The following is a 72089-nucleotide window of genomic DNA, read 5'->3' as shown; positions in this document are numbered from 1 at the left end:
CTCCAGGTTCCTTAAGTGTTCCCTGTTTGTCCTACCCGTGATTAAGACATCGTCCAAATAAATCACCACCTGCGGTAGTCCCTGCAGAGTATTTTCCATTGTACGCTGGAATATAGCGCAGGCTGATGACACTCCGAAGGGTAGCCTAGTATAACGAAAAAGTCCCTTCAGGGTGTTGATCGTAGCGAACTTCTGGGAGTCCTTGTCCAGTTTTAACTGCAGGTAGGCGTGGCTCATGTCCAGTTTTGTGAACAAAAGCCCGCCTGCCAATTTGGCATATAGGTCATCTATTTTCAGGATCAGGTATTTGTCCAGCAGTGCGTATTTGTTTACCGTCTGTTTTGTAGAGGGTGCCATCTCCGCTACTCCACTACTGGGCCGATATCTGGGGTTTGAATATCTGTGTGTGTCTCTCTCCAGCTGGCACTGAAACTTCAGAGGCCAGGGGATGTCGCGCTGGGACACTTCCACTGAAGAGAGCACTGATTCAAGCCTGCCGTTTATTCCTAACCGACAGCCTGAGACTTATATCACACAGATCTCCAGACCCCTACCAATACCCAGGTGATTCTCTCTCTTGCCGGTGGTGCAACACTCACCCGGTTCCTACTCCACTAGAGTAGCTTTCCCAAGAGAGAGAATAGGACACTGCTGTTTATTCCCTAACCAGCAGTCTGTCCTGAGTGAATCGCTCAAGATGACCCTCGATTCCTGAACCCGGAATTAAGGTGAGGAGTATTTTAACAATGACTTGGTCAGAGATCGCTGGTGAAGGATTGAAGAATTTAAACGACTCCAATTATCATCAAATCAAGGTTTATTGTAAAACCCAGGTCAAAATCATCAACAGAAGAAACACAATAAAATCTTATGCTCTAATACAACTAAGTCTATTCAAAAGTAATATAGCGGACACAACAAAAATTCTTATGATTACACAGGTTTTAGCAATATCACAAGGCACAAAACAAGTTCCCTTCCCCAAAGCCTCAACCACTATTAAAGTCAAGGGAGTTTCGCAAGCTGCTGCAGAGTACTTACGGTCACAGGCTGCAGAGGTCAAGTCAGGGGTGCAGAGGTCGAGCCAAGAACGAAGAGACCCCCAATCGAAAATACAGCCCCTTTTATATTGTTTTACCTGGCTTTGTCCTGTGATCGGCCAGCCCCTTTTGCATTGAAAAAGGTAAGATTTAAAGTTCCCGCTGGTCCCGCCCCCTTTGAGCCGGTCAGACCTGTCGAGATGGGAGTACCTCCCCTAGGTCCGCCTCCAGTCTGTTTTTTGAGATAACGAGGTTGAGCTCCCTTGAAGATTTTCAAAGACTTCCATCTGCTCCGGAGATAGCTGCTATGTTGATGGGGTGTTGATTGGATTCTGCTCTGGTGGAGGCCAGGTCATTTACATCTGCATGGGGCTATGACCATCCCATTGTCCTGCTTGCAGGCAGGCCCCCTGTGTATTCCCGTGCCCCTTGGTCTGTGTTTTGATCTTATCTCGTTGTCTGGCTCCTTCTTCCTTGTAGCTCCTAGGGGGGGGTTTGTAAATACTTATGTTCCCTACTCAGCTCAGCGGACCAGGCCTGCTGGGAAAACTGGTTCCGTTCTCTTGGCTGAAAAGTCAGTTTACAGTCTCTGAGTTTTTATTCTTGGGCAGTTCCAAAAAGGCCGAATTGCCCGAAAACCTTACAGATGCCCCTTCGATACGTCCCTACCTGCTTGGACCGTATCGACACAGGTGAAGGGCAATCATTTCCTCTTGTGTGGACCGTAGGCCCCCCCCAACAACATGCGAAATTACAATTCCCAAGACAGTTCCCTTAATCTAGGCTACCCCTGGTTTCAATGAAAGGGAAAGACAAGACCATATCTAATTTAAACACACAGTAACATATACACATTTCACCAGAACCCCAAACGTAAGGGTCCCTGTACATATATCACAATCAAGTACACATTTCACCGGAACCCCAAACGTAAGGGTCCCTGTACATATATCACAATCAAGTAACTGAAACCCGCGAATCCATACAACTATTTACAATTGCATCTCTTTATTTCACCAAGGATCCTCCTTTCTTGGCTGCACTTCGCTTCTTCCCGTTGAAGGCTCTTCATTTATCCTCCATCGTCGATACCTGCAGCTGAGAGGTTTAGTCCAACTGAGGCGACAGCATAATGTACCCCCTGTACAACATTTCCTTTGTGGGGGCAAACACTAAACCATTCTCAGGCCCCCCCCCTGGTGGTGATCGGACAGTTGTGAGGGTCGATCGGTTGGGCTGTGGGCAGGGGTCGCTTTACCTGAACCAGCAGTTCGGTAGCTTTTACAGTCATCCCTTCCCTGGGCGTTACACATCCCTCCCCAGTGCGGTCAATTTATCCCGTTCCCTGGGTTCTGCCACCACCTTACAAAAGTGATTAATGCCCCTTGTGGACATGCCTTGGTAGATCCCCATAAACACAAATAAATGCCCTGGTCAGAAGCCCACCCCTTATCCCCGCAAACGGTGATCCTACCCGGTGACCCCGTGATGGTCCGTTAGGTGTTGGTGTCCAGGCGTTCCCAGTCCGAGGACCGATCCCTCATGTCCAGGCTCAGCTTCCTGAGCCACCACCATCTCCCTAAAGGAACGTCCCCCTCACAGGTTAAACACACCCGCCTGCCCTCAGTCACCCTAACCCGGTCAGTCGAAGGACTCTTCTGTCTCGCCTCTGCGGAGTTCTCCCGGTCCCACCATCGCCAAGATCCTCAAACTCCACATCGTCGGGTGCCCCATCTGTAAAAAACAAAACACATTCTTGCCTCTACAGCCCTACCTACCTTAAAGTGCATGGGTTCTATCCAGTGGCAGCCGCAGCTCCCGCTTTGAAGTTGCCGCAGCCTGTCTGTGACTCTGTGTCCACAGCCCGGCTCCCCAGGGTCCCAGTGCCTGCCGCTATCCGGCGGCAGCAGCAGCTCCCGCTTTGAAGTTGCCGCAGCCTGTCTGTGATTCTGTGTTTACAGCCCGGCTGCACCAGGGTCCTAGTGCCTGGTGCTTCATCATTTTACCCTTGCACCAGGCGCTTCTGTGTTCCCACGATCCTAAATACTTCACACACAACTACACACTAATTAGAACTAACAGGGGGGGAATGCTATATACAATGCCACCCGTCTCCGGGTGGCCAAATTAAAACTGTGCCCCGCTAAAATGGGGCAGTTCACCTGTTTGGTCCAATGGCTCGGGCCAGACCGTCCCCTCCCGGGGGTTCGGGCTGCCCCTTGCCTCTCCTTTCCCAACAGGGTTCGGTGATCCCTCATCGCTCCCTTCCACTCGGGCCCCCTTACTGCGGGACCGGGTGACAGGGAGGTGTGATGGGGACCATCTTACCGGGGGCTTGGAGACCCGATTGCTCCCTCGTCCCCCGACTGGTTCCCAAGCCCAAGGTGATACCTCCACTTCCTCCGCCTCCTTAGCCTCTATACTAAGGCAGGCTACCTGACCCACAGGTAAGGGCTTGGGAATCGTTACTGTCCCTGGGCTGGGTGCTTGCAGCACGGTCGGTTTCTTTGGGACTGCCCCTTCGGGACAGCACCTTGTCACCGGTTGTGTGACCGTGGAGTCAGGGACCTCCCCCACCGTCGTTAATTCTACGGGGGGTTTCTCCACTATCACCCCCAGTCTTCCCCCCACCTTGCTCTTTCTTGTCCTTATGGGGTGGAACAATTTAAATTGGCTGATGTGGCGTTCGCATGGGTCCCACCTTAAGGGATTTAAACTGCAAATAGCCCCTGAGGCAGCCTCCAGAATGGGACCCTGCACCTGGACCGGACCAGGGTCTGGGGCTAGAACTACCCCTGCGCTCCCTTTTTCCTGAGGCTGCTCCCTGGGTAGTCATACGGGTTCTTGTGGTGTGGGTGCGGGCAGGCCCTGGCCCGTTGCCATTGCCACCTGTCCTGAGCCTTGCAAAAGGGCTAAAATTTTACTTATCTCGATGGTTCCCGGGGCAGCTGCTCCTACCGCCGGGGTCTGACTCTCTACTGCGGGAGCCCTCTCCTGCTTGCTAGGGTTTTTACATTCCCTCTTGAAATGCCCGGCCTTCCCACACCCGTAGCATACCGGTTTCTCGTCGGAGGTCCGGGTGCCCTCATGCTTCCACTCTCTCTTAGGGGCTGCTGGCGCGATTTCATGCACCCTACCCTTAAGGGGCTTGTCCTCACCCCTCTCCCCATTACGATATGCAAGGGTGAGTTTCCTAAGGACCTCTGCCTCATTAAGGTCCGGACTCTGCGGGTCGAACCAGTGTTCGGCCTTTGCCCTAACGTGAGGGAGACAGTTAGCTACGAGGGTCTTCAGCCAGTGGGCTGTTCTCTCATCTAAATTCTGCCTATCCGCGGGAGCCCCACACGCCTCCACATAGACAGTCCACAGCCTGTCTGCGAACATAGTGGGAGATTCCCCTGGTTGCTGCTTGGTTTCCCCCACCCTCATGAAAGGGCTCCCCAGATTCAAGCCCATTGCCTCCAGAACAGCAGTCTGTGCTGCCGCCCAGGTGTCAGGTCTTCCCCCATTCCCAGAGGTCACTGTCCTGCATAGCTGGGCATCTAGGGTTATCAGGAGCATCTTTATTTGCTCCCCTTCGTCGCAGTCATTGATGTTGGCAGCCTGTTCCACCTCCATAAAATGCAGCGACGGATCCCCCTTTGGAGTTAGTCTGGGAACGTGGGCCACCATCCCCCTGAGCGCGGATGCCCCATGAGGAACGATAATGTCGCCCTCAACCGGTCCCCTGTTTGCCATCCCCGCCGGGGGACCATACCTTCTTTGTCTGACAGGGCACATCCGCCCTACCTGGGGTTCCTGCTCCTCCTCCCCACTGTCCAGCTCTCTTGCCCCGTTGGGTAGCCCCCCTGTCCCCGGGCTAACTACCCATATAGGAGACGCCGCTATCTGGGGATACACCACTGACCCCCCTTGGACCTGCCCCTGACCGGGCGGTCCAAACCCTACCTGCTGACCCGGCCCCATCACCGGCATCCCAGGCAGCGGTCTGTCCCCATCCCATGGGGACCCACATACGAAACCAGGCGGACACGCCGCCAGCTGGGGGTACCCTGCCGACCCCCCTTGGACTTGCCCCTGAACGTGCAGTCCGATCCCCCCCTGCCGGCCCGGACACAATCCCGGTGCCTCAGGAGGCGGTCTATTCCCCTTGGCCTTTGGGGAATCATCCGCTGCGAGGAGCACCTTGCCCCTAGGGAACCCCCCTGGACCTACCAGGTGTATCTGTCCCCTGAACCTGGACAAGGTCTCCTCCAACTCCGTTATTCGTGCCTGGCACGGCCCATGGGCACAGTCCCCTACTTCCTCGCGAGCCACTCGGTACGCTGCCTGGATGTCCCGGAACTTCCCCTCCAGCTTCCTACACTGCTCTGTACTCCGAGCATAGAGTTCCTGGAGCCTCCGTTCCTTTTCTTTACCCTCCACTATCTGGCAGTGGAGATAGTCCTTCTCACACCGGTTAGACTCGCTTTCCTGTTTCATTTCTGCCATTTCTTCCCGCAGTCGTTCCGCTACACTCGCACTGTCCTGTTTAATTCCTGCCAATTCCTCCCGCAGTCGTTCCGCTGCGCTAGCGCTGTCCCCTGCGCTGGCCCTCACTTCTCTCAACTCCTGCTCTAACTCTTCGACCCTATCCTCTGTCTTGACTACCTGCTCGGACAGGCAAACCAGCCAAACTGCCTTCTCCAAGTGCCTTTTGTGCGCCTTACTGTCTGTCCATGCAGCCGCTGCCATTACCGGTTGCTCCGCATTGATTAATTCTGAAACCCAAGGTTTGGTGAGGTTGACCTTTTGCCACAAATACGAGGATATTCTCTCCTCCATTTTGCTTCGTTCCCTCACCCCCTCTGCCAAGTCACATACTCCAAACCACCGGGGTCCTGCCGCGGTCGCCATTGTAGAGGGTGCCATCTCCGCTACTCCACTACTGGGCCGATATCTGGGGTTTGAATATCTGTGTGTGTCTCTCTCCAGCTGGCACTGAAACTTCAGAGGCCAGGGGATGTCGCGCTGGGACACTTCCACTGAAGAGAGCACTGATTCAAGCCTGCCGTTTATTCCTAACCGACAGCCTGAGACTTATATCACACAGATCTCCAGACCCCTACCAATACCCAGGTGATTCTCTCTCTTGCCGGTGGTGCAACACTCACCCGGTTCCTACTCCACTAGAGTAGCTTTCCCAAGAGAGAGAATAGGACACTGCTGTTTATTCCCTAACCAGCAGTCTGTCCTGAGTGAATCGCTCAAGATGACCCTCGATTCCTGAACCCGGAATTAAGGTGAGGAGTATTTTAACAATGACTTGGTCAGAGATCGCTGGTGAAGGATTGAAGAATTTAAACGACTCCAATTATCATCAAATCAAGGTTTATTGTAAAACCCAGGTCAAAATCATCAACAGAAGAAACACAATAAAATCTTATGCTCTAATACAACTAAGTCTATTCAAAAGTAATATAGCGGACACAACGAAAATTCTTATGATTACACAGGTTTTAGCAATATCACAAGGCACAAAACAAGTTCCCTTCCCCAAAGCCTCAACCACTATTAAAGTCAAGGGAGTTTCGCAAGCTGCTGCAGAGTACTTACGGTCACAGGCTGCAGAGGTCAAGTCAGGGGTGCAGAGGTCGAGCCAAGAACGAAGAGACCCCCAATCGAAAACACAGCCCCTTTTATATTGTTTTACCTGGCTTTGTCCTGTGATCGGCCAGCCCCTTTTGCATTGAAAAAGGTAAGATTTAAAGTTCCCGCTGGTCCCGCCCCCTTTGAGCCGGTCAGAGCTGTCGAGATGGGAGTACCTCCCCTAGGTCCGCCTCCAGTCTGTTTTTTGAGATAACGAGGTTGAGCTCCCTTGAAGATTTTCAAAGACTTCCATCTGCTCCGGAGATAGCTGCTATGTTGATGGGGTGTTGATTGGATTCTGCTCTGGTGGAGGCCAGGTCATTTACATCTGCATGGGGCTATGACCATCCCATTGTCCTGCTTGCAGGCAGGCCCCCTGTGTATTCCCGTGCCCCTTGGTCTGTGTTTTGATCTTATCTCGTTGTCTGGCTCCTTCTTCCTTGTAGCTCCTAGGGGGGGGTTTGTAAATACTTATGTTCCCTACTCAGCTCAGCGGACCAGGCCTGCTGGGAAAACTGGTTCCGTTCTCTTGGCTGAAAAGTCAGTTTACAGTCTCTGAGTTTTTATTCTTGGGCAGTTCCAAAAAGGCCGAATTGCCCGAAAACCTTACAGTTTGAAATCTCCACAGAGACGTATCGAGCCGTCTGGCTTCAAAATTGGTACCACCGGCGCTGCCCATTCCGAGAACTGTACTGGTCTGATAATGCCGTCGCGCCGTAACTTTTCTATTTCGACATCTACTTTCTCCCTTAATGCACAAGGTACCGGCCTGGCCTTACAAAATTTCGGAAGGGCTTCTGGGTCCACATGCAAAGTTGCTTTGGCGCCTATAATTTCCCCCAAAACCTTCTTGGAAGACCTCCAGGTATTTTTGGAGTACTCCACTCAACTGCCCGCTTCCACTCTGGAAAATTTTCACCCAATCTAATTTTAGGTCTTTCTGTCCTATTAAGTTCGGTCCGGAGCCCTCTACTATCGTCAATGGTAATCTGAGCAATTGTTTGTCATATTCCACGGATACCTGAGTCGTGCCTAGAATTTCCAGGGGTTCCCCTGTGTAGGTTTTAAGTTTTGGCGATGTTTTTGTTAGCGTTAGTGGCTGGAGTCCATCTTTGATTTTTTAAATGCTGCCACTCCCATTACTGATACGGCCGCACCCGTGTCTATTTCCATTATTGTCGGCCGACCGTTCACCCGTGGGGTAATCTTAATAGGTTCTGCTTTCTTCGTCGCAATATTATATAACTGTTCCCCTTCGGAGGAGGATGGGGCATCTAGGTTGTGTACTTCCCTGCGTCCCCACCTGCTATTCCTCTTTTGCCACCTCCTTCTAGGGTTTCTGTCGCTGTTACCCCACTCTGTCTGGTGCCAGAAACGGTCCTTCTCTGTTGGGGGAGCCTCAGCCGGTAGTTCCCTCTGTCTCCAGTTAGTCCTAGCAAACTTGGGGGCAGTTCTTTTTCCTTTGGCCCTCTATTCCTCAGGCTTTTCCTGAGGGCGGCTATCTGGTAGCTGGACCCGTTGTGGTAGTCCCTCTCCCAGGTATCTACCTCCATTGGCGTGCCCTGTAGTTCCTGCGCCCCACTTGCTGCCTTTTCAAGGGACAGTGCGAGCTGTAACTCCCGCCTGCAGTCTAGCTGCGTTTCCGCCAACAGGTGCTTCTGTATTTGGAGGTCATTTATGCCACACACTAACCGGTCCAGAAGCATTTAATTTAGCGTCGGGCCGAACTTACATTTTTCCGCCAGCCTTCTCAGGCGGGTCAAGAAATTTGTGACTGACTCTCGGTCTTCCCGCTTCGTTGTGTAGAATCTGTACCTACGCAAAATGAGGGGTGGTTTTGGGTCATAGTGCTCTTCCACCAATTTCGTTAATTCTTGGAAAGGTATCGTGTCCAGCGTATTGGGATAAGTTAGACTACGTATAATGGCGAAGGCTGAGGGTCCGCACGCCGACAGCAGTATAACCAGTTTCCTTCCATCCTCCGTTATCTCATTGGCCTGGAAAAAGTAACACATTCTCTCCACATACTGGGACCAGTCCTCAATAGTCGGGTCAAATGCATCTAACTTCCCAAAAAACAGCATTTTTGAAAGAGCAAGGCTTACCCTCCGAGTGCGGCAGCTGGTCTCGGCAAGGTTCTTTGTTTACCTCGACGCCACTGTAATGATCCACAGGAGGCAGGGGTTCCGTCACTACACCAGTATTGATTTGCAATAACTATATCCAAGAACAGCTCCAAACAGTGCTGCTAGCATTCCAGTCAACTTAAGACTGCCTCACAAAGCCTACACAGGTGCTTATATGGGCCCCCTCAATGAGCTATCACTGAGGGAGCTCATCTCCAATTGGCCAACCAATAATGCCAATTGGAGGTCATTACACCTTTATTCAGGGTCCCTCCAAAGTGGCTACGTGTGGTGACTTTGTGCTTTTTGCCATCCTGTGCGATTGTTGTAGCCAGCCTAGCGCCCTTCCCCCGCTTGTCCCTTGGCTTTATCCCCGGGTCTGTCTCCTCCTCTCGTCCCTGTGAGTGTTCCCCCCCCTGCCTCCCCCCACCCTCCATTTAACCCCCTATCAGTGGTTTTCTTTTCTCCTGTCGCCAGGCAACCTCTCCCCATCAGGAGCTGTGTGTTGCCCCCCCCCCCCCCCCCCCCCACCCCGCTACCCTCCCCACTAGCTCGTACTTCCTAGTGTTAGCTCACCCGCTACTGTGGTGGCCTTCCCCCTGGGTTCGATCTATATATCGCTCCGGCCCCTGCTTGTCTGTTCCCCTTCCTCACCTCCCCTGCGACCTGCCCCCTCCTTTCTGAGACTCCTTATCGGAATTTTAAACCAGGCGGTTCAGTCCCGTGCCGTCTCCATGCTTCATAGTTTGATACATTGGGGTGGTCTGGATCATTGCTGGTTAAGTTGCCTCCCTAGCCCATGTTTGGGGACGAACTCCTCCACGTCCGCCGGAAGGTGTAATAGTGTTCCCTGCTCTGGAAAGTCACCCAGAGCTTGGCAGGGTACAGCACTCTGAACCGCACATTGTTCTAATAAAGAGTCGCCTTGGCTTTGTTAACTTCCGCCCAGTGCTTGGCCAGGTTTGTCCCAATGTCCTGGTACACCCGGATTGAGTATCCTTCCCAATTACAGGAGCTTGTGTGTCCCACCCAGTTTAGGATCCTTTCCTGGTCTTGGTACCGGCAAAGTTTTGCCATGATGGCCCGCGGCTATTCCCCGGCCATAGACTTTGGACGGAGTGATCTGAGGGCTCTGTCCACTTCTGGGGGTTTGAGAAGCTTTCCTCTCCAACCAGTTTCCCAGCATCTGGGTCACATAGTCCCTCTGGTCCTCAGTTCACTCTGGTAGGCCCACAGTGCAGAGGTCCTGGCGTCGTGACCGTTTTTCTGCGTCCGATCCGGCGGTCCTTCCTGCTCTGGTGTGGCCGGGACTTTTGTCGCCCCGCGTGGTTGCCATCGCCTCAGTCCTCCTCTCACAGCTCTTACTGGCTCTGCCCTCTCTTCGACCCCTCGGGTTGCTGCTGCTTGCAAATGTCTTCATTGTGTTGGAGGAGGTTGAGAGGTCTGTTTCACGGATTTAACAGGTATTTTGGGTTGAAAATGCCAACATTTGTGTTTCCAGGGTGAGAACCACCTTTTGTGCATCCACTCAGCACATGCCCATCACCAGAAGCCCCTCCATTCTGTTTATTTCTAATGTTGTCGAATTGAAGAATCCAGGTCTGTATCCTTCGATGGCCAGGCAGGTTTCTCTATGCTGTGGGGTATGGGGTTGCTCCCATGGAGCGATCTCCCAGCTGAGGCCGTCAGCTCCCCCGAGGGGGGACCAAACGGCGCACGTTCCACGTAATAATATAATCTTTATTGGTGTCACAAGTAGGCTTACATTAGCACAGCAATGAAGTTATTGTGAAAACCCCCTAGTCGCCACATTCCGGTGCCTGTTCGGGTACACAGAGGGAGAATTTAGCATGGCCAATTCACCTAACAAGCATGTCTTTGGATTTTGGGAGGAAACCGGAGCACCCGGAGGAAACCCACGCAGACACGGGGAGAAAGTACAGACTCCGCACAGACAGTGACCCAAGCCGGGAATTGAACCTGGGACCCTGGCGCTGTACAGCAACAGTGCTAACCACTGTGCTACCGTGTCGCCCTTCAGAGGCCCCTGCCGAGGTTTAATGGCCTGGTCGTGTCACTGAGTCGGGTGCGGCGAGACTGTTCATTCGCGCCCCATGTGTTTTTGTGCTGTTTGTGGGTCTGTGTGTCCTGGGATGGTACTGCGCAGTTTGGTCACGCATTATTTCACAACTTGATCCTGTCTTTACATCGGACTGTGGGGAAGGTGACGCGTCTAATATTTTTATCGAGCTGATTCTGACGTCGCACATAACCCAGTCACTGATGTTTCCCAAGCTAGGCTCAGTGCGAGGCTTCCTTCGCTAATCCTCCTGCACAGGGCACTGGGATGCAGTATCGAGTGAGATAAATGGGTGAGGTGGGTGTTGTTAATGTCTATAACAGATGTCAAGACGTCAAAATTGTCTGTTCTGTGGAAGTTACACAAGATGCTGAACCGTCGCCACTTCTCTATTCCAGATCGAAGCAGACAGGAAACAGCTGGAGGAAGAAACTCAGATCAATCCAGATGTCTCGGCCTGGTCGCTCTCATTCTCATAATATCGCTTTTCGCAATTATAATCGGACTCGTCGTATATGGTATGTCGATAAACATCACCCGGAAAAACTCTGATAGGTACGCCAGTGAAGGGGTAATTATTACATCTCAGTGTAATTCAAACACTAGAGGGCACCACCAGTTCTCAGTATAAATATCAGACCTCGGGGAATGTTGGATAGTTAGCAAAGGAGAAAGACTGATCACAGCACGGGAGTAGTTTAGATTAGAGAGAGTTAACATGAAGATATAATTAGTGACTGCTGGAGTATAGATAACTGCTAGACAGATTCAATATTACTTTATTACTAGTTATAGCTCCATAGCGAGTGCGAACTTCATTTAATTAATCGTTATCCAATAAATTAGTTTTGATTCAATCTAAAGATTGGTGGCTTCTTTGACATCAACTCAACGGTCCATTCTGGATCGAAAGGGGAAGAACAATGACATATCACCACCAAAGGTAATATAACATAATTTAGTGAGAATCTAGTCAGAAAAACTAATACGCAATTCGAATTTTGAAGCACAGACCTGTTACTGCGGGACATCGAAGAATCCAGGACTGATGGACAAAACTCAAGCTCCACGCCAACTCCGGATCACCGGTAAACTTTTTTGTTAAATGGAGAATGTTCAAGCAGCAGTTTCAATTGCATTTAGATGCTTCAGATTTAAATAATGCGGATGATGCACGTAAAATAGCTCTTCTTCTAAATATGGCTGGTCCTCAAGCCATCAAAATCTATAAATCTTTTCAATTTGCAGCGCTTCCAGAAAAAAACAAATTTGAAGTAATCATTGCAAAGTTCGATCACCATTGCAAAATTCAGACAAATGAAACTTTTGAGCGTTTTATTTTCAAAAGAAGAATGCAAAACTTAGGTGAATCAATTGATTGCTTTGTAACTGATCTCAGACTACAAGCTCAATCTTGTAACTTTTCTGTATTAAATGATCAAGGATCAAATTGTCTTCAGTATAATCGATGAAAAGCTCAGAGAACGTTTGCTGAGACAGAAAGATCTCACGCAAAGAACGCGATTGAAATATGCCGTTTACATCAGTCATCAAAAAGTCAATATAATGAATTTTTCTCTGTGGAAAGGGTGTGAAAACGAACCTCGAAGTAGAATGTGTTAAGGCAGTGTCGCAGATGAAGACAATGCATGTTTCGGACAGCAGCCACCTTGCGCGCATTCTAAACCTATACATGCACACTGCGTTAAAAGATGCGAGACGGACGAAGACTGATCTGAGCAAGCGCGAAGAAGTTTGGTGCGTGATGACGTTTGCGCAATGACGTGTGGAAGGTGTGAAACCGCCCACCCTCAAAAAAATGCCCTGCTCAAAGGAAGATTTGTTCACAATGTGGCAAACACAACCACTTTGCTGCTCAGTGCAGATCCACTCACACATTTAAATCTGCGAAGTCGAATTCAAACCAGATTAATGTTAGAAGTATGGATACAAAGGAAGAAGGTTTTGATATAAACGTTTTCCAATGATTTAGATGCTTATTCTTTGGAAGACTCGTTTTTCGTTGGCATCATTGAGAAGTATGATAGAACCATCGTGTTGGGGGACATTTCCTGATACTGGAATATGATATAAATTATAGGTGGCTCTGTAACTACATTTTTGCTCCTATATTATGTCATGTGAGAGTACTTTTAAGACATGGATGTTTAAGCAATGTACCTTGAAGAAAACAGTGATGTCAGAGAGTAGGTGGGGCTGAGGTCAGGTCAACCATTTTGCAGTTTAGTTTTGCAGGTTTTTAGTATCAGTTTTGAAAAGAGCGGGGTCTGTGTCTGTGTTTTGCAGTGAGCTGGATCTGCTGTGATCTCTGCCATGAAAGACTATCACTGGATCATTTGGGTGATTTAAAGTAAAGCCTTTAACCTGATGTGATTTTGTTTAAAGGTGTTAAGTCTCTTGGAAGTTTGAAGGGACATTTTAAGGAGTTATTTACTGTTGCAATATTTTCGAAGTTATCTTTGAAGTAAGGGGTGTTAAGAGATCCAATGTTTATTTAAGATGTTAAGTTGAGTTCATGGAATAAACAGTGTTTTGTGTTTAAAAACCCACGTGTACATAATTGAAATACTACACCTAGGGAACAAGCCGTGTGCTAGGAATAGCAACAATCACATTAAAGGGAGAGGTTGGTTGAACTCCATGATACATTTTGGGGTTCTGAAAACATCTCGCCCATAACAATTACTTTTGAATAGTTCTGCTGAGCCAAAAGGTACTCATTGGCTTAGATGCCTGTTCAGAAGATGCAATTTGAAGGAATAGATAGTGCATACACAATGCTTGTTAATATCAGAAAGGACACAAAATGGCTGTTAGCTATTTTAGCAATACTAAAGACACAAAATTAGCCACATTCTGAACAATAAGTTACAAACTATGTAAACTACCTCATGAGAACCAGGTGTGGGTATGTATAGGGAGTATTTTAACAGCCGCTGATAACACCTTCACAGAACAAGGAATGCAATGTATCCTTAATAAGCTCAAGGTCCCCAGCTGCAGACAGGCTATATCCTTATCTTAGTCTTGATTGACTTTTCCATGAAGTTAGGGGCGAGTAAGCCAACACCCACTTGAACCATATATGTGATAACTGGGATGCTAAGAAAATTGATTGATTGCATGTAATGAATTGTGACGCGAATATAGTTGATTGATTGTATGTAAATGAGAATACAACTAATTCCGCCCCTGGAATCTGTATATTAACGTGTGAACCTTAGCTCAAGTGAGAAAAGGTATTGCGAGACTGCGTAGTCTCCAAATCTTTCTCCCAGATCTGAAATAATAAATTGCTTCTTTACTTACTCAAACAGGCCTACGTGTGAATATTTTCCCCTCTAACAATAGGAGTCTCATCACCTCTCAAGATAGTCCACTCCATCAACACTGATATGGAATGGAACACAGTATTACAAGTCTCCAATCAACTTGAAACTGGATACTGGTGCTTCTGCCAATTTGCTTACCCAGCTTGACTTCTCAAAGCTGCAGCAAACTCCAAAAATTGATCAATCAACTTGTCAACTATGCGACTACAATGGCAATGTCATCACTTCAATGGGATCTTTCTACTTGTTAGTTACCAATAATGACATAGCGATGTCTGTAAAATTTGAGATTGTTGATTCAAACAAGTCTTCACTCTTAGGTGCGCAAGCCTGTAAGGATTTACACCTAATTCAGAGGATTTATAGTGTGAGTTCACCCTTAACCAATGATTCAAGATGACATTCGAGGGATTCTGGCCCATTTTCCAGGCATCTCCGAAGGCATGGGTACTCTTCCCTACCGTTACAAAATTCAATTACGACCAGATGCCAAACCTGTGGTACACCCGCCGAGAAGGGTTCCACTTCGAGAGAGATTGAAACTTGAACTGGCAAGATTACAAAATCAAGGCATTATATCAAGAATCACAGAACCGACTGACTGGGTCAGTCCATGGTTTGTGTGAAGGAACCTTCTGGTGATCTGAGGATATGCATCGACGCTACAGATCTTAATAAGAATATTAAGAGAGAGCACTATCCCATTTCCAAGAGAGAAGAAATCACGAGCAAAATGGCTAACACGAGAATCTTTCCCAAATTGGATGCCTCCAGAGGATTTTGGCAAATGCAACTTGATAAATCCAGTCAAAAGTTATGGCAGGTTCTGTTTTAACAGGATGCCATTTGGGACTATCTCAGCATCAGAGATTTTTCATCGAGTGATGGAATAGATGACTGAAGGTGTACGTGTATATGTGGATGACATAATCATTTGGTCATCGGCAAGAGAAGAACACAACTCAAGATTATTACAGGTATTTCAAAGAATGCATAAGTTTGGCTTGAAACTGAATAGAACCAAATGAAGTTTTGGTATCTCGACTCTGAAGTTCCTTGGAAACAAGATTTCAGAACATGGTGTGCGACCTGACAACGACAAGATTGCTGCCATACAACAAATTAAAGTCCCAGAGGACAAAAAGGCCATTTTACGATTTTTAGGTGTTGTGAATTTTCTAGGAAAGTTCATTCCCAACCTCTCGTCCAGACTACTGCTCTCAGAAATCTCATCAAGAAGTCTACCACGTTTGATTGGACTGAGAATCATCACAAGGAATGGTTCGATTTAAAATCTCAACTGACGACTCTTCTTTCGTTCTTTGACCCAGAGAGAGAGACAAAAATTTTGACTGATGAGAGTCAGGACGGTCTAGGAGTAGTTCTGTTGCAAAAGGACGACAATTCGTCATGGTTACCAGTTACATACGCTTCCAGGGCAATGACACCGACTGAACAACGGTATAGAAAATAGAATAATAGAAATAGAGAAAGAATGCTTGGGTTTGCTGACAGGCGTTTTAAAGTTTTATGATCATGTTTATGGTCTTCCTACCTTTACTGTTGAAACTGACCACAGACCACTTGTCCATATCATACAAAAGGATCTCAATGATATGACTCCAAGATTACAATGGATCTTGATGAAGCTTAGAGTTACGACTTCAACCTCATCTATATTCCATGCAAGGACTTGATGATAGCAGACGCTTTATCACGTTCAATCGATTCAGTAGAAGAACCATATGAATTCATACAGCATATAGAAGCTCAAGTGCAGCTTCGAGCTGAAACTCTTCTTGCTTCAGATGTGAAACTGAACCTCATCCGTGAAGAGACCAAGAAGGATTCACTGCTTCAAAGAGTCATAGACCATCTCCACAATGATTGGCCAAAAGTGCATTGTTCCAAGTTCAGGAATATTCAAGCAGATTTAACAGTTGTGGATGGATTGTAACTTCGACTTGGTCTGATAGCAATACCAGTGTCTCTCCGACCCATGATTCTTAACCAGATACATGAAGGTCACCTTGGCATTGAAAAATGCAAGAGAAGAGCACGACAAGCTGTGTATTGACTGGGTATCAACCGAGACATCAATGATACTGGGCGGGGTTCTCTGATCCTGGGGCTAAGTGTTGACACCGTCGTAAACGCCGGAGCGTTTTACGCCAGCGTCAACAGGCCCCTAGGAGCAGCGATCCTACGCCGCACAAGGGGCCAGCACGGCAGTGGAGAGACTCACGCTACTCCAGCTGCCGATACCGGTGTCAGAATGGGCGCCGCGTGTCTGCGCATGCGCACCACGGCTGGTGCGTGTTCACGCATGCACGTTACACCGGGCGAGTTTGCGCATGTGTGCTACGACCGGCGTGAGTTTGCGCATGCGCATGGGTTGCCTTCTCTGCGCTGGCCCCGATGCTACATGGCGGAGAGCTACAGGGGCCTGGCGCGGAGGAATATAGCCCCCAGCAGGATGCGCCCGCCGGCCGATTGGTAGGCCCAGATTGTGGGCCAGGCCACCGTGGAGGCCCCCCCCTGGGGTCGGATCCCCACTCCCCCCCCCACCAGGCCGCCCCCCGCAGCATGAACGTCGAGGTCCCGCCGGGTAGGACCACACGTGAATGGCGCTGGTGGGACTCGGCCTTTCTCGGCGGGCACTCAGCCCATTGCTTGCGGAGAATCACCGGGGGGGGCTGGGTAGAGCGGGCCCCGACGGGCACCGCGCCGACCGTGCCGGCGCCAATGGCGCCGATTCTCTGGTCACCGGAGAACCGGTGGACCGGCGTCGGGTTGTCGTCGCGTGAATCGTGCCACCCCCCCCCACCACCGATTCTCCGACCCGGTGTGGGGGTCAGAGAATCCCACTCATGATACTTGTATGCGAAACATGTCAGAAATTTCAACCTGCACAATGCAAGGAAAAACAACAACAACATGCATTGGAGACATCTCCATGGTCGAAAGTAGGGATTGATTTGTTTCACTGCAATGGTCATGATCATGTCCTAATCATTGTCGACTATTCGAATTATACGGAAGTCATCAAGTTATCGGATCTCACATCCAGATCTGTTATAAAAGCGGCAAAGGAAACCTTTGCCAGTCATGCCTGACAATGGGCTTCGACAGTCATGAATGGGCTGAATTCTCTCGAGAATACAGCTTCGCTCACATCACTTCGAGTCCGCACTACCCTCAATCAAATGGGAAAGTGGAGAAAGGAGTTCATATCATCAAACAACTTCTTTACAAAGCTTTGGATTCTCATGCAGACATGAATCTAGCGTTACCCAACTATAGAGCAACTTCACTTTCCACGGGTCTATCACCAGCACAAATGCTGATGAACAGGGAATTAAGGACTACTCTATCATCCATTTCACTACCCAATCCAGATCATCTACCCGTGATACAAAAGATGAAACATCAACGAGATAAACATGGAATGTATTATAATCAACATACAAATACACTGGACACACTGCTTCCAGATGACACTGTCAGGATCAAAATACCTGATGGAGGTTGGTCTGCTCCTGGATAGGTTATTAGACAAGCAGCACCACTCTCCTATTTCATTCAGACAGCTGAGGGAACAATCGTTCGACACTATGGCCGAGCACTACTAAAACTCAAACAACACAATATCATCTTTCCAGATCTACAACTCCATGCACAATGACAAATTCTCAAGTTTATGAAAACTCACAGAGGACAGTAAAGATTACTGAGTCTCCTCTTTGTGGTTTAAGAAGGTCAACCAGGAAAAGAAGGAAGCTGGGCAGACTCGATTTATGAATCGTTCCTGTTGAACTTTTTTGTTATTGATTTTTCACTATGTTTCAAAGTTATATACATATCATGTCTTGTAATAATATTATACATTTTTTCCTTTGAACATAGAAAAGAAATGTAAAAAAAGGGGGATGTAATGATGTGTATATAGGTATGCCAGTGAAGGGTTAATTACTACATCTCAGTGTAATTCAAACATGAGGGGACACCACCAGTTCCCAGTATAAATATCAAACCTCAGGGAATGCTGGGTAGTTAGCCAAGGAGAAAGACTGATCACAGCCCGGGTTGTTTAGATTAGAGAGTTAACACGGGGATATCATTAGGGTCTGCTAGATTATAGATTACTGCTAGACAGATTCAACATTACTTTATTACTAGTTATAGCTCAGTAGAGTGTGCAAATTTCATTTAATTAATCGTTATCCAATAAATTAGTTTTGATTCAATCTAAAGATTGGTGATTTCTTTGTCAGCAACTCAACGGATCATTCTAGATCAAAAGGCAATGAGCAACGACATATTACCACCAAAGGTAATATAACATGATACACTACACACCCCTCAATAAACACTCTGATTTACCCCACACCCCTCACTGTAACACTCTGATATATCCCACACTCCTCACTGTAACACTCTGATATACCCCACACCCATCACTGTAACGCTCTGATATATCCCACACCCCTCACTGTAACACTGTGATATATCCCACACTCCACACTGCAACACTCTGATTTACCCCACACCCCTCACTGTAACACTCTGATATATCCCACACTCCTCACTGTAACACTCTGATATATCCCACACCCCTCACTGTAACACTCTGATATATCCCACACCCCTCACTGTAACACTCTGATATATCCCACACCCCTCACTGTAACACTGATATATCCCACACCCCTCACTGTAACACTCTGATTTACCCCACACCCCTCACTGTAACACTCTGATATATTCCACACCCCTCAATGTAGCACTCTGATTTACCCCACACCCCTCACTGTAACACTGATATATCCCTCACCCCTCACTGTAACACTCTGATTTACCCCACACCCCTCACTGTAACACTCTGATATATCCCACACTCCACACTGTAACACTCTGATATATCCCACACCCCTCACTGTAACACTCTGATATATCCCACACCTCTCACTGTAACACACTGATATATCCCACACCCCTCACTGTAACACTCTGATATATCCCACACTCCACACTGTAACACTCTGATATATCCCACACCCCTCACTGTAACTCTCTGATTTACCCCACACCCCTCACTCTAACACTCTGATATATCCCACACCCCTCACTGTAACACTCTGATTTACCCCACACCCCTCACTCTAACACTCTGATATATCCCACACCCCTCACTGTAACACTCTGATATACCCCACACCCCTCACTCTAACACTCTGATATATCCCACACCCCTCACTGTAACACTGATATATCCCACACCTCTCACTGTAACACTCTGATATATCCCACACTCCACACTGTAACACTCTGATATATCCCACACCCCTCACTCTAACACTGATATATCCCACACCTCTCACTGTAACACTCTGATATATCCCACACTCCACACTGTAACACTCTGATATATCCCACACCCCTCACTCTAACACTGATATATCCCACACCTCTCACTGTAACACTCTGATATATCCCACACCCCTCACTGTAACACCCTGATATACCCCACACCCCTCACTGTAACACTCTGATATATCCCACACCCCTCACTGTAACACTCTGATATATCCCACACCCCTCACTATAACACTCTGATTTACCCCACACACCCCACTGTAACTCTCTGATATATCCCACACCCCTCACTGTAACACTCTGATATATCCCACACCCCTCACTGTAACACACTGATATATCCCACACTCCTCACTGTAAAACTCTGATATATCCCACACTCCACACTGTAACACTCTGATATATCCCACACCCCTCACTGTAACACTCTGATATATCCCACACCCATAACTATAACACTCTGATTTACCCCACACACCCCACAGTAACACTGATATATCCCACACCCCTCACTGTAACACTCCGATATATCCCACACCCCTCACTGTAACACTCTGATATATCCCACACCCCTCACTGTAACACTGACATATCCCACACTCCTCACTGTAACACTCTGATATATCCCACACTCCTCACTGTAACACTCTGATATATCCCACACCCCTCACTGTAACACTCTGATATATCCCACACCCATAACTATAACACTCTGATTTACCCCACACACCCCACTGTAACCCTCTGATATATCCCACACCCCTCACTGTAACACTCTGATATATCCCACACCCCTCACTGTAACACTGATATGTAATACTAATATATCCCACGCCCCTCACTGCAACCCACTGATATATATCACATCCCTCACTGTAACACTCTGATATATCCCATACCCCTCACTGTAACACTGATATATCCCACACCCGTCACTGTAACACTCTGATATATCCCACACCCCTCACTGTAACACTCTGATATATCCCACACCCCTCACTGTAACACTGATATATCCCACACCCCTCACTGTAACACTGTGATATATCCCACACCCCTCATTGTAACACTCTGATGTATCCCCCCCCACTGTAACACTCTGATATATCCCACACACCTCACTGTAACACTGTGATATATCCCACACCCCTCACTGTAACACTCTGATATATCCCGCACCCCTCACTGTAACACTCTGATATATCCCACAACCCTCGCTGTAACACTGTTATATCCCACACTCCTCCCTGTAACATTCTGATATACCCCACACCTCTCACTGTAACACTGATATATCCCAAACCCCTCACTGTAACACTCTGATATATCCCACACCCCTCACTGTAACACTCTGATATATCCCACACCCCTCACTGTAACACTCTGATATATCCCACACCCCTCACTTTAACACTATGATATATACCACGCCCCTCGCTGTCACACTCTGATATAACCCACACCGCTCCCAGTAACACTGATATATCCCACACCTCTCACTGTAACACTCTGATATATCCCACATCCCTCACTGTAACACTCTGATATATCCCACACCCCTCACTGTAACACTGATATATCCCACAGCCCTCACTGTAACATTCTAATATATACCACACCCCTCACTGTAACACTCTGATATATCCCACACCCCTCACTGTACCATTCTGATATATCCCACACCCCTCACTGTAACACTCTGATATATCCCTCACCCCTCAGTGTGATATTCTGATATACCCCACACCCCTCACTGTAACACTCTGATATATCCCACACCCCTCACTGTAACACACTGATATATCCCACACCCCTCACTGTAAAACTCTGATATATCCCACACTCCACACTGTAACACTCTGATATATCCCACACCCCTCACTGTAACACTCTGATATATCCCACACCCATAACTATAACACTCTGATTTACCCCACACACCCCACAGTAACACTGATATATCCCACACCCCTCACTGTAACACTCCGATATATCCCACACCCCTCACTGTAACACTCTGATATATCCCACACCCCTCACTGTAACACTGACATATCCCACACTCCTCACTGTAACACTCTGATATATCCCACACTCCTCACTGTAACACTCTGATATATCCCACACCCCTCACTGTAACACTCTGATATATCCCACACCCATAACTATAACACTCTGATTTACCCCACACACCCCACTGTAACCCTCTGATATATCCCACACCCCTCACTGTAACACTCTGATATATCCCACACCCCTCACTGTAACACTCTGATATATCCCACACCCCTCACTGTAACACTGATATATCCCACACCTCTCACTGTAACACTCTGATATATCCCACACTCCACACTGTAACACTCTGATATATCCCACACCCCTCACTCTAACACTGATATATCCCACACCTCTCACTGTAACACTCTGATATATCCCACACTCCACACTGTAACACTCTGATATATCCCACACCCCTCACTCTAACACTGATATATCCCACACCTCTCACTGTAACACTCTGATATATCCCACACCCCTCACTGTAACACCCTGATATACCCCACACCCCTCACTGTAACACTCTGATATATCCCACACCCCTCACTGTAACACTCTGATATATCCCACACCCCTCACTATAACACTCTGATTTACCCCACACACCCCACTGTAACTCTCTGATATATCCCACACCCCTCACTGTAACACTCTGATATATCCCACACCCCTCACTGTAACACACTGATATATCCCACACTCCTCACTGTAAAACTCTGATATATCCCACACTCCACACTGTAACACTCTGATATATCCCACACCCCTCACTGTAACACTCTGATATATCCCACACCCATAACTATAACACTCTGATTTACCCCACACACCCCACAGTAACACTGATATATCCCACACCCCTCACTGTAACACTCCGATATATCCCACACCCCTCACTGTAACACTCTGATATATCCCACACCCCTCACTGTAACACTGACATATCCCACACTCCTCACTGTAACACTCTGATATATCCCACACTCCTCACTGTAACACTCTGATATATCCCACACCCCTCACTGTAACACTCTGATATATCCCACACCCATAACTATAACACTCTGATTTACCCCACACACCCCACTGTAACCCTCTGATATATCCCACACCCCTCACTGTAACACTCTGATATATCCCACACCCCTCACTGTAACACTGATATGTAATACTAATATATCCCACGCCCCTCACTGCAACCCACTGATATATATCACATCCCTCACTGTAACACTCTGATATATCCCATACCCCTCACTGTAACACTGATATATCCCACACCCGTCACTGTAACACTCTGATATATCCCACACCCCTCACTGTAACACTCTGATATATCCCACACCCCTCACTGTAACACTGATATATCCCACACCCCTCACTGTAACACTGTGATATATCCCACACCCCTCATTGTAACACTCTGATGTATCCCCCCCCACTGTAACACTCTGATATATCCCACACACCTCACTGTAACACTGTGATATATCCCACACCCCTCACTGTAACACTCTGATATATCCCGCACCCCTCACTGTAACACTCTGATATATCCCACAACCCTCGCTGTAACACTGTTATATCCCACACTCCTCCCTGTAACATTCTGATATACCCCACACCTCTCACTGTAACACTGATATATCCCAAACCCCTCACTGTAACACTCTGATATATCCCACACCCCTCACTGTAACACTCTGATATATCCCACACCCCTCACTGTAACACTCTGATATATCCCACACCCCTCACTTTAACACTATGATATATACCACGCCCCTCGCTGTCACACTCTGATATAACCCACACCGCTCCCAGTAACACTGATATATCCCACACCTCTCACTGTAACACTCTGATATATCCCACATCCCTCACTGTAACACTCTGATATATCCCACACCCCTCACTGTAACACTGATATATCCCACAGCCCTCACTGTAACATTCTAATATATACCACACCCCTCACTGTAACACTCTGATATATCCCACACCCCTCACTGTACCATTCTGATATATCCCACACCCCTCACTGTAACACTCTGATATATCCCTCACCCCTCAGTGTGATATTCTGATATACCCCACACCCCTCACTGTAACACTCTGATATATCCCACACCCCTCACTGTAACACACTGATATATCCCACACCCCTCACTGTAAAACTCTGATATATCCCACACTCCACACTGTAACACTCTGATATATCCCACACCCCTCACTGTAACACTCTGATATATCCCACACCCATAACTATAACACTCTGATTTACCCCACACACCCCACAGTAACACTGATATATCCCACACCCCTCACTGTAACACTCCGATATATCCCACACCCCTCACTGTAACACTCTGATATATCCCACACCCCTCACTGTAACACTGACATATCCCACACTCCTCACTGTAACACTCTGATATATCCCACACTCCTCACTGTAACACTCTGATATATCCCACACCCCTCACTGTAACACTCTGATATATCCCACACCCATAACTATAACACTCTGATTTACCCCACACACCCCACTGTAACCCTCTGATATATCCCACACCCCTCACTGTAACACTCTGATATATCCCACACCCCTCACTGTAACACTGATATGTAATACTAATATATCCCACGCCCCTCACTGCAACCCACTGATATATATCACATCCCTCACTGTAACACTCTGATATATCCCATACCCCTCACTGTAACACTGATATATCCCACACCCGTCACTGTAACACTCTGATATATCCCACACCCCTCACTGTAACACTCTGATATATCCCACACCCCTCACTGTAACACTGATATATCCCACACCCCTCACTGTAACACTGTGATATATCCCACACCCCTCATTGTAACACTCTGATGTATCCCCCCCCACTGTAACACTCTGATATGTCCCACACACCTCACTGTAACACTGTGATATATCCCACACCCCTCACTGTAACACTCTGATATATCCCGCACCCCTCACTGTAACACTCTGATATATCCCACAACCCTCGCTGTAACACTGTTATATCCCACACTCCTCCCTGTAACATTCTGATATACCCCACACCTCTCACTGTAACACTGATATATCCCAAACCCCTCACTGTAACACTCTGATATATCCCACACCCCTCACTGTAACACTCTGATATGTCCCACACCCCTCACTGTAACACTCTGATATATCCCACACCCCTCACTTTAACACTATGATATATACCACGCCCCTCGCTGTCACACTCTGATATAACCCACACCGCTCCCAGTAACACTGATATATCCCACACCTCTCACTGTAACACTCTGATATATCCCACATCCCTCACTGTAACACTCTGATATATCCCACACCCCTCACTGTAACACTGATATATCCCACAGCCCTCACTGTAACATTCTAATATATACCACACCCCTCACTGTAACACTCTGATATATCCCACACCCCTCACTGTACCATTCTGATATATCCCACACCCCTCACTGTAACACTCTGATATATCCCTCACCCCTCAGTGTGATATTCTGATATACCCCACACCCCTCACTGTAACACTCTGATATATCCCTCAGCCATCACTGTAATATTCTGATATACCCCACACCCCTCAATGTAACTCTCTGATATATCCCACACCCCTCACTTTAACACTATGATATACCACACCCCTCACTGTAACACTCTGATATATCCCATACCCCTCACTGTAACACTCTGATATATCCCACACCCCTCACAGTAACACTCTGATATATCCCACAATCCTCACTGTAACACTCTGATATATGCCACACCCCTCACTGTAACACTGATATATCCCACACCCCTCACTGTAACACTCAGATATATCCCACATTCCTCACTGTAACACTCTGATATATCCCACACCCCTCACTGTAACATTCTGATATATCCCACACCCCTCACTGTAGCACTCTGATTTATCCCACACCCCTCACTGTAGCACTCTGATATATCCCACACCCCTCACTGTAACACTGATATATCCCACACGCCTCACTGTAACACTGTGATATATCCCACACCCCTCATTGTAACACTCTGATGTATCCCCCCCCACTGTAACACTCTGATCTATCCCACACCCCTCACTGTAACACACTGATATATCCCACACCCCTCACTGTAACACTGTGATATATCCCACACCCCTCACTGTAACACTGTGATATATCCCACACCCCTCACTGTAACACTCTGATATATCGCACACCCCTCACTGTAACACTGACATATCCCACACTCCTCACTGTAACACTCTGATATATCCCACACCCCTGTCTGTAACACTCTGATATATCCCACACCCCTGTCTGTAACACTCTGATATATCCCACACCCCTCACTGTAACACTGTGATATATCCCACACCCCTCGCTGTAACACTCTGATATATCCCACACCCCTCACTGTAACACTGTGATATATCCCACATCCCTCGCTGTAACACTCTGATATACCCCACACCCCTCACTGTAACACTGTGATATATCCCACACCCCTCACTGTAACGCTCATATATCCCACACCCCTCACTGTAACACTCTGATATATCCCACACCCCTCACTGTAACACTGTGATATATCCCACACCCCTCACTGTAACACTCATATATCCCACACCCCTCACTGTAACACACTGATATATCCCACACCCCTCGCTGTAACACTCTGATATATCCCACACCCCTCGTTGTAACACTCTGATACATCCCTCAGCCCTCACTGTAACACTCTGACATATCCCACACCCCTCACTGTAACACTCTGATCTATCCCACACCCCTCACTGTAACACACTGATATATCCCACACCCCTCACTGTAACACTCTGATATATCCCACACCCCTCACTGTAACACTTTGATATATCCCACACCCCTCACTGTAACACTCTGATATATCCCACACCCCTCACTGTAGCACTCTGATATACCCCACACCCCTCACTGTAACACAATGATATATCCCACACCCCTCGCTGTAACACTCTGATATATCCCACACCTCTCACTGTAACACTGTGATATATCCCACACCCCTCACTGTAACACTCTGATATATCCCACACCCCTCACTGTAACACTCTGATATATCCCACACCCCTCACTGTAACACTCTGATATATCCCACACCCCTCACTGTAACACTCTGATATATCCCACACCCCTCACTGTAACACTCTGATATATCCCACACCCCTCACTGTAACACTGTGATATATCCCACACCCCTCACTGTAACACTCTGATAGATCCCACACCCCTCACTGTAACACTCTGATTGACCCCACACCCCTCACTGTAACACTGTGATATATCCCACACCCCTCACTGTAACACTCTGATATATCCCACACCCCTCACTGTAACACTCTGATATATCCCACACCCCTCACTGTAACACTCTGATATATCCCACAGCCCTCGCTGTAATACTCTGATATATCCCACACCCCTCGCTGTAACACTCTGATATATCCCACACCCCTCGCTGTAACACTCTGATATATCCCACACCCCTCACTGTAACACTCTGATATATCCCACACCCCTCACTGTAACACTCTGATATATCCCACACCACTCGCTGTAACACTCTGATATATCCCACACCCCTCGCTGTAACACTCATATATCCCACACCCCTCACTGTAACTCTCTGATATATCCCACACCCCTCACTGTAACACTCTGATATATCCCACACCCCTCACTGTAACACTCTGATATACCCCACACCTCTCACTGTAACACTGTGATATATCCCACACCCCTCACTGTAACACTGTGATATATCCCACACCCCTCACTGTAACACTCTGATATATCCCACATCCCTCGCTGTCACACTCTGATATATCCCACACCCCTCACTGTAACACTCATATATCCCACACCCCTCACTGTAACACACTGTTGTATCCCACACCCCTCGCTGTAACACTGATATATCCCACACCCCTCGTTGTAACACTCTGATACATCCCACACCCCTCACTGTAACACTCTGATATATCCCACACCCCTCACTGTAAAACTGTGATATATCCCACACCCCTCACTGTAACACTCATATATCCCACACCCCTCGTTGTAACACTGTGATATACCCCACACCCCTCGCTGTAACACTGATATATCCCACACCCCTCGTTGTAACACTCTGATATATCCCACACCCCTCACTGTAACACTCTGATATATCCCACATCCCTCGCTGTAACACTCTGATATATCCCACACCCCTCACTGTAACACTCATATATCCCACACCCCTCACTGTAACACACTGTTGTATCCCACACCCCTCGCTGTAACACTGATATATCCCACACCCCTCGTTGTAACACTGTGATATATCACACACCCCTCACTGTAACACACTGTTGTATCCCACACCCCTCGCTGTAACACTCTGATATATCCCACACCCCTCACTGTGACACTCTGATATACCCCACACCTCTCACTGTAACACTGATATACCCCACACCCCTCACTGTAACACTGTGATATATCCCACACCCCTCACTGTAACACTGTGATATATCCCACACCCCTCACTGTAACACTCTGATATATCCCACACCCCTCACTGTAACACTCTGATATATCCCACTCCCCTCACTGTAACACACTGATATATCGCACACCCCTCACTGTAACACACTGATATATCCCACACCCCTCACTGTAACACTGTGATATATCCCACACCCCTCAGTGTAACACACTGATATATCCCACACTCCTCACTGTAACACTCTGATATATCCCACACCCCTCACTGTAACACTCTGATATACCCCACACTCCTCACTGTAACACTGTGATATATCCCACACCCCTCACTGTAACACTCTGATATACCCCACACCCCTCACTGTAACACTCTGATATATCCCACACCCCTCACTGTAACACTCTGATATATCCCACACCCCTCACTGTAACACTCTGATATATCCCACACCCCTCGCTGTAACACTCTGATATATCCCACACCCCTCGCTGTAACACTGTGATATATCCCACACCCCTCACTGTAACACTCATATATCCCACACCCCTCGTTGTAACACTGTGATATACCCCACACCCCTCGCTGTAACACTGATATATCCCACACCCCTCGTTGTAACACTCTGATATATCCCACACCCCTCACTGTAACACTCTGATATATCCCACATCCCTCGCTGTAACACTCTGATATATCCCACACCCCTCACTGTAACACTCATATATCCCACACCCCTCACTGTAACACACTGTTGTATCCCACACCCCTCGCTGTAACACTGATATATCCCACACCCCTCGTTGTAACACTGTGATATATCCCACACCCCTCACTGTAACACACTGTTGAATCCCACACCCCTCGCTGTAACACTCTGATATATCCCACACCCCTCACTGTGACACTCTGATATACCCCACACCTCTCACTGTAACACTGATATACCCCACACCCCTCACTGTAACACTGTGATATATCCCACACCCCTCACTGTAACACTGTGATATATCCCACACCCCTCACTGTAATACTCTGATATATCCCACACCCCTCACTGTAACACTCTGATATATCCCACTCCCCTCACTGTAACACACTGATATATCGCACACCCCTCACTGTAACACACTGATATATCCCACACCCCTCACTGTAACACTGTGATATATCCCACACCCCTCAGTGTAACACACTGATATATCCCACACTCCTCACTGTAACACTCTGATATATCCCACACCCCTCACTGTAACACTCTGATATACCCCACACTCCTCACTGTAACACTGTGATATATCCCACACCCCTCACTATAACACTCTGATATACCCCACACCCCTCACTGTAACACTCTGATATATCCCACACCCCTCACTGTAACACTCTGATATATCCCACACCCCTCACTGTAACACTCTGATATATCCCACACCCCTCGCTGTAACACTCTGATATATCCCACACCCCTCGCTGTAACACTCTGATATATCCCACACCCCTCGCTGTAACACTCTGATATATCCCACACCCCTCACTGTAACACTCTGATATATCACACACCCCTCACTGTAACACTCTGATATATTCCACACCACTCGCTGTAACACTCTGATATATCCCACACCCCTCGCTGTAACACTCTGATATATCCCACACCCCTCACTGTAACACTCTGATACATCCCACACCCCTCGCTGTAACACTCTGATATATCCCACATCCCTCGCTGTAACACTCTGATATACCCCACACCCCTCACTGTAACACTGTGATATATCCCACACCCCTCACTGTAACACTCATATATCCCACACCCCTCACTGTAACTCTCTGATATATCCCACACCCCTCACTGTAACACTCTGATATATCCCACACCCCTCACTGTAACACTCTGATATACCCCACACCTCTCACTGTAACACTGTGATATATCCCACACCCCTCACTGTAACACTCTGATATATCCCACACCCCTCACTGTAACACTCTGATATATCCCACATCCCTCGCTGTAACACTCTGATGTATCCCACACCCCTCACTGTAACACTCATATATCCCACACCCCTCACTGTAACACACTGTTGTATCCCACACCCCTCGCTGTAACACTGATATATCCCACACCCCTCGTTGTAACACTCTGATACATCCCACACCCCTCACTGTAACACTCTGATATATCCCACACCCCTCACTGTAACACTGTGATATATCCCACACCCCTCACTGTAACACTCATATATCCCACACCCCTCGTTGTAACACTGTGATATACCCCACACCCCTCGCTGTAACACTGATATATCCCACACCCCTCGTTGTAACACTCTGATATATCCCACACCCCTCACTGTAACACTCTAATATATCCCACATCCCTCGCTGTAACACTCTGATATATCCCACACCCCTCGTTGTAACACTGTGATACATCCCACACCCCTCACTGTAACACACTGTTGTATCCCACACCCCTCGCTGTAACACTCTGATATATCCCACACCCCTCACTGTGACTCTCTGATATACCCCACACCTCTCACTGTAACACTGATATACCCCACACCCCTCACTGTAACACTGTGATATATCCCACACCCCTCACTGTAACACTGTGATAAATCCCACACCCCTCACTGTAACACTCTGATATATCCCACACCCCTCACTGTAACACTCTGATATATCCCACTCCCCTCACTGTAACACTCTGATATATCCCACACCCCTCACTGTAACACTGTGATATATCCCACACCCCTCACTGTAACACTCTGATAGATCCCACACCCCTCACTGTAACACTCTGATTGACCCCACACCCCTCACTGTAACACTGTGATATATCCCACACCCCTCACTGTAACACTCTGATATATCCCACACCCCTCACTGTAACACTCTGATATATCCCACACCCCTCACTGTAACACTCTGATATATCCCACACCCCTCGCTGTAACACTCTGATATATCCCACACCCCTCGCTGTAACACTCTGATATATCCCACACCCCTCGCTGTAACACTCTGATATATCCCACACCCCTCACTGTAACACTCTGATATATCCCACACCCCTCACTGTAACACTCTGATATATCCCACACCACTCGCTGTAACACTCTGATATATCCCACACCCCTCGCTGTAACACTCATATATACCACAACCCTCACTGTAACTCTCTGATATATCCCACACCCCGCACTGTAACACTCTGATATATCCCACACCCCTCACTGTAACACTCTGATATACCCCACACCTCTCACTGTAACACTGTGATATATCCCACACCCCTCACTGTAACACTCTGATATATCCCACACCCCTCACTGTAACACTCTGATATATCCCACATCCCTCGCTGTAACACTCTGATATATCCCACACCCCTCACTGTAACACTCATATATCCCACACCCCTCACTGTAACACACTGTTGTATCCCACACCCCTCGCTGTAACACTGATATATCCCACACCCCTCGTTGTAACACTCTGATACATCCCACACCCCTCACTGTAACACTCTGATATATCCCACACCCCTCACTGTAACACTGTGATATATCCCACACCCCTCACTGTAACACTCATATATCCCACACCCCTCGTTGTAACACTGTGATATACCCCACACCCCTCGCTGTAACACTGATATATCCCACACCCCTCGTTGTAACACTCTGATATATCCCACACCCCTCACTGTAACACTCTGATATATCCCACATCCCTCGCTGTAACACTCTGATATATCCCACACCCCTCACTGTAACACTCATATATCCCACACCCCTCACTGTAACACACTGTTGTATCCCACACCCCTCGCTGTAACACTGATATATCCCACACCCCTCGTTGTAACACTGTGATATATCCCACACCCCTCACTGTAACACACTGTTGTATCCCACACCCCTCGCTGTAACACTCTGATATATCCCACACCCCTCACTGTGACACTCTGATATACCCCACACCTCTCACTGTAACACTGATATACCCCACACCCCTCACTGTAACACTGTGATATATCCCACACCCCTCACTGTAACACTGTGATATATCCCACACCCCTCACTGTAACACTCTGATATATCCCACACCCCTCACTGTAACACTCTGATATATCCCACTCCCCTCACTGTAACACACTGATATATCGCACACCCCTCACTGTAACACACTGATATATCCCACACCCCTCACTGTAACACTGTGATATATCCCACACCCCTCAGTGTAACACACTGATATATCCCACACTCCTCACTGTAACACTCTGATATATCCCACACCCCTCACTGTAACACTCTGATATACCCCACACTCCTCACTGTAACACTGTGATATATCCCACACCCCTCACTGTAACACTCTGATATACCCCACACCCCTCACTGTAACACTCTGATATATCCCACACCCCTCACTGTAACACTCTGATATATCCCACACCCCTCACTGTAACACTCTGATATATCCCACACCCCTCGCTGTAACACTCTGATATATCCCACACCCCTCGCTGTAACACTGTGATATATCCCACACCCCTCACTGTAACACTCATATATCCCACACCCCTCGTTGTAACACTGTGATATACCCCACACCCCTCGCTGTAACACTGATATATCCCACACCCCTCGTTGTAACACTCTGATATATCCCACACCCCTCACTGTAACACTCTGATATATCCCACATCCCTCGCTGTAACACTCTGATATATCCCACACCCCTCACTGTAACACTCATATATCCCACACCCCTCACTGTAACACACTGTTGTATCCCACACCCCTCGCTGTAACACTGATATATCCCACACCCCTCGTTGTAACACTGTGATATATCCCACACCCCTCACTGTAACACACTGTTGTATCCCACACCCCTCGCTGTAACACTCTGATATATCCCACACCCCTCACTGTGACACTCTGATATACCCCACACCTCTCACTGTAACACTGATATACCCCACACCCCTCACTGTAACACTGTGATATATCCCACACCCCTCACTGTAACACTGTGATATATCCCACACCCCTCACTGTAACACTCTGATATATCCCACACCCCTCACTGTAACACTCTGATATATCCCACTCCCCTCACTGTAACACACTGATATATCGCACACCCCTCACTGTAACACACTGATATATCCCACACCCCTCACTGTAACACTGTGATATATCCCACACCCCTCAGTGTAACACACTGATATATCCCACACTCCTCACTGTAACACTCTGATATATCCCACACCCCTCACTGTAACACTCTGATATACCCCACACTCCTCACTGTAACACTGTGATATATCCCACACCCCTCACTGTAACACTCTGATATACCCCACACCCCTCACTGTAACACTCTGATATATCCCACACCCCTCACTGTAACACTCTGATATATCCCACACCCCTCACTGTAACACTCTGATATATCCCACACCCCTCGCTGTAACACTCTGATATATCCCACACCCCTCGCTATAACACTCTGATATATCCCACACCCCTCGCTGTAACACTCTGATATATCCCACACCCCTCACTGTAACACTCTGATATATCCCACACCCCTCACTGTAACACTCTGATATATCCCACACCACTCGCTGTAACACTCTGATATATCCCACACCCCTCGCTGTAACACTCTGATATATCCCACACCCCTCACTGTAACACTCTGATACATCCCACACCCCTCGCTGTAACACTCTGATATATCCCACATCCCTCGCTGTAACACTCTGATATACCCCACACCCCTCACTGTAACACTGTGATATATCCCACACCCCTCACTGTAACACTCATATATCCCACACCCCTCACTGTAACTCTCTGATATATCCCACACCCCTCACTGTAACACTCTGATATATCCCACACCCCTCACTGTAACACTCTGATATACCCCACAGCTCTCACTGTAACACTGTGATATATCCCACACCCCTCACTGTAACACTCTGATATATCCCACACCCCTCACTGTAACACTCTGATATATCCCACATCCCTCGCTGTAACACTCTGATATATCCCACACCCCTCACTGTAACACTCATATATCCCACACCCCTCACTGTAACACACTGTTGTATCCCACACCCCTCGCTGTAACACTGATATATCCCACACCCCTCGTTGTAACACTCTGATACATCCCACACCCCTCACTGTAACACTCTGATATATCCCACACTCCTCACTGTAACACTGTGATATATCCCACACCCCTCACTGTAACACTCATATATCCCACACCCCTCGTTGTAACACTGTGATATACCCCACACCCCTCGCTGTAACACTGATATATCCCACACCCCTCGTTGTAACACTCTGATATATCCCACACCCCTCACTGTAACACTCTGATATATCCCACATCCCTCGCTGTAACACTCTGATATATCCCACACCCCTCACTGTAACACTCATATATCCCACACCCCTCACTGTAACACACTGTTGTATCCCACACCCCTCGCTGTAACACTGATATATCCCACACCCCTCGTTGTAACACTGTGATATATCCCACACCCCTCACTGTAACACACTGTTGTATCCCACACCCCTCGCTGTAACACTCTGATATATCCCACACCCCTCACTGTGACACTCTGATATACCCCACACCTCTCACTGTAACACTGATATACCCCACACCCCTCACTGTAACACTGTGATATATCCCACACCCCTCACTGTAACACTGTGATATATCCCACACCCCTCACTGTAACACTCTGATATATCCCACACCCCTCACTGTAACACTCTGATATATCCCACTCCCCTCACTGTAACAAACTGATATATCGCACACCCCTCACTGTAACACACTGATATATCCCACACCCCTCACTGTAACACTGTGATATATCCCACACCCCTCAGTGTAACACACTGATATATCCCACACTCCTCACTGTAACACTCTGATATATCCCACACCCCTCACTGTAACACTCTGATATACCCCACACTCCTCACTGTAACACTGTGATATATCCCACACCCCTCACTGTAACACTCTGATATACCCCACACCCTTCATTGTAACACTCTGATATACCCCACACCCCTCGCTGTAACACTCTGATATATCCCACACCCCTCACTGTAACACTCTGATATATCCCACACCCCTCACTGTAACACTGTGATATATCCCACACCCCTCACTGTAACACTGTGATATATCCCACACCCCTCACTGTAACACTGATATATCCCACACCCCTCACTGTAACACTCTGATATATCCCACACCCCTCACTGTAACACTCTGATATATCCCACACCCCTCATTGTAACACTCTGATATACTCCACACCCCTCACTGTAACATTCTGATATATCCCACACCCCTCACTGTAACACTGTGATATATCCCACACCCCTCACTGTAACACTCTGATATATCCCACACCCCTCACTGTAACACTGATATATCCCACACCCGTCACTGTAACACACTGATATACCCCACACCCCTCACTGTAACATTCTGATATACCCCACACCCCTCACTGTAACACTCTGATGCATCCCACACTCCTCACTGTAACACTGATATATCCCACACCCCTCACTGTAACATTCTGATATACCCCACACCCCTCACTGTAACACTCTGATATATCCCACACCCCTCACTGTAACACACTGATATACCCCACACCCGTCACTGTAACACACTGATATACCCCACACCCCTCACTGTAACACTCTGATATATCCCACACCCTTCATTGTAACACTCTGATATATCCCACACCCCTCACTGTAACACTGATATACCCCACACCCGTCACTGTAACACACTGATATACCCCACACCCCTCACTGTAACACTGTGATATATCCCTCACCCCTCACTGTAACACTCTGATATATCCCACACCCTTCATTGTAACACTCTGATATATCCCACACCCTTCATTGTAACACTCTGATATATCCCACACTCTCACTGTAACACTCTGATACATCCCTCACTCCTCAATGTAACACTCTGATATATCCCACACCCCTCACTGTAACACTGTGATATATCCCACACCCTTCATTGTAACACTCTGATATATCCCACACCCCTCACTGTAACACTCTGATATATCCCACACCCGTCACTGTAACACACTGATATACCCCACACCCCTCACTGTAACACTGTGATATATCCCACACCCCTCACTGTAACACTGTGATATATCCCACACCCCTCACTGTAACACTCTGACATACCCCACACCCCTCACTGTAACACAATGATATATCCCACACCCCTCACTGTAACACACTGATATACACCACACCCCTCACTGTAACACTGTGATATATCCCACACCCCTCACTGTAACACTGATATATCCCACACCCGTCACTGTAACACTCTGATATATCCCACACCCCTCATTGTAACACTCTGATATATCCCACACCCTTCATTGTAACACTCTGATATATCCCACACCCCTCACTGTAACACTCTGATATACCCCACACCCCTCACTGTAACACTCTGATAAATCCCACACCCCTCACTGTAACACTGATATATCCCACACCCGTCACTGTAACACTCTGATATATCCCACACCCCTCATTGTAACACTGATATATCCCACACCCGTCACTGTAACACTCTGATATACCCCACACCCCTCATTGTAACACTGATATATCCCACACCCCTCATTGTAACACTGATATACCCCACACCCCTCACTGTAACACTCTGATATATCCCACACCCCTCATTGTAACACTGATATATCCCACACCCGTCACTGTAACACTCTGATATACCCCACACCCCTCATTGTAACACTGATATATCCCACACCCCTCATTGTAACACTGATATACCCCACACCCCTCACTGTAACACTCTGATATATCCCACACCCCTCATTGTAACACTGATATATCCCACACCCCTCATTGTAACACTGATATATCCCACACCCGTCACTGTAACACTCTGATATACCCCACACCCCTCACTGTAACACACTGATATATCCCACACCCCTCATTGTAACACTCTGATATATCCCACACCCCTCACTGTAACACACTGATATATCCCACACCCTTCAGTGTAACACTCTGATATATCCCACACCCCTCACTGTAACACTGTGATATATCCCAGACCCCTCATTGTAACACTCTGATATATCCCACACTCCTCACTGTGACACACTGATATATCCCACACCCCTCACTGTAACACACTGATATATCCCACACCCCTCACTGTAACACTCTGATATATCCCACACTCCTCACTGTGACACACTGATATATCCCACACCCCTCACTGTAACACTCTGATATACCCCACACCCCTCACTGTAACACAATGATATATCCCACACCCCTCACTGTAACACAGATATACCCCACACCCCTCACTGTAACACTGTGATATATCCCACACCCCTCACTGTAACACTGATATATCCCACACCCGTCACTGTAACACTCTGATATATCCCACACCCCTCATTGTAACACTCTGATATATCCCACACCCTTCATTGTAACACTCTGATATATCCCACACCCCTCACTGTAACACTCTGATATACCCCACACCCCTCACTGTAACACTCTGATAAATCCCACACCCCTCACTGTAACACTGATATATCCCACACCCGTCACTGTAACACTCTGATATATCCCACACCCCTCATTGTAACACTGATATATCCCACACCCGTCACTGTAACACTCTGATATACCCCACACCCCTCATTGTAACACTGATATATCCCACACCCCTCATTGTAACACTGATATACCCCACACCCCTCACTGTAACACTCTGATATATCCCACACCCCTCATTGTAACACTGATATATCCCACACCCGTCACTGTAACACTCTGATATACCCCACACCCCTCATTGTAACACTGATATATCCCACACCCCTCATTGTAACACTGATATACCCCACACCCCTCACTGTAACACTCTGATATATCCCACACCCCTCATTGTAACACTGATATATCCCACACCCCTCATTGTAACACTGATATATCCCACACCCGTCACTGTAACACTCTGATATACCCCACACCCCTCACTGTAACACACTGATATATCCCACACCCCTCATTGTAACACTCTGATATATCCCACACCCCTCACTGTAACACACTGATATATCCCACACCCTTCAGTGTAACACTCTGATATATCCCACACCCCTCACTGTAACACTGTGATATATCCCAGACCCCTCATTGTAACACTCTGATATATCCCACACTCCTCACTGTGACACACTGATATATCCCACACCCCTCACTGTAACACACTGATATATCCCACACCCCTCACTGTAACACTCTGATATATCCCACACTCCTCACTGTGACACACTGATATATCCCACACCCCTCACTGTAACACTCTGATATACCCCACACCCCTCATTGTAACACTGATATATCCCACACCCCTCATTGTAACACTGATATACCCCACACCCCTCACTGTAACACTCTGATATATCCCACACCCCTCATTGTAACACTGATATATCCCACACCCCTCATTGTAACACTGATATATCCCACACCCGTCACTGTAACACTCTGATATACCCCACACCCCTCACTGTAACACACTGATATATCCCACTCCCCTCATTGTAACACTCTGATATATCCCACACCCCTCACTGTAACACACTGATATATCCCACACCCTTCAGTGTAACACTCTGATATATCCCACACCCCTCACTGTAACACTGTGATATATCCCAGACCCCTCATTGTAACACTCTGATATATCCCACACCCCTCACTGTAACACTCTGATGTATCCCACACCCCTCACTGTAACACTCTGATATACCCCACACCCTTCACTGTAACACTCTGATATATCGCACACCCCTCACTGTAACACTGATATATCCCACAGCCCTCACTGTAACACTCTGATATATCCCACACCCCTCACTGTAACACTGTGATATATCCCAGACCCCTCATTGTAACACTCTGATATATCCCACACTCCTCACTGTAACACTCTGATATATCCCACTCTCCTCACTGTAGCACACTGATATATCCCACACTCCTCACTGTAACACTCTGATATATCCCACACCCCTCGCTGTAACACTCTGATATATCCCACATCCCTCACTGTAACACTCTGATATATCACACACCCCTCACTGTAACACACTGATATATCCCAGACCCCTCATTGTAACACTCTGATATATCCCACACTCCTCACTGTAACACTCTGATATATCCCACACTCCTCACTGTAACACACTGATATATCCCACACTCCTCACTGTAACACTCTGATATATCCCACACTCCTCACTGTAACACACTGATATATCCCACACTCCTCACTGTAACACTGTGATATATCCCACACTCCTCACTGTAACACTCTGATACACCCCACACTCCTCACGGTAACACTCTGATATATCCCACACCCCTCACTGTAACACTGTGATATATCCCAGACCCCTCATTGTAACACTCTGATATATCCCACACTCCTCACTGTGACACACTGATATATCCCACACCCCTCACTGTAACACTGTGATATATCCCAGACCCCTCATTGTAACACTCTGATATATCCCACACCCCTCACTGTAACACTCTGATATACTCCACTCCCCTCGTTGTAACACTCAGATATATCCCACACTCCTCACTGTAACACACTGATATATCCCACACCCCTCATTGTAACACTCTGATATATCCCACACCCCTCACTGTAACACACTGATATATCCCACACCCCTCATTGTAACTCCGTCTCCTTTTCTCAGTCGCTGTGTTGAGCAAGGCTTCGTCGGAGTTGCAAGACCTAGAAGGCACCTTGGCTGAGTCGCACAGGAACCTGACGAAACTGGATGGACAGCTCCAGAATTTGACCATGAACCTGGAGGAGGTGCGCAATTTGTTCTGCAAAACTGTCGCAGGTGAGCTGGAGCTTTAAGCCTGCCCTGTCCCACCAACCTCCTAGCCTTTTTCCCTTAGAAATGTCCCCCTCCCTGATTTACTGCCATCCGTCATTCAATGCCTCACCATCCAATTGTTTAACAGACTCTAGAGCAGCTGAATGTCCTTCTCCTTTTGCTGTGTAACAGTCTCGGGGAGGGCTCAATGGGCCTCCTCCTGTTCTGATGTATTTGACTGATTGAAGTATTTATTATTTCTCAGATTCTCTCTGTTTGAGTGGTTGGGAAGCTCATAAACAAAAATGCTATAAATTCTCAAAAGAAAAAAAAAACTGGAAGGAATCAAAACAAGAATGTGAATTCCTAAACTCACGTCTCATCATCATAAATACACCAGAGGATCAGGTAAGAATGATGGCAGCACCTATCAGAATGAGTTAGAGAGAGAATCTCCCTCGACACTGTCCCCATCAAACACTCCCAGGACAGGTACAGCACGGGGTTAGATACAGAGTAAAGCTTCCTCTACACTGTCTACATCAAACACTCCCAGGACAGGTACAGCACGGGGTTAGTTACAGAGTAAAGCTCCCTCTACACTGTCCCCATCAAACACTCCCAGGACAGGTACAGCACGGGGTTAGGTACAGGGTAAAGCTCCCTCTACACTGTCCCCATCAAACACCCCCAGGACAGGTACAGCACCTGGGATAGATACAGAGTAAAGCTCCCTCTACACTGTCCCCATCAAACACTTCCAGGACAGGTACAGCACAGGGTTAGGTACAGGGTAAAGCTCCCTCTACACTGTCCCCATCAAACACCCCCAGGACAGGTACAGCACCTGGGTTAGATACAGAGTAAAGCTCCCTCTACACAGTCCCCATCAAACACTCCCAGGACAGATACAGCGCAGGGTTAGATACAGAGTAAAGCTCCCTCTACACTGTCCACATCAAACACTCCCAGGACAGGTACAGCACAGGGTTAGCTACAGGGTAAAGCTCCCTCTACACTGTCCCCATCAAACACTCCCAGGACAGGTACAGCACGGGGTTAGATACAGAGTAAAGCTCCCTCTACACTGTCCCCATCAAACACTCCCAGGACAGGTACAGCACGGGGTGAGATACAGAGTAAAGCTCCCTCTACACTGTCCCCATCAAACACCCCCAGGACAGGTACAGCACCTGGGTTAGATACAGAGTAAAGCTCCCTCTACACAGTCCCCATCAAACACTCCCAGGACAGATACAGCGCAGGGTTAGTGCGATGAACGGTTACTGCCTTATCATCATGTAAGGTGATGTCCCCTTTAAGACCAGGCTTGGAACCCTGGGGACTCCGCCTCTGGCTCCGCCCATCTGGGAGCCATACATAAAGGCCTGCCTCATGGTCTGTATAGCAGTCAGCTCTCGTCCAAATCTGTAGCATAGTTATTAGCCTAATAAAGGCTTCTTTACAGTTTAATCTCTAAGCATCATTATTGAGGGTACCTCAATTTATTAGGCTAAACTAGATTCAGGATGGACGCAGGCCTAAAACCAGAGAAGCTCAATCTGGAAGCACGAACGCCAGAGGCAAAGGAAATTTTTAAATACTGGCTGCGGTGCTTCAAGGCCTACCTGGACTCCGCAGAGACTCCCATCCTGGGGCCACGCAAGCTGCGTCTACTCCACGCCCGGGTGAGTCACAGAATCTCCACCACGCTCGAAAAGGCGACGATTTATGAGGAAGCGACTGAGTTGCTCCGCAAGCGGTTTGTCAAACCCGTCAATGAGGTGCACGCCCGGCATCTGCTCTCTACCTGCCGGCAGCGCTCGGGGGAATCGCTCGACGAGTTTGTTGAGAAACTCACCGCGCTGGCCAGGGACTGTGACCATCAGGATGTGACAGGGGAAGTCCATATGAACCTGCACATCAGAGATTCTTTCGTGTCCGGCATCCGCTCGACCTACATCCGGCAGCGACTGCTCGAAAACGGGGCAAAAGACCTCCAGGAGACGCTAACGCTCGCCTCCTCGCTGGAGGTGGCCCGACATAACTTGGGTACGTACCCCGCGGACTCTGCCAGCCCCCCCCGGACTTCCTCAGACTCGCCCGTATTACAGGCCTGCGCTACTGCGCCGCTCACCATGGGGGCACACCTTGCTACTTCTGCGGGCAGGGCCAGCACCCACGCCCACGCTGCCCAGCCCGCTCCGTGATCTGCAGCGACTGCGGGAAGAAAGGGCACTTTGCGAGGGTCTGCCTGGCCAGACCCAGGGGCCAGAAAAACAAAGAACAGCCGGCCCGTAAATCAGGCTCTCAGGCCCGCAGGCCTCGCAATGCTGCTGCGCACCGACCCGACACGTCCTCTTCTGACGCGTCATCAGCCTCGTGCGAATCATGGGAGCGGCCATCTGGTCGGCGGCCATCTTCTCGACCCGACACGTGCGACCAACGTCAGCGGCCATTTTACGACTCCGACTACCCGCGACTGGTTGCGATCACCCTCGATCAAACTCGGCCAAAACACCTGCAGAACTCCATGATGCAGGTCCAGGTCAACGGGCACGACACTGCATGCCTCTTCGACTCCGGGAGCACGGAGAGCTTTATCCACCCTGAAACGGTAAGACGCTGCTCCCTACGCACCCATCCCGCATCCCAAACCATAGCCCTCGCATCTGGGTCCCACTCGGTACAAATCACGGGGTACTGTATTGCGGATCTCTCGATCCAGGGTGCCAAATACACCCGTTTCAAATTTTATATCCTCCCTCACCTCTGTGCCCCCCTGCTGCTCGGACTGGATTTCCAGTGCAGCCACCGAAGCCTGACACTGAAGTTCGGCGGACCCTTGCCCCCCCTCACGGTGTGCTGCCTTGCGACACTGAAAGTCGCACCCCCCTCGCTATTCGCTAACCTCACTCCCGACTGTAAGCCCGTCGCCACCAGGAGCCGGCGCTACAGTGCCCAAGATATGGCTTTTATCAAGTCAGAGGTCCAGCGTTTACTGGGAGAGGGGGTCATCGAGGCTAGCAACAGCCCTTGGAGTGCGCAAGTGGTGGTAGTCCGGTCCGGGGAGAAGAAACGGATGGTCGTGGATTATAGCCAGACCATAAACGGATTCACGCAGCTTGATGCGTACTCCCTTCCTCGCATCGCGGAAATGGTAAATCGGATCGCCCAATACCGAGTCTTTTCCACGGTCGACCTCAAATCTGCCTACCACCAGCTCCCCATCCGACCAAAAGACCGCCTCTATACTGCCTTCGAAGCAGCCGGCCGGCTCTTCCACTTCCTCAGGGTCCCCTTTGGTGTCACAAATGGGGTCTCCGTCTTTCAAAGGGCGATGGACCAAATGGTGGACCAGTACGGTTTGCGGGCTACATACCCATACTTGGACAATGTCACCATCTGCGGCCATGATCAGCAGGACCATGACGCTAACCTCAAAAAGTTCCTCCAGACCGCCCGAGCCCTTAACCTGACCTATAACGAAGGCAAATGCGTTTTCCACACCACCCGGCTGGCCATCCTCGGCTATGTCGTGGAAGACGGGGTCCTAGGTCCCGACCCCGACCGCATGCGCCCCCTTAAGGAACTCGCTCTCCCCCGCAGCCTCAAGGCCCTCATACGGTGCTTGGGGCTTTTCTCCTATTACGCCCAGTGGGTCCCCAAGTATGCGGACAAAGCCCGCCCACTCCTAAAGACCACCACTTTTCCCCTCTCGGCTGAGGCTCAATTGGCCTTCAACCGCATCAATGCCGACATCATCAAGGCCGCCATGCACGCGGTGGACGAAACCATCCCTTTCCAGGTAGAGAGCGATGCATCAGACATCGCCCTGGCTGCTACCCTCAATCAAGGAGGCAGACCAGTAGCGTTCTTCTCCCGAACCCTCAGTGCCTCCGAGATTCGACACTCTGCAGTCGAAAAGGAGGCACAGACCATTGTGGAGGCTGTGCGGCGCTGGAGACACTACCTCGCCGGTAGGAGGTTTACCCTCGTCACCGACCAACGGTCGGTCGCCTATATGTTCGATAACACGCAACGGGGCAAAATAAAAAACGATAACATTTTGAGGCGGAGGATCGAACTCTCCACCTACTCGTACGATATCAAGTATCGTCCAGGGGAGCACAACGAGCCCCCAGATGCCCTGTCCCGCGGCACATGCGCCAACGCGCAGGAGGACCGCCTGCAAGCCATCCACAATGACGTCTGCCACACGGGGGTTACCCGGCTCATCCATTTCATCAAGTCCCGCAACCTACCTTACTCAACCAAGGAGGTCAAGGCCATGGTCAAGGCCTGCCAGGTCTGTGCGGAGTGCAAACCGCACTTCTATCAGACAAGGTTCGGCTCGTGAAGGCCTCGGGCCCCTTTGAGCGACTGAGCGTGGACTTCAAGGGGCCCCTCCCGTCAACCAACCGTTATGCCTATTTCCTCACCATGATCGATGAGTTCTCCCGTTTCCCATTCGCCATTCCCTGCACCGACATGACCTCAGCCACGGTGATTAAGGCACTGCACAGCATCTTCACCCTGTTCGGTTTCCCTGCTTATATCCACAGCGACCGGGGTACATCGTTCATGAGCGATGAACTGCGCCAGTATCTGCTCAGCAAAGGCATCGCCTCGAGCAGAACGACCAGCTATAACCCACGGGGAAACGGGCAGGTGGAGAGGGAGAACGCGACCGTGTGGAAGGCTGTCCTTCTGGCCCTGCGGTCGAGAAATCTCCCAACCACCCGCTGGCAGGAGGTCCTACCCGATGCCCTACACTCCATTAGGTCACTCCTCTGCACGGCCACAAATGAGACCCCTCATGAGCGATTGTTTCTCTTCCCCAGGAAGTCTACCTCCGGGGTCTCGCTTCCACCTTGGCTGATGGCTCCGGGACCTGTTCTTCTCCGGAGGCACGCGAGGAGCCATAAAACGGACCCCCTAGTTGAAAAGGTCCGACTGCTCCACGCCAACCCCAGCTACGCCTACGTGGAGTACTCCGACGGCAGGCAAGATACGGTTTCCCTCCGGGATCTGGCACCCGCTGGATCCTCCACCACAGACGCCCCTTCCCGCGCCGCTCCCCTGCAGGACCCGTCGCCCCCTACAACACACCCCCTTCCGGCCCTACCACCCGTTGGTGAGCTCCTACCGTGCGCCCCCACTTTACACACCCCGCCGGCGCCGGCTCCGCTACCCCCGGCCCTGCCTAATTCCTCTGCCCCGACCCGGACCGAAGCTCCGACCGCTGTGCTCCCGGATGTGCCCTCAACCGGGACGTCCGTGCCCGCCGCACCACCGCCCGAACTAAGGAGATCGAGGAGGACGATCCGGCCGCCGAGACGGATGGACCTATGATGGCACTTCACCCCCGCCGGACTCCTTTTTAAACAGGGGGTGAATGTGATGAACGGTTACTGCCTTATCATCATGTAAGGTGATGTCCCCTTTAAGACCAGGCTTGGAACCCTGGGGACTCCGCCTCTGGCTCCGCCCATCTGGGAGCCATACATAAAGGCCTGCCTCATGGTCTGTATAGCAGTCAGCTCTCGTCCACATCTGTAGCATAGTTATTAGCCTAATAAAGTCTTCTTTACAATTTAATCTCTAAGCGTCATTATTGAGGGTACCTCAGTTAGATACAGAGTAAAGCTCCCTCTACACTGTCCCCATCAAACACTCCCAGGACAGGTACAGCATGGGGTTAGATACAGAATAAAGCTCCCTCTACACTGTCCCCATCAAACACTTCCAGGACAGGTACAGCACGGGGTTAGATACAGGGTAAAGCTCCCTCTACACTGTCCCCATCAAACACTCCCAGGACAGGTACAGCACGGGGTTAAATACAGAGTAGCGCTCCCTCCACACTGTTCCCACCATGCAATCCCAGGTGTGTTTATGTGTTTGTTTACGTGTGAGAGTATGGGATTGTGAGTGTGTGTGAGTGTGTATGAGAGAAGGAGAGTGAGTGTGCACGTGTGTGAGTGGGTCTGTCTGTGAGCATGAGTGTGTGTGAGTGAGTGAGTTAGTGTATGAGTGTCTGTATGTGACTGTGAGTGAGTGAGCGTGTGAATATTTGAGTGTGTGTGAGTGTGAGTGAGTGAGGGTGTGAATGAGGGTGTGAGCATGTGAGTGAGCGTTTGAGTGAGTGTGTGGGTGAATGTGAGTGAGTGAGTTAGTGTATGTGTGTGAGTGAGTGTGGGCCTGTGAGTGAGTGACTAAGTGTGTGAGTGCTTGAGTGAGTTAGTGTGAGTGTGTGTATGAGTGAGTGAATGAGTGTAAGAGTACAAGTGTATGTGTGAGTCAGTGTGTGTATGTATGTGTGTGTGAGTTGAGTAAGTGTGTGACTATATGAGTGAGTGAATGCCTGAATGTTTGTGTGTGATTGAGTGTGTTAGTGAGTGAGTTAGTGTATGAGTGTGAGTGAGTACGTGGGTCTGTGTGTGAGTGAGTGCATTAGTGTCATGTGAGGGTACCTTTAAGAAATGGATGTTTAAGCAATGCACCTTTAAGAAATGCAGTGATGTCAGAGTGTGGGTGGAGCTTGGTTTTAGTTCAGCCATTTTGCAGTTTAGTTTTTTTTGCAAGAGCTTGGGTGTGTTTCTGTGTTTGCAGTGAGCTGGATCTGCTGTGATCTCTGCCATGAAAGACTATCTCTGGATCATGTGGGTGATTTAAACTCATAATAGTAAAGCCTTTAACCTGACGTGTTTCTGTTTAAAGGTGTTAAGTCTCTCATGGATGTTGAAAGGAATAACTGAAGGATTATTTAGTGTTGTAATATTTTCAGGGTTGTCTTTGAAGTAAGGGGTGTTAAGAGATCCAATGTTTATTTAAGAGGTTAAGTTGAGTTCATGAAATAAACATTGTTTTGTGTTTAAAAACCCACGTGTCCATAATTGTAATCCCACACCTAGGGAACAAGCCGTGTGCAGGAAAAGCAACAAGTACATTAAAGGGGAGATTGGTTGAACTCCACGATACATTTTGGGATTCTGAAAATTCCTCTCCCATAACATTAGTGTGTGATTGTGTGAGTGAGTGTGTGAGAGTGTGAGTGAGTGTCTGAGTGAGTGTCTGAGTATGTTTATGAGTACATGAGTTGAGTGAGTGAGTGTATGAGTGTGAGAATGAGTGATTTAGTGGGTGAGTGTGTAATGTGTCTGTGTGTTAGAGTGTGTTTTTGTCAGTGTGTGAGTTTCTATGAATGTGTGTGTGTAGTGTAAGTGTGTGAGTATTGTGTGTGTGTAGAGATATGTACATGTGTGTGTGTGAGTGTGTGTATTGGAGTGTGTATGGGAGTGTGTGTGTGAAAATGTGAATGAATATTCATATTTGAATAAGTGTGTGTATGAATGTGGGTGTAGTTTGAGTGTGAATGTGTATGTGTGTGTGCCTGAGTGGATGAGAGTATTGGTGTTTGTGTGATTGTGTGTGTGAGAGTCTGGTGTGTGTGTATGAGTGTGTGTGAGTTAGTGTGTAGTGGGTGAGTGAGTGTGTGAGTGCTTCTTTAAGATTTTGTGCTTGAGACTGAGTGTGTCAGCGTGTGTGTCAGTTTGTGAGTATTTATGAGTGTGCGAGTGTGTGTGTGCATGTGTGTCAGAATGTGAGTGCATGTGGATGTGTGCATGAGAGAGTGTGTAGTGGGTGAGTGTGTGTGTGTGTAAGACTTTGTGCATGTGACTGAGTATGTCAGTGTGAGTAAGTTTGTGAGTGAGTGTGTGAGTGATTGTGTGAGTGTGTGTTTAAGAATTTGTGTGTGTGGCCAAGTGTGTCAGTGTGTGGGAGTGTATGTGTGTGTTACTGTGTGTGTGTGAGTATGCAAGTGTGCATGAGTGCATGTGTCATAGTATGAGGGCACGTAGATGTTTGTGACTGTATGTGAATGTGTGTGTGTGCAGTGGTTGAGTGAATGTGTCAATGTATGTCAGTGTTAGCAAGTGTGTCTGTGTACGTAGGAATAGTGAGAGTGTGTACAAGTGTGTGAATGTTTGTGAGCGTGTGTGAGTGCAGTGAGTGTGTGTGTGTGAGTGTGCGTGTAGTGTGAGTAAGTGAGTACAGTGTGTCAGTGTCCGTGAGTATTTGTGGGTGTGTGTGAATGTAGTGAGGGTGTGTGTGTGTGCGTGAGTAGCGATAGTGTGTGTGTGTTTGTGAGTGTAATAAGAGGGTGTGTGAGTGTGTGCAAGTATGTGTGGGTGTAGCGATCATCTGTATAAGTGTGTGTGAGTGTAGGTGAGTGTAGCAAGAGTGTGTGTAAGTGTGAGTGTGCATGTCAGTGAGTGTGTGAGTGTTTGTTTGGGTTTGTGAGTGAGTGCATCTGGAGTAACTGTGTGTGTGAGAGATATGTGTGTAGTGTAGTGTATGTGTACAAAGAACAAAGAACAAAGAAATGTACAGCACAGGAACAGGCCCTTCGGCCCTCCAAGCCCGTGCCGACCATGCTGCCCGACTAAACTACAATCTTCTACACTTCCTGGGTCCGTATCCTTCTATTCCCATCCTATTCATATATTTGTCAAGATGCCCCTTAAATGTCACTATCGTCCCTGCTTCCACTACCTCCTCCGGTAGCGAGTTCCAGGCACCCACTACCCTCTGTGTAAAAAACTTGCCTCGTACATCTACTCTAAACCTTGCCCCTCTCACCTTAAACCTATGCCCCCTAGTAATTCACCCCTCTACCCTGGGGAAAAGCCTCTGACTATCCACTCTGTCTATGCCCCTCATAATTTTGTAGACCTCTATCAGTTTAGTCGTAGATGTTGGAGTATAGGTGAGTGTGTGAATGCGAATGAGTGTGTTTGAGACAGTGTGTCTGAGTGAGTGTGTGTGACTGTGGTTGAGTGTGAGTGTGTGGATGAGAGTGAGTGTGTGTGATTGTGTGTGAGAGGGTATGCATGGGTGTGAGTGCGTGTGTGAGTGAATGTGAATGGGTCTGAGTATTTGTGCGGTGTGTGAATGTATGCAAGTGTCTGAGTGTTTGTGAGTGTGTGTGGATGTGTGAGTGTGAGAGTGAGCCCCAGGGTGCGTGAATGTGAGTGCTTGAGTGTGTGTAAGTATTTGAGTTTACGTGTGTGTGTAGTGTGAGTGTGGTGGGTGCGTGTGAGGAAGGGAATGAATGTGAGAGAGGAAGGGGGTGTGAGAGAGTGAGAGTGTGAGAGAGGGAGAGAGTGTGAGAGAGGGGGAGAGGGGGAGAGTGTGAAAGAGGGAGAGTGTGTGAGGGAGTGAGAGATTGTGAGAGAGGGAGAGAGTGTGAAGGAGGGAGAGTGTGAGAGAGGGAGAGAGTGTGAGAGAGAAAAGGGGTGTGAGATAGGGAGGGAGTGTGAGGGGGAGGGACTGTGAGAGAGGGTAAGAGTGGGAATGTGTGGGAATGTGTGTAAGTGTCTGAGTACATGTGTAGGATGTCTCCGAACGGGTAGAGGGCATCCTGAAGGGGGAGGGCAAACAGGCAGAGGTCGTTGTACATATTGGTACTAACGACATAGGCAGGTAGGGGCATGAAGTCCTGCAGCAGGAGTTCAGGGAGCGAGGCAGAAAGTTAAAAGACAGGACCTCTGGGGTTGTAATCTCGGGATTACTCCCTGTGCCACGTGCCAGTGAGGCTAGAAATAGGAAAAAAGAGCAGCTAAACACGTGGCTAAACAGCTGGTGTAGGAGGGAGGGTTTCCGTTATCTGGACCACTGGGAGCTCTTCCGGGGCAGGTGTGACCTATATAAGAAGGATGGGTTGCTTCTAAACTGGAGAGGCATAAATATCCTGGCCGCGAGGTTTGCTAGTGTCACACGGGAGGGTTTAAACTAGTATGGCAGGGGGGTGGGCACGGGAGCAATAGGTCAAAAGGTGAGAGCATTGAGGGAGAACTAGGGAATAGGGACAGTGTGGCTCTGAGGCAGAGCAGACAGGGAGAAGTTGCTGAACACAGCGGGTCTGGTGGCCTGAAGTGCATATGTTTTAATGCAAGAAGTGTTACGGGTAAGGCAGATGAACTTAGAGCTTGGATTAGTACTTGGAACTATGATGTTGTTGCCATTACAGAGACCTGGTTGAGGGAAGGGCAGAATTGGCAGCTAAACATTCCAGGATTTAGATGTTTCAGGCTGGATAGAGGGGGATGTAAAAGGGGTGGAGGAGCTGCGCTACTGGTTAGGGAGGATATCACAGCTGTACTACGGGAGGACACCTCAGAGGGCAGTGAGGCTATATGGGTAGAGATCAGGAATAAGAAGGGTGCAGTCACAATGTTGGGGGTTTACTACAGGCCTCCCAACAGCCAGCGGGAGATAGAGGAACAGATAGGTAGACAGATTTTGGAAAAGAGTAAAAACAGGGTTGTGGTGATGGGAGACTTCAACTTCCCCAATATTGACTGGGACTTAGTGCCAGGGGCTTAGACTTCACTTAGTGCCAGGGGCTTAGACGGGGCAGAGTTTGTAAGGAGCATCCAGGAGGGCTTCTTAAAACAATATGTAGACAGTCCAACTAGGGAAGGGGCGGTACTGGACCTGGTATTGGGGAATGAGCCCGGCCAGGTGGTAGGAGTTTCAGTAAGGGGAGCATTTCGGGAACAGTGACCACAATTCAGTAAGTTTTAAAGTGCTGAAGGACAAGGATAAGAGTGGTCCTAGGGTGAATGTGCTAAATTGGGGGAAGGCTAATTATAACAATATTAGGCGGGAACTGAAGAACCTAGATTGGGGGCGGATGTTTGAGGGTAAATCAACATCTGACATCATAGATTATCATAGAATTTACAGTGCAGAAGGAGGCCATTCGGCCCATCGAGTCTGCACCAGCTCTTGGAAAGAGCACCCTACCCAAGGTCAACACCTTCACCCTATCCCCATAACCCAGTAACTCCACCCAACACTAAGGGCAATTTTGGACACTAAGGGCAATTTTATCATGGCCAATCCACCTAACCTGCACATCTTTGGACTGTGGGAGGAAACCGGAGCACCCGGAGGAAACCCACGCACACACGAGGAGGATGTGCAGACTCCGCACAGTGACCCAAGCCAGAATTGAACCTGGGACCCTGGAGCTGTGAAGCAATTGTGCTATCCACAATGCTACCGTGCTGCCCATGTGGGAGGCTTTCAAGTGTCAGTTGAAAGGAGTTCAGGACCGATGTTCCTGTGAGGAAGAAGGATAAATACGGCAATCTTCGGGAACCTTGGATAACGAGAGATATTGTAGGCCTTGTCAAAAAGAAAAAGCAGGCATTTGTCAGGGCTAAAAGGCTGGGAACAGACGAAGCCTGTGTGGAATATAAGGAAAGTAGGAAGGAACTTAAGCAAGGAGTCAGGAGGGCTAGAAGGGGTCACGAAAAGTCATTGGCAAATAGGGTTAAGGAAAATCCCAAGGCTTTTTACACGTACATAAAAAGCAAAAGGGTAGCCAGGGAAAGGGTTGGCCCACTGAAGGATAGGCAAGGGAATCTATGTGTGGAGCCAGAGGAAATAGGCGAGGTACTAAATGAATACTTTGCATCAGTATTCACCAAAGAGAAGGAATTGGTAGACGTTGAGTCTGGAGAAGGGTGTGTAGATAGCCTGTGTCACATTGAGATCCAAAAAGACGAGGTGTTGGGCGTCTTGAAAAATATTAAGGTAGATGGGGTGTAGATTAATTTGTTCTTAATCTAGGACAAAAGTTCGGCACAACATCGTGGGCCGAACGGCCTGTTCTGTGCTGTATTTTTCTATGTTCTATATTCTATAAGTCCCCAGGGCCTGCTGGGATCTACCCCAGAATACTGAAGGAGGCTGGAGAGGAAATTGCTGAGGCCTTGACAGAAATCTTCGGATCCTCACTGTCTTCAGGTGATGTCCCGGAGGACTGGAGAATAGCCAATGTTGTTCCTCTGTTTAAGAAGGGTAGCAAGGATAATCCAGGGAACTACAGGCCGGTGAGCCTTACGTCAGTGGTAGGGAAATTACTGGAGAGAATTCTTCGAGACAGGATCTACTCCCATTTGGAAGCAAATGGACGTATTAGTGAGAGGCAGCATGGTTTTGTGAAGGGGAGGTTGTGTCTCACTAACTTGATAAAGTTGAAGGGGAGGTCACTAAGATGATTGATGCAGGTAGGGCAGTGGATGTTGTCTATATGGACTTCAGTAAGGCTTTTGACAAGGTCCCTCATGGTAGACTAGTACAAAAGGTGAAGTCAAACGGGATCAGGGGTGAGCTGGCAAGGTGGATACAGAACTGGCTAGGTCATAGAAGGCAGAGAGTAGCAATGGAAGGATGCTTTTCTAATTGGAGGGCTGTGACTAGTGGTGTTCCACAGGGATCATTGCTGGGACCTTTGCCGTTTGTAGTATTTATAAATGATTTGGAGAAAAATGTAACTGGTCTGATTCGTAAATTTGCAGACGACACAAAGGTTGGTGGAATTGCGGATAGCGATGAGGACTGTCCGAGGATACAGCAGGATTTAGATTGTTTGGAGACTTGGGCGGAGAGGTACAGATGGAGTTTAATCCGGACAAATGTGAGGTAATGCATTTTGGAAGGTCTAATGCAGGTAGGGAATATACAGTGAATGGTAGAACCCTCAAGAGTATTGAAAGTTGGAGAGATCTAGGTGTACAGGTCCACAGGTCACTGAAAGGGGCAACACAGGTGGAGAAGGTAGTCAAGAAGGCATACGGCATGCTTGCCTTCATTGGCCGGGGCATTGAGTATAAGAATTGGCAAGTCATGTTGCAGCTGTATAGAACCTTAGTTAGGCGACACTTGGAGTATAGTGTTCAATTCTGGTCGCCACACTACCAGAAGGATGTGGAGGCTTTAGAGAGGGTGCAGAAGAGATTTACCAGAATGTTGCCTGGTATGGAGGGCATAAGCTATGAGGAGCAGTTGAATAAACTCGGTTTGTTCTCACTGGAACGACGGAGGTTGAGGGGCGACCTGATAGAGGTCTACAAAATTATGAGGGGCATAGATAGAGTGGATAGTCAGAGGCTTTTCCCCAGGGTAGAGGGGTCAATTACTAGGGGGCATAGGTTTAAGGTGCGAGGGGCAAGGTTTAGAGTAGATGTATGAGGCAAGTTTTTTACACAGAGGGTAGTGGGTGCCTGGAACTCGCTACCGGAGGAGGTGGTGGAAGCAGGGACAATAGTGACATTTAAGGGGCATCTTGACAAATACATGAATAGGATGGGAATAGAGGGATACGGACCCAGGAAGTGTAGAAGATTGCAGTTTAGTCGGGCAGCATGGTCGGCACAGGCTTGGAGGGCCGAAGGGCCTGTTCCTGTGCTGTACTTTTCTTTGTTCTTTGTTCTTTGTTGTGAGTGGGTGAGTGTGCGAGTGAGTGAGTGTGTGTTTGAGCGTGAGTGAGAGAGTGTGAGTGTGTGTGATAATCTTTATTAGTGTCACAAGTAGGTTTACACTAACACTGCTATGAAGTTACTGTGAAAATCCCCTAGTCGCCACATTCCAATGCCTGTTCGGGTATACTGAGGGAGAATTCGGAATGTCCAATTCACCTAACAGCACGTCTTTCAGGACTTTTGGGAGGAAACTGGAGCACCCAGAGGAAACCCACACAGACACGGGAAGAACGTGCAGACTCCGCACAGACAGTGACCTAAGGCACGATCAATTTGGCTGGAGACGAAGTTGAATTCAAACTGAGGCTTTATTAGTATCTGAAGTGTGGCCTCCTACAGCAGCTGGCTAAATGGCTGCTAGCTGGAGGCCACGCATATTTATAACCCGGCTCCTGGGCGGAGCTAGCATGCAGGGGCCCAGGTGAACCTGTAGTGCAGGTGCTACCGTACAACCCTTAATATAGGAACACAGTGGTTTACCACATTCACCCCCTGTTAAAATTGAGTCCGGCGGGGGTGGTGGATAACTATATACAATTCGCAATCTTTAATATTTACAGAACGGTAAAAAAATGTCATCCAGTGGGCCGGTCAGAGGTTCAGCCGGTCCGGCGCCTTGATCTTCCCCTGGGATCGACGAAGTGGAGCCGGCGATGTTGGTGCTGTCGTGGTCGAAGTCGACTCCGGGACCGTGCCAAAATCCTCTTCATCAACGGGGGTGGGCAGGGGGAGGACGGACGGTCCTAGGGTGGGTGATGGGGGCGGTGGGGGAGGGGAGGGTGGCGGAACCTGCTGGTGCCAGGTCCCTGAGACGGTATCCTGGTGGCCGTCGGGGAATGCCACGTAGGCGTACTGTGGGTTTGCGTGGAGCAGGTGCACCCTTTCCACCAACGGAACCGCCTTGTGGAACCGCACATGTTTACGGAAGGCCATGCGGTGTACTGTTAGTAGCAGTGCAAAGTAATGAGCGAATGGAATGTAGTGCATCAGGGAAGACCTCTTGCCAGCGGAAGGCCGGGAGATTTCTGGACCGTAGGGCCAGCTGGACGGCCCTCCATACCGTCCCATTCCCCCTTTCTACCTGCCCGTTTCCCCGGGGGTTGTAGCTCGTCGTTCTGCTGGAGGCGATACCCCTGCTGAGCAGGAACTGGCGCAGCTCATCACTCATGAATGAGGATCCCCTGTCACTGTGGATGTCGGCGGGGAAGCCGAACAGGGTGAAGATAGAATTGAGGGCTTTAATGACGGTGGCAGACGTCATGTCGGGGCATGGGATGTCGAAGGGAAAACGGGAGTATTCATCGATCACACTGAGAAAATACGTGTGTTGGTCGGAGGAGGGGAGGGGGCCTTTGAAATCGACGCTGAGGCGTTCAAAGGGGCGGGAGGCCTTCACCAGGCACGCGCGGTCTGGCCGGTAGAAGTGCGGCTTGCACTCCGCACAGACCTGGTAGTCCTTGGTGATCGTCCTTACTTCCTCGACGGAGCAGGGCAAATTTTGTGCCTTAATGAAATGGCACAACCGAGTGACCCCTGGGTGACAAAGGCTGTCGTGCAGGGTCCGGAGTGCGCTGGCACATGTACCTCGGGATAGGGGGTCTGGGGGCTCGTTGAGTTTGCCAGGGCGATACCTAATCTCGTAATTATAGGTGGAGAGCTCGATTCTCCACCGCAAGATTTTGTCATTTTTGATCTTGACCCGCTGCGTGTTGTTGAACATAAAGGCTACCGACCGTTGGTCAGTGAGGAGAGTGAATCTCCTGCCGGCCAGGTAATGCCTCCAATGTCGCACAGCCGCAATGACAGCCTGGGCCTCCTTTTCGACGGATGAGTGCCAAATTTCGGAGGCATGGAGGGTGTGGGAAAAGAATGCCACGGGCCTGCCTGCCTGGTTGAGGGTGGCGGCAAGGGTGACGTCCGATGCGTCGCTTTCTACTTGGAAGGGCAGTGTCTCATCTACAGCGTGCATTGTGGCCTTGGCAATATCAGCTCTGATCCGGGCGAAGGCCTGTTGGGCCTCGGCCGTCAGGGGAAACTGGGTGGACTGTATGAGTGGGCGGGCCTTGTCCGCATAGTTTGGGACCCACTGGGCGTAATACTAGAAGAACCCCAGGCAGCGTTTGAGGACCTTGGGGCAGTGGGGGAGGGGAAGCTCCATTAGGGGCTCCATTCTGGACCACGTAGCCGAGGATGGCTAAGTGTACGGAACACACACTTCTCCTTGTTGTACGTGAGGTTGAGGAGAGTGGCGGTGCGGAGAAATTTAGCGAGGTTGGCGTCGTGGTCCTGCTGATCATGGCCGCAGATGGTCACATTGTCTAGGTACGGAAACGTGGCTCGCAAGTCGTACCGGTCGACCATTCGGTTCATCTCCCTTTGGAAGACCGAAACCCCATTGGTGACGCCGAAGGGGACCTAAAGGAAGTGATATAGCCGGCCGTCTGCCTCGAAGGCGGTGTATGGCCTGTCCGATTTACGGATGGGGAGCTGGTGGTAAGCGGATTTCATGTCCACCGTTGAGAAGACCCGGTACTGTGCAATCTGGTTAACCATGTCAGATATGCGTGGGAGGGGGTACGCGTCGAGCTGTGTGTACCTGTTGATGGTCTGGCTGTAGTCCACAACCATTCGATTTTTCTCCCCAGACTTAACCACTACCACTTGAGCTCTCCAGGGGCCGTTGCTGGCCTCGATGACTCCCTCCTGAAGCAACCGCTGGACCTCGGACCTGATGAAGGCCTTGTCCTGGGTGCTGTACCGTCTGCTCCTGGTGGCAACGGGTTTGCAATCTGGAGTTAGATTGGCAAAGAGGGAAGGAGGATCGACCTTTAGGGTCGCGATGCCGCACACAGTGAGGGGTGGTAAGGGTCTGCCGAATTTAAGGGTCAGGCTCTGGAGGTTGCACTGAAAATCCAGGCCAAGGATAAGTGCATCGCAGAGGTTAGGGAGGACATAGAGGCGAAAACCGTGGAACTCTATGCCTTGTGAGCGTGACCGTGCAGTACCCCCGGATCACTACGCGATGGGATCCGGAGGCCAGAGAGATACTTTGATTGGTAGGGTGTACCGAAAGGGAGCAGCGCCTTACCGTATTTGGATGTACAAAACTCTAGGTGCTCCCGGAGTCCAGTAGGCAGGAGGTCACGTGGCCGTTGACTTTCACGCTGGTGGATACGTTGGTCAGAGTGTGTGGTCGGGATGGTCGATTGCCATGGATGCGAGTCGTGGTTGATCATCGGTCGGGTAGTGAGGCGGCCGATGCGTCGGGGTCCTGAAATGCTGTTGGTCTCCGTGTGCTGCGGGGTGGACAAGATGGTGGCGCCCGGAGGTTCTGGGGGGGGTCACAAAATGGTGGTGCCCATGGAACGCACGTTGGGGGCGGGGGGGGGGGGTGGAGCAAGATGGCGACGCCCATGAAACGCACGTGTTGTGCGGGGGAGAAGATGGCGGCGCCCATTGCTCGCACATGGCCTGGGGAGGAGGGGAAGATAGCGGCGCCCATTGTCTGTGAGCGGGGGGGGGACCGCAGCCGCTGAGCGGGCCTGGCACACCGCTGCAGAGTGACCCTTCTTCCCACAGACCTTACAAAGGGCAGCGCGGGCCGGGCAGCATTGGCGGGGGTGTCTTTGTTGGCCCCCAAAATAGCATCGGGGCCCCCCGGAGATCACCGGCTGGCGCGTAGCGCAGGCTTATTGGGTGGGTAGCGCCCCCGCTGGGCGGCTGCCTGTGGGGCCCAAGAAGCGTAGGAGGAGTGGGCCGCGCGGTAAGGGGCGTAAGACTGTACATTGCGCAGAGCGACTGTCATGGAAAAAGCTAGTGTTTTAGTCTCTGCGAGGTCGCGCATGGCCCCTTCTAGGAGCCGCTGCCTGATAACATCGGACCCAATCCCAGTTACAAAAGCGTCCTTCATAAGGAGATCTGAGTGCTCCTTAGCTGTAACGTCCTGGCAGTCACAGTCCCGAACTAGTGGGATTAGGGCTCTCCAGAAGTCCTCGATTGACTCACCAGGTAGTTGAGTACGCGTTGCGAGCGCGTGTCTGGCGAAGAGCGTGTTCGTCTTCTGCTCATAACTCTCTTTGAGTCTCGTCATAGCGTCAGTGTAATTGGGTGCATCCTGGATCAGCGGGAAGATTTTAGAGTTGAGTCTGGAGTACAAGATTTGAATCTTCTGAGCCTCTGGAACAGGGGTCGGCGCCGCGTTGATATACGCTTCAAAACAAGCTAGCCCGTGCTGGAAGTCCTTTCTGGCGTCGCTTGCGTGTGGATCCAGCTGCAGTCGATCTGGTTTAATCCGGAGGCCCATCTTCTGAATCAGATACTAATAAATTGAGGCACGATCAATTTGGCTGGAGACGAAGTTGAATTCAAACTGAGGCTTTATTAGTATCTGAAGTGTGGCCTCCCACAGCAGCTGACAAAATGACTGCGAGCTGAAGGCCACGCATATTTATAACCCGGCTCCTGGGCGGAGCTAGCATGCAGGGGCCCAGGTGAAGCTGTAGTGCAGGTTCTACCGTACAACCCTTAATATAGGAGCACAGTGGTTTACCACATGACCCAAGCCGGGAATTGAACCCGGGTCCCTGGCGCTGCGAAGCAACAATGCTAACCACTGTGCTACATGTGAGTACGTGAACGTGAGTGTGTGTGAGCAGGAGTGTGTGAGCGAGTATGTGTGAGAGTGTGTGTGTGTCTGTGTGTGTGCATGTGGCAGTGTGAGTCTGTGTGTGTATGAGTGTTTTTGTGTGCGAGAGTGTGTGTGTTAGTGTGTGTTGAGTGTTTGTGAGTATATGTGTGTGCATGAGTGTGCATGAGAGTGGGTGTGTATGAATGAGTGTGTGTGTGTGAGTGCAAGTGTGTATTTTAGCGTGAGTATGTGCGTGACTGTGAGTGAGTAAATGTACAAGTGAGTATCTGAGTGTGTGTATAAGCCTATGAGTGTGTGTGAGTATATAAGTGTGTCTATGAGTGTGTGTGTGGTGTGTAAGTGTGTATGTGCATAAGTGTGAGTGTGTGAGTGAGTGTGTGAATGATTGTGAGTTTGAGTGTGAGTTTGAAATGAACTGATCTCACTCCATCATTTTATCTTCTGCAGAAGTTTGCTGAGAAATTTCACAAACAATATCCGTGTTGGATTGGACTAACAGATCAAGAGAATGAAGGAAACTGGACCTGGGTGGATGGGACCCCACTGAGGTGAGTCCCAGCTTCGTATTGGGAGACAGTGGGACAATGGAATTAGTTTGGGATTCAGACAGGGCTATGGGCAGAGAGTGGGACAGTGGGATTAGTTTGTGATTGATCCAGGGCTATGGGGAGGGAGCGGGAGTGGGATTAGTTTGGGGATTGATCTAGGGCTAGGGAGAAAGTGGGTGTCATGATATCCATATAAACATATCATGGTGCAATCACACACACACACTGATGGACAGATCGACGGACCAATCAACACACACACAACATCGCAGCCAATCACCAGTGAGAGCACATACACTATAAAACAGGGAACACCACAGTTCCCGCTCATTCCAGCAGGAGATAGCTCAGAGCACAGAGCTCACAGCGTGCCACTCAGACATACACCATGTGCTGAGTGCCTCACTAAGATAGTGCTAGGGCTGGGTCCACAGGTTAGCTGGTAAAGTACAAACCACAGCCAGAAGTTAACAGTTGTTGTTATCCAGAATACAACCGTGTTGGTTCGTTTGTATATCGGAACACCCAACACAACAGTGGGGAAGTGGGATTAGTTTGAGATTGATCCAGGGCTATGGGAAAAAGTGGAACTGTGGCATTACTTTGGGATGATACAGGGCTATGGGGAGAGAGTGGGGATGGGATTAGTTTGAGGATTGATACAAGGCTATGGAGAGGGAGCATGGAAATGAGATTGGTTTGGGATTGATACAGGGGTATGGGGAGAGAGCGGGGCAGTGGGATTAGTTTGGGATTGATCTAGGGCTCTGAGGAGAAAGGTGAGGGGTATTAGGTTGTGGATTTATACAGAGCGATGAGGGAAAGGCGGGAGTGGGATTAGTTTGGGATTGATTCAAGACTATGGGGAGAGAGTGGGACTGTTGGATTATTTTGGAATTGACACAAAGATATGAGGGATTGCGGGGCAGAGGGATTAGTTTGGGATTGATACAGAGCTACCGGGAGAGAGCGGAGCAGTGGGATTAGTTTGGGATAGATATATGGCTATGGGGAGAGAGTGGGAGAGTTGGATTAGTTTGGGATTGATCCAGCACTATGGGGAGACAGTGGGATTTTGGATTAGTTTGGGATTGTTACAGGGCTACAGGGAGAGAGGGGAAGTGGGATTAATTTTAGATTGATACAGGGCTATGGGGGAGAGGGGGGGACAGTGGAATGTTTGGAATTGATACAGGGCTTTGGGAGAGATTGGGAGAATGGGATCAGTTTTGGATTGGTCCAGGGACCTGTATAGAGAGCAGGAAGTGGGATTGCTTTGGGGACTGATATCGGGCTATGTGGCAACAGTGGGACAGTGGGATTAGTTTGGGATTGATACAAGGCTGTGGGGAGTGAGTGGGACTCTGGGTTTAGTTTTGGATTGGTCCAGGGACCTGTATAGAGAGCAGGAAGTGGGATTGCTTTGGGGACTGATATAGGGCTATGTGGCGACAGTGGGACAGTGGGATTAGTTTGGGATTGATACAGTTCTATGGGTGCAGAGTGGGACAATGGGATCAGTTTGGGATTGATACAAGGCTGTGGGGAGTGAGTGGGACTCTGGGATTAGTTTGGGATTGATAAAGGGCAATGGGAAGACAGTGGGGCATTGGGTTTAGTTTGAGATTGAGACAGGGCTATGGGAAGAAGTGGCACTGTGGGATTACTTTGGGATGATACAGGGCTATGGGAGAGAGTGGGGATTGGATTAGTTTGAGGATTGATACAAGGCTATGGAGAGGGAGCGTGGAAATGAGATTGGTTTGGGATTGATACAGGGGAATCGGGAGAGAGCGGGGCAGTGGGATTAGTTTGGGATTGATCTATGGCTCTGAGGAGAAGGGTGAGGGGTATTAGGTTGTGGATTGATACCGGGCTATGGGGAAAAGGCGGGAGTGGGATTAGTTTGGGATTGATTCAGGATAATGGGGAGAGAGCGGGGCTGTCGGATTATTTGGGAATTGACACAAAGATATGAGGGAGTGCGGGGCAATGGGATTAGTTTGGGATTGATACAGAGCTATCGGGAGAGAGCGGGTCAGTGGGATTAGGTTGGGATTGGCACTGGGCTATGGGGAGAGAGTGGGGCAGTGGGGCGAGTTTTGGGTTGATACAGGGCTATGGGGAGAGAGTGGGACAGTGGGATTAGGGTGGTAATGATACAGGGCTATGGGGAGAGAGTGGGGCAGTGGGATTAGGTTGGGATTGGCACTGGGCTATGGGGAGAGAGTGGGGCAGTGGGGCGAGTTTGGGATTGATACAGGGCTATGGGGAGAGAGTGGGACAGTGGGATTAGGGTGGTAATGATACAGGGCTATGGGGAGAGAGTGGGGCAGTGGGATTAGGTTGGGATTGGCACTGGGCTACGGGGAGAGAGTGGGGCAGTGGGGCGAGTTTAGGATTGATACAGGGCTATGGGGAGAGAGTGGGACAGTGGGATTAGGGTGGTAATGATACAGGGCTATGGGGAGAGAGTGGGGCAGTGGGATTAGGGTGATAATGATACAGGGCAAAGCAGAGAGAGTGGGACAGTGGGATTAGTTTGGGATTGGCACTGGGCTATGGGGAGAGGGTGGGGCAGTGGGATTAATTTGGGATTGGTACTGGGCTGTGGGGAGAGAGTGGGGCAGTAGGATTAGTTTGGGATTGGCACTGGTCTATGGGAGAGAGAGGGACAGTGGGATTAGTTTGGGATTGTCACTGGGCTATGGGGGGAGAGTGGGGCAGTGGGGCGTTTGGGATTGATACAGGGCTATGGGGAGCCAGTGGGGCAGTGGGATTAGGGTGGTAAAGGTACAGGGCTCTGGGGAGACAGTGGGGCAGTGGGATTAGGGTGGTATTGATGCAGGGCTATGGGGATGGGGTGAGTCAATGGGATTATTTTGGGATTGATCATGGCTATGGGGAGAGAGCGGGAAAGTGGGATTATTTTGGGATTTTCATAGAATTTACAGTGCAGAAGGAGGCCATTCGGCCCATCGAGTCTGCACCGGCTCTTGGAAAGAGCACCCTACCCAAGGTCAAAACCCCCACCCTATCCCCATAACCCTGTAACCCCACCCAACACTAAGGGCAATTTTGGACACTTAGGGCAATTTATCATGGCCAATCCACCTAACCTACACATCTTTGGATTATGGGAGGAAACCGGAGCACCCGGAGGAAACCCACGTACACACTGGGAGGATGTGCAGACTCCGCACAGACAGTGACCCAAGCCGGAATCGAACCTGGGACCCTGGAGCTTGTGAAGCAATTGTGCTATCCACAATGCTACCGTGCTGCCCCCTAATTGATCATGGATCATGGATCAGGGATTGATCATGGCTCTGGGGAGATAGTGGGACAGTGGGATTAGGGTGGTAATGATACAGGGCTATGGGGAGACAGTGGGACAGTGGGATTAGGGTGGTAACAATACAGGGCTATGGGGAGAGGGTGGGACAGTGGGATTAGGGTGGTAATGATACAGGGCTATGGGGAGACAGTGGGACAGTGGGATTAGTTTGGGATTGGCACTGGGCTATGGGGACAGAGTGGGACAGTGGGATTAGTTTGGGATTGGCACTGGGCTATGGGGACAGAGTGGGACAGTGGGATTAGTTTGGGATTGGCACTGGACTACAGGGAGAGAGTGGGACAGTGGGATTAGTTTAGGATTGATACAGGGCTGTGGGGAGAGAGTGGGGCAGTGGGATTAATTTGGGATTGAGACAGGGCTATGGGGAGAGAGTGGGACAGTGGGATTAGATTTGGGATTGATACATGGCTATAGGGAGAGGGCGGATCAGTGGTTTAGATTTGGGATTGATACAGGGCTATGGGTGGAGAGGGGTATCAGTAGGATAAATTTGGGATTGATACAGGGCTTTGGGAGAGAGTGGGGGGAACAGTTTGGGAATGGTCCAGGTACCTGTATAGAGAGCAGGAAGTGGGATTGCTTTGGGGATTGATACAGGGTTATGGGGAAAGAGTGGGGCAGTGGGGTTAGTTTGGGATTGATATACGGCTATAGGGAGAGGGCGCAGTGTGGGCTTTGGTTTCGGATTGATACAGGGCTATGGGTAGGAAATAGAACTGTGGGGTTAGTTTGGAATTGATACAGGCTATGGGGAGAGGGAAGGACTGCCGGACTTGTTTGGGATTATTAAAGGGCTAGGGGGAGAGAATAGGCGTGGGATTAGGTTTGGGATTGATATAGGGCTATGGGAAGTGAGTGGGAGAGTTGGATTAATTTGGGATTGATCCAGCACTATGGGGATACAGTGGGATTTTGGGATTAGTTTGGGATTGTTACAGGGCTACAGGGAGAGAGGGGGATTGGGATTAATTTTGGATTGATACAGGGCTATGAGGAGAGAATGGGACAGTGGGATTAGTTTTGGGATTGATACGGTTCTATTGGGGAGAGGGCGGTGTCATAATATACACCAGTATATCATGGTGCAGACACACACACTGATGGACACACAGTGGGACACACACAATGCCGCAGCCAATCACCAGTTAGAGCACACTCACTATAAAGACAGGGGGCATCAGAGTTCCCGTTCATTCGGGATACAGCCTCTCAGAAGGACAGAGTTTACAGCTTACAGCACAGATCTTCACCATGTGCTGAGTGCATAGACTAGTTCGGGCAGGCATAGGTCTTTAGTTTAATCTAACATCGTGTTAACCCACAGTGAAAATATGTTCAACAGTTTCTAACTTAATAAAATAGTGTTGCACTATTTTAAGTGTTGGTGGTCTGTATGTGTTCCACGGACCCAGAGCACCCAACGCATCATGATACCAGGAGTTGAGGGATATTAGAACTTCTGAGACCTACCTGCAAGTGATCTGCCTTCCACCAGCATTCCGTCATCCTGCAAAATGGACAGCGTCTGCCCGCCACCGCCGCTCCGCATCACCGGTAACCTAGGGGACAACTGGAAGATATTCAAACAGCGCTTCCAGCTCTACCTTGGAGCCACAGACCGGGAGGATGCCTCAGACACCAGGAAGATCGCTCTCTTCCTATCCACGGCCGGGGAACATGCCATCCACATTTTCAATTCTCTCACCTTTGCTGATGGTGAAGATAAATCAAAATTCAAGACGGTCATCCTCAAGTTTGACAGTCACTGCAGCGTAGAGGTGAATGAAAGTTTCGAGCGCTATGTATTCCAACAGCGTTTACATGGTAAGGATGAACCTTTCCAGTCCTTTCTCACCCACCTCCACATCCTTGCGCAGTCCTGTAATTACGGGCCCACCTCTGACTCCATGATGCGCGACCAGATTGTTTTCGGTGTTCAGTCGGACCCCCTTCGCCAGCAGCTCCTCAAGGTGAAGCAGCTCACCCTAGCGACCGCCATCGCGACCTGCGTGCTACACGAAAACGCCACAAGTCGGTATTCCCACATCCAAGCGGCCGAAACAGCGCGGCAAGGTCCCCACGGGACAGAACAGGTCCAAGCGATCGAGCAACTCCAGGGCCTCAGCCTGGATGAGGGCGGCCATTTTGCGCGCTTTTCGCGGACTCCCGCGCTTGTGCGCACCGAACGAGGGTACGTCGACGTCGATGAACGTACTGTGCAGACGCGCACCACGTACGGCCACACCGCCGATGCGTGTGGTGCAGCGAACGTACTGACGCTACAACGTGCGGCAACTGTGGCTCCGCCCACTTAAAGCAGCAATGTCCTGCCAAATCCCGACAATGCCTGAGATGTGGCAAACTTGGCCACTATGCTGCTTTATGCAGATCAGCTCAGCCTGCCAATTCGTATCGCTCCAGCCAGCCTCGCAGGAATGTCCGAGCCATTCAACCCACGGTCACCCAGCCCGATTCGGACCTGCTACCCGATATTGACACCGAGGACCCGAAGGCGCCTTTTTGAGTCGGTATCGTTACAAAAAACAGGGTGTCCCCGAAGCAAAGAATCCAGCCTCTATTGGTATACAGCATCGATCCGGACGATGAGTGGTGTGCCACCCTTACGGTCAACCGGTCCCAAATACGATTCCGTCTGGACACTGGTGCCTCCGCCAATCTCATTGCGCGGTCTGACCTCCAAAGCCTTTGTGTCAATCCAGCCATCCTCCCATCAGCCTGCCAACTATTAGATTATAATGGCAATGCCATTGCTGCCAGCGGCTCGTGCCAACTTGAAGTGGCGCACAGGTCACGCAAAGTCATCCTTCCCTTTGAAATCATGGGCTCCTCGAAAGCCTCGCTGCTTGGCGCGCAGGCATGCAAGCTGTTGAACCGAGTTCAGAGAGTTCACTCTCTCTCTCCTGCCTTTCAGCACACCAACTTCAGGGCACAACTCGACGCCATTATCAACCAGCACCACGACATCTTCAAAGGCATGGGCACGCTCCCATACACCTACAAGATTTTATTAAAACCGAATGCCACGCCTGTGGGTGCACGCACCTCACAGGGTCCCAGCACCCCTTAAGGACCGCCTCAAGCAGCAGCTGCAGGACCTCAAGAACCAAAGAGTGATTTCCAAAGTCACGGAACCGACCGACTGGGTCATTTCCATGGTATGTGTAAAAAAGCCTTCCGGCGAATTGAGAATTTGCATTGATCCCAAGGATCTAAATCGCAATATTAGGGAGGGAGCATTATCCAATTCCCAAGCGCAAAGAGCTCCCGCCAAGCTCTTCACCAAACTCGACGCCTCAAAAGGATTCTGGCAAATCCAGCTCGATAAATCTAGCAGGAAACTGTGCACATTTATCATAGATTATCATAGAATTTACAGTGCAGGAGGAGGCCATTCAGCCCATCGAGTCTGCACCGGCTCTTGGAAAGAGTACCCTACCCAAGGTCAACACCGCCACCCTATCCCCATAACCCAGTAACCCCACCCAACACTAAGGGCAATTTTGGACACTAAGGGCAATTTATCATGGCCAATCCACCTAACCCGCACACCTTTGGACTGTGGGAGGAAACCGGAGCACCCGGAGGAAACCCACGCAGACACGGGGAGGATGTACAGACTCCGCACAGACAGTGACCCAAGCCGGAATCGAACCTGGGACCCTGGAGCTGTGAAGCAATTTAATACCCCCTTTGGCAGATATTGCTACAACAGGATGCCCTTCGGGATCATCTCTGCATCAGAAGTGTTCCATAGGATCATGGAACAAATGATGGAAGGCATGGAAGGTGTTCGCGTCTATGTCGACGACACAATCATTTGGTCCACCATGCAGGAGCATGTTAGTCGCCTCCAGCGCGTATTCAGACGTATACAGGAGCATGGCCTCCACCTCAACAGGGCCAAATGCTCTTTTGGTCAGACGGAACTCGAGTTCCTCGGGGACCACATCTCCCAATTGGGTGTGCAGCCGGCTGCGGACAAGGTAGCTGCCATCACAGCTATGAAAACACCAGAAGAAGGCGGGTCCTCCGATTTCTGGGCATGGTCAATTTTTTAGGGAAGTTTATCCCTAACCTCGCCTCTCATACCACGGCTCTCAGGTACCTGGTCAGGAAGACGACAGACTTCCAATGGCTCCCTGCCCACGAGCGCGAATGGAGAAAACTCAAAGCAAAACTGACCACGGCCCCGGTCTTAGCTTTCTTTGATCCAGCAAAGGAGACCAAAATTGTGACCGATGCCAGTCAATCCGGCATTGGGGCAGTGCTCCTTCAACGCGATGAGGCTTCATCATGGGCCCCCGTTTCATATGCGTCACATGCGATGACCCCCATGGAGCAGCGCCACGCGCAGATAGAAAAGGAGTGCCAAATTCACCGCGAGACGGCGGCTGACCCTTTGCTACAGCGTGTCATGCACCACCTAACAGACGGGTGGCTCAAGGGCCAATGCCCTCAGTTCTATAATGTCAGAGATGATCTGGCGGTAGTAGACGGGGTTCTTCTGAAACTGGACCGCATTGTCATCCCGCATAGCATGCGCCAGCTCGTCCTGGAACAACTACACGAGGGCCACCTTGGCGTGGAAAAGTGCCGCCGACGGGCCCGAGAGGCAGTGTACTGGCCCGGCATTAATGATGACATAGCCAACACAGTGCTCAACTGCCCCGCTTGTCAGCGCTTCCAGCCGGCCCAACCACGTGAGACCCTGCAGCCCCATGCGTTGGTCACGTCACCATGGACCAAGGTGGGCATCGACCTGTTCCACGCGCTGGGTAGAGACTATGTCCTGATCGTGGACTACTTTTCGAATTAGCCGGAGGTGATACAGTTACACAACATCACCTCGTCTGCAGTCATCCGTGCCTGTAAAGACACCTTTGCTCGACACGGCATCCCGCTCACGGTGATGTCGGACAATGGTCCCTGCTTCGCCAGCCAAGAATGGTCCAACTTTGCCAGGCGGTACAATTTTACATGTGACATCCAGTCCCCTGTACCCCCAATCAAACGGCAAAGCGGAGAAGGAGTACATATAGTCAAACGGCTCCTATGCAAGGCTGCCGATGATGGGTCCGATTTCTACCTTGCCCTGCTGGCCTATCGCTCCGCCCCACTGTCCACTGGCCTGTCGCCAGCCCAGTTACTCATCAGTCACACCCTGAGGACGACAGTGCCGTCCATCCATGTCCCAGACCTCAACCACGTTCCAGTCCTTTGCCGGATGCAGATGTCTCGTGCACAGCACAAGGCGGCTCATGACTCCCGTGCAGCCGATCTCCCTGCTCTGGCTCCAGATGACAACGTCCGCGTCCATCTTCCGGATGGTGGCAGGTCTGCAACCGCTGTTGTCCTTCGGCAGGTGGCCCCCCGCTCGTTCCTGGTTTGTCTACCGGATGGCTCTATTCTGCGCCGCAATCGACGTGCCCTTCGTCTCGTTCCACGCTCGCCACGTGATCCTCCAATGTCGCCTCGCCCTCCTGCTGACCCTGCCACGGACTATGCAGAGCTCCCTGTCACTCTGCATCCCCCTGACTCTGACGCAGTCCAGCCCGCTCCTGAACCGGCGACTCTCGACCCACCCTTGAGGCGGTCAACCAGAATTTGTCGCCCACCTCAGAGACTTGATTTATGAACTTTGCGGACTGAGAGACTCTCTGAATTGTTTTGTTGCTTTGTTTGACCGTTTCCCTGGTTTGTATATGGTGTTGATCTCGTTATTCTTGTTGCATACTGCTTCTCTGCACCAGGCACCTTCCCATGTAAATAGCTTAGTTCTCATGTACGTAGTCCTGTAAATATGTCTTCGCACCCCACACGTAGTTAGGAACATTCTCACCATACATTATTTATTGCCACACACATACATTCTTTTATAAAAGGGGGGATGTCATTATATACACCAGTATATCATGGTGCAGATGGACACACTGATGGACACTCAGCAAGACCAATCAACACCGCAGCCAATCACCAGTTAGAGCACACGCACTATAAAGACAGGGGGCATCAGAGTTCCCGCTCATTCGGGATGCAGCCTCTCAGAAGGACAGAGCTTACAGCTTACAGCACAGATCCTCACCATGTGCTGAGTGCATAGACTGGTTAGGACAGGCATAGGTCTTTAGTTTAATCTAACATCGTGTTAACCCACAGTGAAAGTATGTTCAACAGTTCCTAACTTAATAAAATAGTGTTGTACTATTTTAAGTGTTGGTGGCCTGTATGTGTTCCACGGATCCAGAGCACCCAACACATCAGGCGGAGCAGTGGTTTAGATTTGGGATTGATACAGGGCTATGGGTAGGGTGTGGGCCTGTGGGGTTAGTTTGGGATTGATACAGTGCTATGGGGCGAGAGCGGGACATTGGAAGTAGTTTGGGATTGATACAGGGCTATGGGTAGAGAGTGGGTCAGAGTGATTAATTTGGGATTTGTCCAGGGCTATGGAGAGAGAGTGGGAATGGGTTTAGTTTGGGATTGATAGAAGATTATTGGAAGAGATTGGGGTATTGGCTTTAGTTTGGGATTGAATCACAGCTATGGGGAGAGCAGGCAGTGGCATTAGATTTCGGATTGATACAGTGCTATGGGGAGAGAATCAAATGGTGGGAATACTTTGGAATTGATCCAGGAATGTGGAGAGGCAGTGGGGACAAATTTGGAATTGAGACAGGATTATCAGAGAGAGTGATACATTGGGATTAGTTTGGGATTGATCCAGAGCTATGGGGAGAGAGTCGGGAAGCGGGATTAGTTTGGGATTGATACAGTGCTATCAGGAGGGAGTGAGACTGTGGGAAGTTACTTGTTTTTTTTGATCAGGATTGTTCTGGTGTTTTAATGATTGTTTTTCGTCCCATTTTGAAGTTTTAGCCAATGGCTTGATGGTGAACCGAATAATGCTGGGGATGAAGACTGTGCTGTTTTGAAATCAGGCCGCTGGAATGATAGGAAGTGTAATTACCTTTTCCACTTCATCTGCCAGCAAAGGGCTCTGCGCTGCATCAAGGCTGCTGCCACTGATAACGTTTGTTTCTGAATACGGACTACGGCACGAAACGAGATGCTCAGGATTATCAAAAGATCCCCTCTCCCTCCTCCCTTCCCCACATCCCCCAATGCCCAAGGCTACGTCGAAAGGGGAAAGTTCATTTGTTAGCCCAGCCCCAGGAGATGCCGCCTGCAGTGCCACCAGTGGAGGGAGGCAGAAGTGACATTTAGAAATTGTCAATATAAATCTAGGCAGGAATACGGTGAAATGTTCTCCAGTGTGTCCTCTCTCGATATCACTCTGCTCACCAGAGTGTCCTCTCTCCATATCCCTCATTTTCCCATTGTGTCATCTCTCTATATTCCTCTTTTCCCAGTGTGTCCTCTCTCTAAATCATTCTGGTCCCTTGTGTTCTCTCTCTGAAGCCCTGTTCTCCAGTGCGACCTCTCTATTTCCCTCTATTCCCCTGTTTTTCCTCTCTCTATAACCCTCTCTTCCACAGTGTGTCCTATCTCTATATCCATCTGTTTTTGTGTGTGTCCTCTCTCTGTTTCCCTCTGTTGTCCAATTTGTCCTCCATCTGTATCCTTCTGTCCCCCAGTGTGTCCTCTCTCTATATCCCTCTGTTCCCCAGTGTATCTCTCTCTGCACGCATCTGTTCTCCAGTGTGTTCTCTCTTTATATCCTCTGTTCCCCAGTGTGTCTTCTCTCTATATCCCTCTGTTCCCAGTATGTCCTCTCTCCATATCCCTCTGTTTCCTGGGGTGGGTACTCTCCATATTTCTTTGTTCCCCGTTTTTCCTCTCTCCATATCACTCTGCTCCCCATTGTGTCCTCTCTCTTTCTCCCTCTGATCCCCAGTGTGTCCTCTCTCTATATCCCTCTTTTCCCCGGTGTGTCCTCTCTCTATATCCCTCTGTTTCCCAGTGTGTCCTCTCGCTATATCCCTCTGTTCCCCAGTGTGACCTCTCTCTATATCCCTCTGTTCCCCAGTGTGTTCTCTCTCCATAGCCCTCTGTTCCCTGGTGCCTCTCTCTGTCCATATCCCTCTATTTCCCAGTGTGTCTTCCATCTCTATCACTCTGTTCCTTGGTGTGTCTACTCTCCATATCCATCTGTACCCCAGTTTATCCTCTTTATCTTCCTCAGTCACCCATTGTGTCCACTTTATACATTCCCTTGTTTCCCAGTGTGTCCTATCTCTGTATCCCTTTGTTCCCAGTTTGTCCTCGCTCTTTAACCCTCCGTTCCTAATGTGTCCTCTCTCAATATTTTTCTGTTGCCACCTAGCTTCTCTCTATATCCTGCTGATCTCATGGGTCTGCTCTCTTTTTATCTGTGTTCACTAGTGTGCCCTCTCCCTATACCTCTGTTTTCCTAATGTTTCCATTCTCTATATCCATCTGTTCTCTGGTGTGTCGTCTCTCTATATCCCTCTGTTCCCCAGTTTGTCCTCTCCCTGTATCCTTCAGTTTCCCATTATGTCCTCTCCATATCCCTCTCTTGATATCCCTCTGTTCCCTAGTGTGTCCTCTCTCTATCTCCCTCTGTTCCTCAGTTTGTCCTCTCTCGATATCCCTCTGTTCCCCAGTGTGTCGCCTCTCTATATCCCCCTGTTTCCCATTGTGTCCTCTCTCTATATCCCTCTGTTCCCCAGTGTGTCCTCTCTCTATATCCCCCTGTTCCCCATTGTGTCCTCTCTCTATATCCCTCTGTTCCCCAGTGTGTCCTCTCTCTATATCCCCCTGTTCCCCAGTGTGTCCTCTCTCTATATCCCCCTGTTCCCCGGTGTGTCCTCTCCCTATATCCCTCTGTTCCCCATTGTGTCCTCTCTCTATATCCCTCTGTTCCCCAATGTGTCCACTCGCTATATTTCTCTGTTCCCCAGTGTCCTCTCTCTGTATCCCCCTGTTCCGCAGTGTGTCCTCTCTCTCTATCCCTCTGTTGCCCAGTGTGTCCTCTCTCTATATCCCTCTGTTCCTCAGTTTGTCCTCTCTCTATATTCCCCGTTCCCCAGTGTGCCCTCTCTCTATATCCCTCTGTTCCTCAGTTTGTCCTCTCTCTATATTCCCCGTTCCCCAGTGTGTCCTCTCTCTATATCCCTCTGTTCCCCAGTGTGTCTCCCTCTCTATATCCCTCTGTTCCCCACTGTGCCCTTCTCTATATCCCTCTGTTCCCCAGTGTGTCCTCTCTCTATACTCCCCTGTTCCCGTTTGTCCTCTTTCTATACCCCTCTGTTCCCCATGTGTTCTCTCTCCATATTGTTCTGTTCCCCAGTAGCCCCTCTCTACATCCTGCTGATCCCATGGGTGTGCTCTCTTTTTGTCTCTTTGTTCACTAGTGTGTCTTCACCCTATATCTTTGTTTTCCCAATGTGTCATCTCTGTATATCCCTGTGTTCCCCAGTGCGTTCTCTCTCTATATCCATGTGTTCCCCAGTGTGTTCTCTCCCTATAACCCTGTGTTCCCCAGTGTGTTCTCTCTCTATCTCCCTGTGTTCCCCAGTGTGTTCTCTCTCTATCTCCCTGTGTTCCCCAATGTGTTCTCTCCCGATATCCCTGTGTTCCCCAGTGTGTTCTCTCTCTATATCCCTGTGATCCCCAGTGTGTTCTCTTTCTATATCCCTGTGATCCCCAGTGTGTTCTCTCTCCATATACCTCTGTTCCCCAATGTATCCACTCTCGATATCCCTCTGCTGGTGTGTCCTCTCTCGTACCCCTCATCTCTCCACTGTGCCCTTTTTTGTATCCCTCAGTTCCCAGTTTGTCCTCTCTCCATATCTGTGGGCGGCACAGTAGCACTGTTGCTTCACAGAGCCAGGGTCCCAGGTTTGATTCCCGGCTTGGGTCACTGTCTGTGTGAAGTCTGCACGTTCTCCCCGTGTCTTTGTGTCTTCACTGCAATTGAA

At 49.3% G+C, this 72089-nt stretch overlaps 1 protein-coding gene across 1 annotated transcript; it reads left to right on the top strand.

The window, feature by feature from the left end:
• The first annotated feature begins 40247 nt into the window (after positions 1 to 40247).
• LOC140392267 (CD209 antigen-like protein D) lies at positions 40248 to 69453 on the top strand. Its single transcript, XM_072477584.1, has 4 exons — positions 40248 to 40293; positions 40535 to 40677; positions 58705 to 58805; positions 69058 to 69453. The coding sequence occupies exons 1-4, from the start codon at positions 40248 to 40250 to the stop codon at positions 69227 to 69229; spliced, it is 462 nt and encodes a 153-aa protein (XP_072333685.1). The 3' UTR covers positions 69230 to 69453.
• Positions 69454 to 72089: the final 2636 nt, after the last annotated feature.

Source organism: Scyliorhinus torazame, chromosome 16 (genome assembly GCF_047496885.1).
Source record: "Scyliorhinus torazame isolate Kashiwa2021f chromosome 16, sScyTor2.1, whole genome shotgun sequence".
NCBI lineage: Eukaryota > Metazoa > Chordata > Chondrichthyes > Carcharhiniformes > Scyliorhinidae > Scyliorhinus > Scyliorhinus torazame.
The sequence above is the reverse complement of the archived record's forward strand: the minus strand, read 5'-3'. Positions and strand labels throughout refer to the sequence as shown.

Excerpts from the sequence above, each read along its gene's own strand:
- LOC140392267 (XM_072477584.1), top strand. The coding sequence starts at position 40,248 with ATGAACCTGGAGGAGGTGCGCAATTTGTTCTGCAAAACTGTCGCAG. Across the intron at positions 40,294-40,534 it reads GTTCTGCAAAACTGTCGCAG|ATTCTCTCTGTTTGAGTGGT; the intron begins GTGAGCTGGAGC and ends ATTATTTCTCAG. Across the intron at positions 40,678-58,704 it reads TAAATACACCAGAGGATCAG|AAGTTTGCTGAGAAATTTCA; the intron begins GTAAGAATGATG and ends TATCTTCTGCAG.